General features: G+C 45.8%; 2 protein-coding genes across 3 annotated transcripts; one reads left to right on the plus strand and one right to left on the minus strand.

The window, feature by feature from the left end:
- Window positions 1–7,369: 7,369 nt before the first annotated feature.
- Window positions 7,370–17,495, plus strand: C3H17orf67 (chromosome 3 C17orf67 homolog). 2 transcript variants are annotated; one of them, XM_076073408.1, is made up of 4 exons: window positions 7,370–7,579; window positions 11,328–11,443; window positions 13,212–13,376; window positions 16,382–17,495. In XM_076073408.1, the coding sequence occupies exons 1-3, from the start codon at window positions 7,525–7,527 to the stop codon at window positions 13,326–13,328; spliced, it is 288 nt and encodes a 95-aa protein (XP_075929523.1). In that variant the 5' UTR covers window positions 7,370–7,524; the 3' UTR covers window positions 13,329–13,376; window positions 16,382–17,495. The 2 variants fall into 2 exon arrangements, 1 of the variants encoding a protein (XP_075929523.1); XR_012946531.1 differs by having other exon boundaries at window positions 7,371–7,579; window positions 13,212–13,379; window positions 16,383–17,495.
- A 21,236-nt stretch (window positions 17,496–38,731) lies between these two features.
- NOG (noggin) lies at window positions 38,732–41,722 on the minus strand. The gene has a single exon (XM_076073418.1). It carries the CDS (start codon window positions 41,628–41,630, stop codon window positions 40,929–40,931), a length of 702 nt encoding a protein of 233 aa, XP_075929533.1. The 5' UTR covers window positions 41,631–41,722; the 3' UTR covers window positions 38,732–40,928.
- Between the last annotated feature and the right edge of the window lie 30,367 nt (window positions 41,723–72,089).

The following is a 72,089-nucleotide window of genomic DNA, read 5'->3' on the forward strand; positions in this document are numbered from 1 at the left end:
CCTGGAATAAAAACCATCGGACGTCATTTAGCACTCGCTCCCAGTGCCATGTCGACAGTTGTCATCCACGTGCGAAATGGGTGGACGATGAATGGCATGCAACCCCCACTCTCTGCCCTCAACCTTGTCCAAACACCCACTGTTGCGCACTCTCTACTATTCGCTCGATACCCACTGCATCGAAACCCGCAGATGGCAGTGAGGCGGTGGTCACCAAGAAGTTGTCGATGCAAGGATTTTGCCCTGTTTCCAGGTCAAGTTACGGGCTCTCAAGGAACATTCTTGGCATTTTGGAAAGGGGAAATTTTTGCACATTTGGATGTATTATCGTTCTTGTATTGTTGTTTGTTTATTGAGCTATGCGCGGAGTGATGGATTCACGTTTTAATGAATCAGCTGTAGTAGTGGGATGATGATGCCAGATCGCGTAGCACAGGCACGCAATCACAACATTGCGATGCACCTGCAATTAATCAGTTTAAGATTAAATTAAAGTAACTACTTTCAGAAAGTGTACGAGTAGCTGAAATTAAGTAGACAACTCAGAGAGAGTACCCAGAATATTTTGGCTTTTCAACTCTATTCCTTTGTTTTGAACGTTGCTCATATTGCACTCGATTTTAACATTGTATATATTCGGTCTGCAGTCGCTTCCTCACCGAGGAATTATCTCAAACACTCCTTGCGCTGGCGCCTTCAGATGTGCTGCGTGGGAGGCGCAGTAAAAACATCGAGTGTTGGTGAAGGCGATCGTCCTCACACCAGCTATCAGAGCGCTGCTGCACAAACGCCTAGCCACCCCATAACGGACCGAACGACATCCGAACGTTATTTCAACGGAACCCCCGCCTGAACGCCCCCCCCTGCCCACCCTTGTAGATGAAGTTCTTCTCAGGAAGGAAGCCAACCGAGACAAAGATGTTTACCGCCATCGGCCGAGTGGCTGCAAGCAGCAGAAAGAAAACACTCTGGCACACGGGTGACGGCTTTGTTAATACTTCTACTTTTAAAATGACGGGTTCTCGGGAACAAAAGAAATACACGGCACCATAACCTGGGTGGTCATTCCAAACAAATAGACTCATAGTCACAGCCACAGGAACTTCCTCATCTGATAAGGTCTTCTCTGCACACTCAATCACTCAGCGGTGCAAAAGATTATTTTAAAACATTCACAGTTATTTTTCTCAGAGTGCACAGAGGACATTCGAGCACCGTTTCTGTCGGACGGGGATGCAATATTAACCTTCTGAACCATCGTTTCGCTGCCTGTTGGACAGCAGTTATTAGCACGGTCGGCTGTGTACGGTGCGACAGAAGTTCAACATACATAGAGTTTTGATTTAAAGCTTTCGTGACTGCAGTAATTCATATTCTTAGTTTTTTCGGTAAAGTCACGCTGAAGGGAAACAACAAAATAATAAAATATATATAAAACAATAAAAAATTCTCACGACGTTTCGACCATAACTCAAACGGTCATCTTCAGGTGTGTTGGTTTGCATAAATTTATTTTTAAACGGCGCATTTATTTATTTATAAAAAACGTTAGCGCCACGCGCAACGATTTGGCAGTTTATTTAGGACTAGTCCATCTATATTCTGAAAAGAGGAGGGGGGAGACGAAATTTTTTATAATGTATGCTGTCTGAAAGCCACTGTAAGCATGAACAATCAATTAAGACCTGAAATGGTTTATCAAATCTTTCCAATGATTGCTAAGATAGAACCCATCTTCTCGGTTGAAATTGTCTCTGTGCTTGTATATGTGGATAGCCTCATGAACGAATCTCTCATGGAAGCCAGATGGCTTACAAAGAACCTCTGTCTTGGAAAAGTCAATGGCATGTGAGCCTACTGAATTAGAACAATGATCTGCCACGGCCGAGGTGTTGGTCCTACCGTGTTTAAGGTCTGCTTTGTGTTCACGAATGCGGTCCGAGACATGGCGTTTGGTTTCTCCAATGTAACTACTACCACAGAGGCAACTTAGTTTGTAGACACCAGGGTATTGTATGTCCGGAATCACATCTTTTACAGACGGAACCAGATCACGGATTTTATGTAATGTGTTGAAACGGACCTGAATCTTGTGTTTATTCAAGATTTTGGAGATCTTTTTTGTGATCCCCGCAATGTAGGGTAAAGTGATGGTTTTGAAAGGCTCCTCAAGAGGGTTCTTCTTCATGGTTTGAGTGATAGCTTTGCGGATTGTATAGTTGGAGTAACCATTAGCCCTAAGAGCTTGGTGTACGTGCTTGAGTTCACTGCTTATGTGTTCCTGGTCGGATATGCATTGGGCTCTATGATACAGAGTCTTGATGAGAGAATTCTTCTGTGATGGATGGTGGTGGGAATCCGGTTTCAGATAAGCATCCGTATGGGTAGCTTTCCTGTAGACAGAGTGGCTCATTGAACCATCAGGTCTCTTTTTAATTAGGACATCCAAAAAAGGTATCTTGCCATCTATTTCGACTTCCATGGTAAATCTGATGGCTGGGTGTATGGAATTGATGTGGTCGAAGAATTGGTCTAGAGCAGGCCGGCCATGTGGCCAGATGACAAAAGTGTCATCCACGTACCTCTTCCATAAGGTTGGGCGCAGAGTGGCAGTCTGGATGGCGTCAGTCTCAAATTTCTCCATGAAAATGTTAGCTATAACTGGAGAAAGGGGGGAGCCCATTGGGGTGCCCTCAGTTTGTTTGTAGAAAGTTCCATTCCAAGTGAAGTATGTATTGGTTAAACAGTGTCTCACCTGGGGGGGTACCTCAGTGTTTAGTCCTTTGTTGCCGTCAATGATAAGTGTGATTTGTAGAGTGTCTTGTCTAACTGATCTAGTCCGGTGCGTATAAGTCTGATTTTTTCTGAGATAAGAGCTAAGCTAGTTTTGAAAAGAATTCGTTTCGCATTAGAAGAAGTTACAGCAGCAGAGGTCAGTGTAAATGCGATTGGTATTCTTCAGGAAGGTGAGAGACTCGATCAGCTGAGCTTTCTTATCCCGGAGTTTGTTGAAGGATCTTAAAGTTATGTGAAAACCCTCCCCGTAGAGGCGATTAAATTTTGATTTAAAGCTTTCGTGACTGCAGTAATTCATATTCTTATGAATTACCGTTTGAGTTATGGTCGAAACGTCGTGAGAATTTTTTTATTGTTTTATATATATTTTATTATTTTGTTGTTTCCCTTCAACGTGACTTTACCGAAAAAACTAAGAATATACATAGAGTTATTATCTTCTCATACAAGTCAGATGATTTTGACCGAGTCAGTGGTGATGTAAATTCGAATGATGTTCCTGACGGGTGCAAACAACAAACCCCCATGACTGACACAGCATGGCGATGCCTTAATAATCTGAATTATTGCACGAATTTTAGTTGAGTCTTTGCCTGAAACTATGTAAATGTAAGAACCGTTTTTTTTTTATTTGACCCCCAAAAGGCGGTGGACATGAGGTCCGGTGGTCAGAGCACTGAGCTGGCACTGCTGGGAGCTTGGGTTTGAATCTGAGCAGCTGGCCGTGGGTTAAGTTACCGTTCTCAAAATCAGTTAGCTGATGGTCTCAGCCTGGTCACCAGTGACTGCGTAAAGAAAAACCATCATGCAAAAGTTGATCATGCAATTCCTAAATTCCAGCAGGGAGAATTAATATATCATTCATCACGGTGTGACAGACATGGGTTGCGTGGAGCTTGAGAGGGAGGTTTGTGCCACTCTTAACATGGCACAGTGGTTACTGCCCTGCAATATAAACCCGTAAATTAGTTATATTACCAGCCAGGGCAAACTTCAGTGGTGGGTGATATCAGCACTGATAGTGTCCACCCTTTCACCAACCGGCACTTACCAGCATGGCGAAGTATTGTCAAACAACACATGACTTACACGGAATGGAAATGCCTTCATCCAGCAGTTTATGGACAAAAAAATGATATACAGTATAATATAAAAAATAGTAGACAGTTTTCGTCGTCGTCGTTGGTAGTTTCTCGGGGTTCGAGGATGACGTCCATAAGTGTTGGCGGTGGCTCTTGAGGTGGCCGAGGAGTCCATGTCTGGCTTCCTTTTCCTTTCTGCTTTTTTTTGTGGTGGTGGCGGCGATCCACCTCGGCGTCAAGACGTTGGGTCTCGAAGTAGGCCCGCGGCCTGGTGGACACTGCGGCGGCACCCTGGGCGGTGAGACGCGTTATACTTGTGCCGGCGCTGTTATTTGCAACTAGCTTTTTTTGCCCGTCCAAGGACGGGTGTATATTGCAGTAAATCTGAAATATTCAATAGAAAAAAATTTCAGCTCATTATTATTAATGAGGGGGGGGGGGAGGGGTTGCCCCATGTGGAGTGACGTCACCCGCTAATGGTTATTGAGGAGGGGTGCGGCATGTGGAGTGACGTCACATGGAGCAACGTCACGCGCGGGACGGACAGACATTTGTGGGTGATTATAATAGGTAATATCAGCCTGCTCGTCTGATGCGCCAGTGTTTGACGTGAACAATCTTATGCGTGTTGTGCTACATTACGTAAATTATTCCAAGGAGCATGTTGTTTAGAGACGTTTGTACTTCAACAGGATAAAATGTGCACATGGTGTACTTAATGTGTTTTTATTCCATATTATGTGTACATAAAGCACTCCGCCTGTGTGTATTATGCATTATGCTTTGCTGGTTATTCTCGTAATCTACCGCTGTTATCATTGGTGGCATGCGCCAAACTAATGGGTCCCATAGGCAGACTTCGCAGCAGGGAGCACAAAATGCAGTTCCTCAGGAGCTGTAGATGTTTTTTTGCAAAATGCACCGCTGCTTTTTGGTACACCTTTCTATTGTGTAGATTGAAACATATGGTTTTCTAACCTGCAATGTTTTTTTTAATTGGTATGATGAGTTTTATTATAAATTACAAATTTGATTATGGACATGATACAGTACCGTATGTAACTGTTGAATGCATTACGTAACTGACAAATTCCTTTTGCTTGTTATGCGCTTACTTGAATGTTAGACATGGCAAATCTCAGAGTGCTGTGTGTCACCGTCCGAGTGGATTATTCCAGGTGAAATGTTGTTCACAGTCTATTGGCAGGTAGTGGGGAATGGTGTGGCTTTTCCTACGCCTGGCCAGTGTGGATGAGTTGGCCAAAATAACCCTCTAGAGGGGCTTTCTAAAGTTGTTGTTTATAAGGGGCGACATAGGGCTCCCTCGAGTTGAGGCGCTTCTGTGTCAGTTATGTTGCCAAGTAATTGCAGGGCTGCACCCTTACCGAATAGTTTCTTAGAGAGCTTGTACTACCTTTCAAAACCTTCAAATGTGCACTTTGGTGTTTGGTAACTTAATGTGATACACACACAGTACTGTTACATAGCCATTCAATGCATTGTACTGTTATATTTGCAATATCAGCTTACTAGAATTATACGCCAATGTCAGATGTGGAAAGATCGCAACGTATCGTGCGTCGACACTGCTGGTGTGAACTATTCTAGGGCACATGTTGTTCAGGGGCTGTGTGAATGTGTGAGTTGGACGATCCTTTGAATTCTCACCACATGACACCTCTTCCAGTGTTGTCACGGGGAGCTGGAATGAGTAACGAGAGGGTCCACGTGGACCCCAAGTTGAACGGCAAAGCTGGAGAATATTCTGGAATGTGATATCTCGTACCTTGTGCAGGAAAATGACTTTTAATCTTTCTAAACCAAGCGCTTATTTAAAAAAATATATAGCATGAATTGAAGTGATGGTTTTGTCGTGTATTTGTCGCACGGAATTGAAATTTAGTGGTTACATTTAGTGAATTGTTTGCTCCAGTTTTTACTCGGTTAAAACAAATGAATGAAAATAAAATATTAAGATTGTATTTATCAATAGAGTATAATCAGCAGCAGCCGCAGCCAGGATCAATCCACTGCTCAACAAAGGTCTCCCTAAGCTGTCGCCATGTCTCGCAATCCTGTGATGTAATAATACCACTTGCATACATTTAAAATATCGCTACGTAAATTGTCATCATTTTACAAATAAAAATTAAGGAAAATGTGTTACTGCCTTTTAATGATTGTGTTGTGTAATCTAAATTGAATACAAAACACATGCAGTACACTAGATTCAAATAAATAAAGGGTTGTTCAATAAGAAAATATACTTTTAATAAGCATCAAACCTATGTTAATGTGACATCGGTAAAAATTGCAGAGCGAATGGGGTTTTTATCATGGTACTCATGGGCAATACTGTATTTTAAAATATTTTTTTTCCACGAGGTGGCAGACATCACATGATCACAATCGGCATCATCGCACCCTTGCACAACTGCACATAAGCAGAGCAGCAAGCTCTTATTGGCGTGTTTCTCTGCTGGTGTTATGGTGAGCGAAATCTATGAAAGAATGAATTTGTACAATGAAAATGTGTGAAGGATGGCAATGTTTTTAAATTGGTGAAATTGGTGAAATCGCTTCAGTGGGTGACAGAAGTGATCGACTTAGTCGATGCTTCAACGACAGTCAACGTCACGTGTGTGGAGAGACTGATATTGCATTTCAGCCGAGTAGGTGTTTAGTCGTAGGGATGAGTCTGGGAAGGGTTCATGCAATAATCCATGACAAATTGAATGCCCAAAAAGTGTGTCCAGTGTCTACCAAAAATGGCAATGGAATGCTGTAATCTGAACAGAATTTGCATTTACTATGCCTCATTGGCCGAATTTCTGAAAGCTTCAATGCCGCAGCTCCACCCGTGTGTGAACATTGCCTCGATTCAAACAGTGTCGTATTACATTTTTATTCTTTGATCAATTCCGCTTGTCTTTACACCCTTAAGAAGACAGAAAACGAAACAACTCACTGCTGTTCTAAGTTGCACTTGTGCAAGGGTGCTGTCATATTTGATCGTCCATCTGACGACAAAATCTGCAAAAGATATTGCACAATTACAAGGGTTATAATCCAATCAGCACACAATTGCACTCACATAGGCCGCAATATAATTTACAGTGAAATTAATTATTGAACCACTCTTGTGTTATAACTATGAATGGCAATATTTACAGCAAGTTAAAAAAAAAACATTTCCAAATAAATGTTCTCTTTTACACTGGGGATTCAACGCAATCGCTTTCCATTTGGAAGACATGCAGATGCAATCTTAATGCATACTGTACACATTTTGTATTAAAATACCTGAATTGGCAACGTGGTAACAGGTCTCTTAAGTCAACATTTAAAATATGAATGAGCAAAAGAAGGCGTTGCCCTTGACATTGCTACTGAACCACCACGTCCGTGACATAAACAAGCCACCGAAAAGGGAGTTGTGTGAAACTTGACTGGAATGTTTAATGACGGGGGCCTTTTGGCAGGCACCTGACAGAATTCGATGACACTGCCAGTGGCTCGGATCTGCGTAATACCTTAAAGGCGGCCAGGAGAGGGAAAGGTTTGCAGAACGCGTGGAAGTTTTGTGCCACGTCAAACATATATCCACCGTGCTGCTACAAGGAACGGGAGCAACTCGCCAGCCACCATGCGTACGATCGTGGCGCTTGCCTTGAGCGCCACTTTGCTGTTTTTGATGGCAGGTAAGCGTTCAGTGTTGAGCAAAACACATTTGGCGATGCTGCGTTGGCAGTGGTGCATAAGGGTAAATAACGACGACGACAATCAACACGTTCGTCAATAACACGGGGTGTGGTGGCCTGAAAAGGAAACTATATAATACGGCGGTTCTCAATCATACAAAATGTATAATGTTAATAAATATAGGTTTTGATTATACAAGTTAGGTGTGCTCACGTGCCCGTGCTTAATTTGTGTTGTCTATTATTTACCTTCCAGAAAAAATCTGGAATGTCTCGGCACCCCCCAGAAAGGGCATCTCGCACCCCCAGGCGGTGCGTGCACCCCAGGTTAAGAAGAACCACTGATTTAATAGATGACGTTTCGGACAATGACCCTTCTACATAGCTCACGAAGAAGGATCATTGACCGAAACATCACATGTTGTATACTTGTTCCTGTAACGGCAGTGTTATTAACACATCGTTTGAGGTTTCAGTGTTGAGTTTGTGGCAAGAGGTGATGGTTTAACATTTGCGATGTTGTTTATGCCTGGAAGCAATGATTCAGAAGTCAATTTAGGTGTACTTTTTTTTCTTGTCAATTGTCGCATCTGAAATAAATTAATTGTGCTTGTGTTTTATCCATAATGGTTTTATTTTATGCTGATGTTAACAGTGAATATGTTTATACTGATTCGTTACTTAAGCTTTCAATACAAATTAGCAAATATTACTTATCTGTGTAACGTTGCAGATAATATAATTTTTAAATTAGATGATCACAAACATTCTCATGTAATGTGCGATACAAACTTATACTCAAGACACGACTCAAAAATATTAAATTTCTCACGTAAAACGACCACTTTATAATATAATTTTAATACGAAGTGCTGTATACTGCAATCGTGTTGCATTAAAACTGAGTACCTTTGAAAACACAATCATTGAGTAATTGATAATTTTATTACAAAAATAGAATTATGATTGAGACTTTTATTTTTGAGCAAATAACAGTCAACTCAGACCATGGATCTGATCTTTCTCGTCAGACTTCAGATTAAGTCCGTGCAGCAAAAAAGACAATTTCAATGCTAGAAAGTGAAATAGAAAACACAAGACGAAACAATTTCCCAAGATAACTAACTAATATGAAATAACACATTTTTAGTTTGCGAAATATGTGCATTTATCATTTCCAAATGGTGCTAGCGAAATTTTATTTTAAAGTGATAGAACAGATTATAAACGTAGATTAGATGCAATTTTGTTCCACGTGTGAGAGACATCGTATATGAAGGAACGTTTGCCAAATGTATTCTTACCTTTTTGTAGCGGGACATAAAATTTTGGTGGCATGTAAAAAATATAAATTCCTTGTTTTTAATGGAACAAAGATTTAAAATGCACAAAGAGGCATGGAGAGAGGCGTGCTTGAAATTACATTGGTACAGCAAGAGGAATACACGGATTAGAGAGCATAGGCAAGTTAAATACACGATTCAAGCTCACTTGAAAAAAAGGCCCAGGGATGGAATGCGTCCGAGAGAACTTGACCAATCAGATGAAGCGATAACATCAGCTCGTGTGCAGGGTCTTTGGTGGATTTTTGCATCGCGGGATTGTATTGTGTAGCCGTGGCTTGGAGAGGCCTTCATCCAGCAGTGGATTGATCATGGTTGATGATGATGTTAGAAATAAATTATCATAATTGAAAATCCATAAGCTTCAACATCTTGCTAGAATCATGGAGCACAGCCATAATATAAAAAAATACTTGATCATCACTGAACCACTTGGGTGTATTTAAAAAACACACACTTGTGTTTATCTGGGTAACCACTGCAACGTAGCATGACTCTTAGCAACATCAGTAAATACAGTCCCGCAATTCATTATTTAAAAATGCACATTGAAATTGCTTTTACACGTGCTTCGCTTACTGCAGTGTTTCCGCATGCGAACGTACACGCATGTTTAATATGCTTTGTATATCCGGCATGGCATATGATCTCTTTGACAATAAGAGAGTATCAGCAATCATCTACAACGAATGGCTTTAATGGGTCATTGCCTAAACATGTTTTAGCGTCATATATTTATTCTACAAGCAAAATTAACGTGTATTATTTAGTGGAGAAGTCAGCAACGGTTACTTTATGGAAATACTCATCCATATCATGGGAATTTGGAATTCCCACCACTGGTTCAAGGCTGTAAGCAGTAAGTGAATGCCTATTAAGTGTGGGTTTGGCTTTGAATTATAAAGTTGATGAGGGTTTTTTGTATACTTACACATGGCTTGCTGGCTTCCTTCCTTTATTCGGAAGTCACTTGATCTATGCACCTTTTAATCTAGATTGAAAACTCATTTCTTTAGCACTGCTTTCTGTGTTTAGTTTGTTGTCCTTCCTCTGCACCTCCGATTAACACGGTTGGCTACGTACGGGGCGAAAATAAAATCAACATACATTCATGCATTCCTTCCATATAAATATTCATGAAAATTCCAAAAAAATATTTCCTAAATGATTCCAACATTCCACAGATTCTGGGCCGAGCTTCCTTGTAACATGGACGTGTAAAAGTTGGCACGGACTTTAGAAGGCCATAACGACCTCTAAATATCTCAGGGTCACCCAGTGAAACACTAAGAGGGAAGATAAGCTCCTGTTTCACCATAAACTATATATAATAACAAATTAGGTTCACCAGCCAGTGGGCCTTCTGGACCAAGGCGTTCCAATAGAATTTGTCTCAGCAGGAAAACATCCAATCTGATTTATACTTATCTGGGTCTCATCACAAGAGTGTGGTCTGTTCGACATGCTCCTGGGTTGCTTGACTTTAGAGGCAAGAGCCCTCCATGAGCACTATGATGCCCGTTCATTTCAGGACAGCAACACGTGTACACAATGTACTGTTAGTATTGCTGCGTATCCAATGTTGGATACGTTATTTTATAGTTACTTTTATTTTACGATAGTGAAACAGGACTTTGTTTATTTAATACTGAATGGATATATGCAGTAAAAACTTTAATTGTCAAAAGTTCTGCTGCACTTTTTTGAAAGTTATATTTTCAAGAGGGCCGTGTTGCGTGTCCAGTATTTTGCTAAATTGTTATTGATAACTTTTTCTTCAAAACTTGTTTTAAATGTTTGTGGTGGTGTGATAGTTGTGATGATGATGATAATAATGATGAAAATGACCTTTCTTAAGCAGACACTGCAGGACTGCCACTGTAGTGTACACATTGTGATGTTCTTCACTTACTGAGATAATTCACACCGAGCCTCAAAAGAGCCTCAAAACTGTTTTTGACATGGGTCCTCCTGCATTGGGACATTTGGATACCGCAGTGCAGTGCTCACAGGAAACAAAAAAACACACATACGAGGGGACGACACTCAAGTTGTCACGCAGATAGATTTTCAATCAATTGCTATTTTACCACCTTGCAGCCCACGCCTGGCATTCCCCAGGCAATTACGAAGGGAGATTTGGTTTGATTTGCAGTTCCGTTGATTTCCTTACTGCGTAGGGTTTTCGCGGCTGTGTTGCCCACAGCCCCGCACGGCGTTTGCAGGTTGCACCGCGTGTCGCTCGGCGCGGGATGTCCAACGTTTTCCCTCGGAGCCTTTTATAAGACGCTCCCAAGCACCTGGAGCCGACGCGTCTTGCCCTGACAGCCAGGAGCGAAAAACACCGTCGGACAACCGTGGCAGAACAACGCGCGGCACAAGTTGCTTTGTCCCGTTCGTTGCAGAGTCGACTCCGATCCTGACGCAGGAGCAAGCCAACCAGATTCTGCGCAGCAAGCGCAGCCCCCCGGACCACGGCTACCCCAACCCCAAGGCTGGGCACGCCGATGAGCCGATGCGGGTACTGCCCTCCAGCGCGTCCACCTTGAATCCCTGCCTTTCACGTATTTTTGTTTTTTTACAACAATAACAAAAATGTTGGTTGTATTTTATCCGTTTTTTTTAATTTGCTTGCTTGCTATCGGCGTCATGTCACGAGATAACAAGAAGACCACGTAGTGTCAGACAACGGCCCGCAGAAGCGGATATCACGGAGCTGCCCCCTGATACCTTTTCAAGTGACCTCTGGTCAAATAAACCCCCATGACTCTTACAGGCGTGGGGTGGCCCTTAAGTCGGTCGCGAATTGATTAAAGTAATATACGTGTACACATGTGGGTATACCAGTCATACATACCCCTTATAAACCAGATAAGACCCGTTAAGACGGTCTCATTTTCAAGGAAGAACTCTATACTGTATCAATATTAATCCTGGATTCACATTCATTTAACCTTAGATATAACAACACCGCTGCCAACACTCATCATATCCCGCTTTTAACCAGCATTGGGATATATAATTATAAAATACAAATATGATCAAACGTAAAATTAATCTACTGGTAACACGTATGTATGTGGAACTTCATTTCGGACCGTACGTAGCCAACCAGTATGTAATGGCGTACTCTCCGTGTTGAAGGAGACAGTTTCGGAACCTACATCAATCGCTGCCTTGCGGGCTCTGTTACTCGGCGCCCCTGGTTGCTGCTGATTGTGGCAGTGGTGGAAGAGCCTGGCGGTGGGGGGATCAGTGCGGGGTGAAGTGAGGCCGGGTTTCACTAGCAGCGTGATTCATGCCTTTGCTGGTTTATTAGACCGCGCTTTAAAGACCCCCACGCCCCGCCCCCCAGCCGTACCGCACACTGGACCATCCTTTGTGCGCTGCTCTCGGTGGTTAAAAAAAGCCCTTTGAATTACAACTCCGCGGCCACGCTTTGCCGTCTGAACCCAGACCAAGCATCCATTCTGTCTGTTAAGCGGCAGCCGCTCAGTGACGCAAACGCCAACCCCGGAGGCACCGGCTGCGCGGTCGTCAGTCTAAGTGGCAGTTTTAAACATTTTGGGTCGCAAGAGTTCAAACCGATTAATTTATAGCGATCCACCGGTTTGATTTATGTAAGTGTACTATTCCAAACAAATAAACAAAAAAAACCTGGCCTTTGCCCCGTTCACCCTCCACCCCTCCCCAACCAATTCACCACCCACACTGACCAGCGTGGTGAAATATGGTTAAACAACCCCCACGACCGACACGGCAGGGGTGGTGGGGATGGGTGGGTGAATTCATCCAGCAGTGGCATGCCTAAGAGATAGCATCAGTTGGCAAGTGTTATCAGAACCGCTTATGGGCCGGTTTCTAATATCACTCCGGGCCTCCCGTGGTGCAGAGTGTGCGATGACATCGGCACTGGGAAGACAACGACGGCTGGGCGTGATGGATGCTTCCCCACACCGCGACCCCCTTGATGAGGGCACCGTGGGCCTTAGCGGCTTCTCGTTAACGGCACTTGCCTCGACGGCTTGCAAGAGTCGATACCAAGTGGGTCGGCAACCACAACAACAAGCAGAGCGATTTTTGTTTCGAATCCGGTACAAAAAAAAAACCGACCCCGCAATATTTGAAGGGCCTCAAATGCATGCGAATACGAGACACGGTGGTCCTTAATAAATAACGTCACGAGGCAGCCCTGAAAGAGCCGTAGGTTTGCTGACCCCTGGGCTATATGGCAGCGGGGGGTGGGGGGGGGGAGTTGAGGATGACCTTTGTCTGTGTGTGGCGTGCAGGAGTACCTGATGCACCTGCAGGTGCTGGAGGCGCGGGTGGAGGAGCGTAACCTGGAGCACTGGCTCAACCCGCACTGCCTGCCGCACTGCAACCGCAACTACGTACACCCGGTGTAGACGGACGCCCGGCACGCGCCACTCCCGTGCCAAGGAGAAGGGAGGGGGGGGGTCAGTTGTATGTCTGTATGTATGTTTGTATGCCAGTTTGAATGCTCACAACAACGAGCGGAGCGACGGTGGAGATAAAACACAGCCAGTTGGCACAGTAGGGGGCACAGGTGGTGCATCGGTCAGTCATCTGAGTCAATCGTCCCATGGCACCGCTGGGTCTGTCCCGTGACCTCCAGCCGGCGGGCGTTGGACACTTCACGTGGCCTTAAAGTCCACCTAGCCTGGCACAAGCGCCGTGGTGACGTCACGGCCACTTAGTGGCGAATGGCTGTTGTTGTTGTCACGTATGCTGAACTTCTGTCGCACCGTACGTCGGCAACCGTGCTAATCGGAGGTGCGGGGGGGTGGGGGTATAACAAACTAAAGGCAAACAAAAAAATGTAAGAGTCCCAACGTCTCGATTTGTCAAGTTTTTGGGACGTTGCCTCAAATTTCCTTGCCGTTATTCCCCCCAAGAGGAGATGAATTATTTTCATTTTAGTGATGCTGGCTGCTGATGCTACGATTGCAATGCTGCACGAGCACCATTTAAACAAAAAAAAACTGAACACGTGAGTCAATTCTAGATTTAAAGCTTTCGTGACTGCAAGGATCCATAATCTTTGGTCCTATTCGGTTAAGTCACGTAGGTGATTTTTGTTTTATTTTTTACCTACGTGACTTTACCGAATAGAACCAAAGAGTACGTGAGTCAATAACAAAAACAACTGCGTGGCCTTAAAATGAAAGATATATTTAGAGGTGATGTTTCGGGCAATGAACCTTTTATTATAATTCGTGAAAAGTGAATAGTCGAGGGGGTGTAGCGATTCGGGGATTCAGGGTTGCGTTCCAATTCCAGAATCAGATGGGGTTCTCTTTTTTTACATTGTGTTGAATATAGCGGCCTCTGGTGGATGCAAGGATTACATGAAGCCACCTACATGCAAAATATACGAATAAAACCGATATTGTTTTCCATGTGTGGGGTCAATGCATGAGCATCTATGTTGGGAATGAGAAATCGATGGATTCTCGCACTCGCCACCCCTGGTAAATTCGATCTCGTTCTCTAAATCACGATGTTGCCCATGCAAGGATGAGCATTGTGCATTCTCTTTATGTTTCAACAACATTATTCCTTCCTGGACAGTGGGTTTTATTTGTTAATGGTCAATCGGATTTGCATGTAAAGTGTGTTTTTTTAACGATACCCAACAGTTAAATACAGTACTGTTAATTAAGTCATTAGAACACCCATTTAACTTTCTTAAACGTACATTACAGAACGTGTCATTATTGTGTTGAGGTGTATGATGTTCAACGTGAATTATTTGCTACTTTTTTTTAGTTTTGAGTCTTGAAAAAGACCGTTCGTTTCAGTGGGGCCTAACCTTATTTCGCTCTTGAGACTTGCAATGAATTGCGTCATACTTTCCATCACGTATAGGCGTAGCCATTCACGGCAACATATAAAGCATACATACGTGTTCTGGAAAGAAACGTGTTAATTAGTTGCGTCACATGATCATCATCAGTCATCATCTAACCACTGCTGGCTGAAGGCCTCTCCAAGCCATCACAATCCCGCAAGGTGTCGGTGATGCAACGATTCATGGCTCTCATCAGCACCTGCACACACGCAAATTTCACCGCTCCGTCTCCTCCGTGTGGACGTACTGACGGGCTCGTTCTCTCCTTTGGCTGCCCCTCTCGATCATCAGTCTCTACCAGAGCCCCATCAACCCATTCTTGCGGTGTGTCTTGCCCAAGCCCATCTGTTCCTCTCTGGGTCTCTCAATGTACATTTCCAAGCGTGTAGATCTCCACGCGTCTTTGCGCACTTTTCAGCATTCGTTTCGTTTTCGTTGGCAGCGTTCATTATTTTCTGAGCCACGTGGCACAGCAGGCAATATGTACATTGTGAATTGCAGATATCGCTGATGCAAAGCGGAGCTCTGCACACAGTGCCACGTTTTTCAAGATGCATGACAGGCAGCAGAAGGCACTGCTAGAGCGCTGACGGAGGGATCGTTTCTGCAGAATTTTGGCAGCGAAAAGCTGAAAGCGTTGCTATTTCAAGTGGATTTGGCCAAGTATTTTTTTTTCCAGTTGTCAGTAAAACATTTCAACATGAGTTACACTTATTGTTGCGTTTTTTTCTGGCCAAAGATATTCGCAGTAATATGTTGTCAGTCAGAAAGCATAAGTCAAATGTTATTTTGACAATTAGTTTTTTTGTAAACCGTTTTACGCACACTTTTGGAACAACTCTGCTCTTGAAATGTAAAAAAAATGTACAAAAACGTTTAGCTCGCATTAATGACTTGTCTGTGTTAAGCTATGCACAATTAAACAAGATAATGTTACATTTGGCGGGCACCCAAACACATTCCACACCTCCCTCGTAAGCTTTGTTGCTTTTCATTTCGCCGCAAAAGAAAAACCGCTGTGTTTGCCTTTAAAAAAGAATGGTCCATGTATTTGCAGGTAATATGTTCCAAATTATGATGAAAACTTTCATAATAAACTCTACTGCCCAATTTCCTTTCTGCTATAAACAGCCTCCACGTCTCACTTCCATCTCAAGTCTATTGTCGAGGATACAGGACAATAGACTTGGGTTTCCTCTTCAGTTCACAGTTGGGTGGTACTCATCTCCTGTTTACAGCCCTGAGCTAATGGTGGAATTTCCACATTGCTATGGCAAGGACGCGTCTTACCAAATGACAACCACTGTTGTCTTGCACATAAAATCGGTGCCTCGTGGGAACGCCTCGGCTGCAACTCCGTTACGCGTTTAGAGTAATGCGGCTTCTGTACATTTACACGCGATAAGCCACTTCGTTGAGAGTTATATAACTCACCAGGCAAAATAAAAAAAAAACATTTTACAGGTTTAGTTTAATTAGTTTTAATTAAATTAATTAAATACAACAACAAAAAAAGCCCATTGTCAGAGCGATCGTTTGCTGGTCGGGAGATTTTGTGTTGACGTCGTTTTTTTTCTCTCTCTCGTAGGGCTCACTGTGCCAAGACCGATATCTGTCGACGGAAGACGTAAGGAGAAGAATAAGTCCCCCGCGCGCGGTAAATAACCGCGCGCGAACGCCTCGACTTTGTGATCGCTTAACTCGAGCTCACGCTGGGCGAGAGGCGTTCACATGGGGCGAGGCCAGTTAATTTTTTGTCATTATTCAGCGCATAATGCAATGCACACAAATATTAATTGCATTTTTTCCCAGGGTTTCTCAAACTCCAGTCCTTGCGAGTTTACCAATTCACCAATTTGCTCCTCCCATTCAAATACATTTGTACTCGGTTCACCCTGCACGCGCCCGATGATTGCTTAACACGTCCCACGTGCCGCGCTGTGCAAATTAACGCTGGCTGGGTCACGTGGAACACGTGCACACAGACACATGCATGAAACACGTGTACACACACGTATACACGTACACTGAGATTGCAATCTTGATTTGAATCGGCTCTTAACGCAGACAGCGTTACGTGGAACGTGTTTAACAATCATATGGCTTGTGCAGCGTGGAACGAGTTAACGTGTATATGAACGGGAGGAGTAAATTGGTAAACATGACGACTGGAGTTTGGGAAACGCTGCATTATTCACTGCATAATTACATACTTTTATCACGTATAAAGCAATGTACACACTATACATTTATAATATACAGGGTGATCCATTAAAGTTAACTTAATTCTGAACGTGTTTGTAAGCAAATAAGACTGGCTACGTCAGACAAGGTGCATCAGCAGAGTGCTTAAAAATGTAATGAGTCGATTGTGATTGGTGGGAGAACGGTGTAGAGGCTCTGAATAACAATGCAGTTTTATCTGTCATTTATCCCTGTTACCCTTCATAGTAGTGGTTGTCAACGTATTGGGAAGGCCTTTATCCAGCAGTGGATCGATCATGGCTGCTGTTGATTATTATTTTCAAAGGATATCTATACATTGGATCTCCCTGTATATTTACATATTTTTTTATGGCTCAAATATGTACTATAACCCTAATGTTTATCTAACATAGTCTTTTTTGTATCTCGTGTTACAGCAGAATATGTTGTGGAAAATGTATCATTCTTTTAAAATACATTCATAACAATTGTCGCATTTTTCTGTTTGTGTTGAGTTTCTTATCCCCCCCCCCCGCACCTCCGATTAGCACGGTTGGCTACGTACGGTGCGAAAGCAGTTCAACATGCATATACACATGTTGCGTTCTGAGAAATATTGCTGTCGGTGATGTTACAACGGTCACTTTACACTCCAGTGAGGGACACGACTGATAAACTCACCAGAGAACTGCGTGTTTACCTTGGGTAGTAATTGAAGGCGGACCTAGATTAAAAAAAAAGTATTTCATAAAGAGGCGGACGAGTGGAGGATGAAAGTGCTTTTGGAATACTAACGTCTAACAAATGAAAAGCAACTTACCAATGTGCCTAAAGAAAGACGGGGTGTAATCAGGGTATTATATCACCTGATGTGACACGTGGCTCGAAATACATTGACAAAATAAACGAATTGAAATGCATAAAGTCCGCAAAGAAGCTTGGAGAGGCGCGTGCTTGTAATTACACAGAGGAGGCAGGAAGAAGAAGGATGCATGGATTAGATGACATATATCCACGCAGGTTAAACGCATGATATAAGATTGTGGGCTTGGGTAGGTCGCTTCGCGAGCAGAGCCGATGGCTCTGGTCATCAAAACTAACGGGTGGAGTGGCACCCAGCGGAGGGAGCGCGCCCGAGATAATGTTCACTGCAGAGGAGGAGTGATGAGATCGCCTCCTGTGCAGGAGCTGGGATGGATTTTGCGGGAGATGGTGACGGCATGGGGAGGCCTTCATCCAGCGGTGGATACATCATGGACAGTGGCGGGCCGTGTATTTTACACCGAGGCCTTCAGTGCTATCCTCACGCAATTAATCCGCCTTTCGAAACAACCTCACCGTGCTATAGGCTGTTGTCATTCGACGTTAACCAACCCATATTCGCGGTGACAGTAACCTTTATCGAGTGGAATAAAGTGATTTAACACGATGCTCAACACCTATGAGAGTTACAATACACTAATTGCAGAGACATGAATACATGGTGACTAAAACCATCAAGGATGTACCACTATTACGCAGGATGACAGGATGCTGCATCACAAATAGACATCGCATAGCCCAAATCAATGTCATTACCAAAGAAACAAGAGCAAACTCACAACAACCAGTCGCATTTACTCATACGGCCACCAAGCAAGCAAAAATGCCGTAAAACACAAATAACACAATCAGGATTCAATAGGCTTCCCCACAGAAAAAAAATCTAAAGCACTACATCTTGGACTTAAAGCTTTCGTGACTGCAGGAATTTATATTCAACACAAGCAATCATCATCAGGAGAAAAAAAAGAAAAAAAAGCTTTTTTTCTCCTGATGACCATTGCTTGTGCGATCGAAACGTCGTAGTTTTTGTTATTTTCTTTGAACCTATCTACGTGACTTTACCGAAAGACCCAATAATATAAAGCACTGCATCTAAAAATGTAAACGTCACGAAAGAAACTTTAAATAAATCTCAGATGATGCTACGTTACGTGCTGGCTAGTTTTACTTCAGTTAGCTAACTGGCCCTCCGATCACGCCACACGAAAAATGCTGACGTAGGCGGCTAGGCCAGCTAGAAGGCTTCGGCGTGTCAAAGAACACGCCCACCATGGCAAACTCGAAAACTGATTGGCTAAAGAAGATGACAATCAACAACATCGTCACCATTTGCTTCAACAGCAGAGGGGATTCACTCGACATCCTGAAGGCCTCAGGGTAGATTTTTCACCCGGAGAGGCGGAGACAGCACAGGTGGAAAATCTGATTGGATAAAAGCTCTAATTTATGAGCTGCACTGGAAGCAGCGCAACTGAGGGAGAGAGTAGCAATAAAATGACGTTAAGACTGATGGGAACGAATTTTGTAAAATACATATAGCATTAATGAAAATATATATAAAATTAAAAAAAAAAGATTTTTCTGATTCTGACAATCTCTAGGCCAGCAGAAAAGGCCTTGCTGGCCCTGACAATTAAATTGACCCAACCCCAGTGTAGCAGGACTCTCCTGAAATTTCTGAACATTTGATGACATTTTCCTGGATAGATAAAAAGGGATTCTTGTGATAAAACTATCATCAGTAATGCGCCGGATCTCTTCACATCTTGAAAGTTAAGTATGTTTTGAATCGGTGATAACCACACATGAAACGGTTGAAACAGGCCACTGGAGACCTATATTTTTAGCAGATGTCATTGCAGCAAAATCAATTGTTGTACCGTACTATGATCCCAAGTCCTATACTCTCCACCCTCAACCCGCACTGACCAGCGTGGTGAAGCGAATTGAAATAACCCCGTGACCTGCACGCATGGGGAAACCCTCCTCTAACAGTGGATTGCCAAAAAGGGCCCTTTAGTATTCATTATAAAACAACACCACTCTCATTTCACTCGTTGATGTTGAGCTTTTAAACAAACCACAACACCTCGCTGATCTCGTCAAGGAGCATAACTCATCACCCAAACTCCGGTCAACCTCGCAGAGGCTTTTGGCTGGCCATCGAACAGAGACAGTCACTGCATTGCGCGCTTTTAGATGCGGACGCTCTCGCTTCCGATATTAGGAAGCCACTGGAACTAAGCACGTTTACATCTGGATTGAAAACTAATCTCTTTCGAACTGCTTTTTGCGTTTAGTTTCTTGTCTTTCCCCCACTCCCCCGATTAGCACGGTTGGCTACGTACGGCGCGAAAGAAGTTCAACACACAGTACATACATACATACAAAATAGCAACAATAAAACATCAACATCGCTAGCGTTCATCGGCGAAAACTTTTGCTCGCGCGAGTGTGGTATGAATCATTGCTCTTTGCCTCTGCTCCCGAGGCAGGGGGTCCTCGGTTAAGGCTGCCTGAATACTAAGTTGGCGGCGGCAGCAGCCATCAATCAGCACTCAACAGGGGAAAAGCATGCACTTCGCATATGTCTATTGTGCGCTTCCCAGCAGTAGCGTCGGAGACGCGGCCTGGGAACGGGGCGGGATTGATGCGTTCCCTCCTGCGACGCCGCTGCTCCACGACTCTTGCCACGTCGTCTCCTGGCAGACGCCCTCTTATCCTGCTCGTCTTTGTCTTGCGTCGTGCTTGCTCGTCCACTGTTCAGTTGGTGGTGGTGGTGGTGCTGCTGGCCCTTTGGTGGTGGGGGGCGGGAGTGGTGGTGGTGGTGGTGGTGGAGGGGTATAATTGGGGGGGGGCCCTAAGCAGAACTTTCTTTTGAGGTGGTTCACCCCCTAACCTCCCACTCCAGCCATAATTTTTTTATTTATAATAATACTTACATTCTACATGGCATTATTAATGCTCATAGCATCCCACGGCGCTGTACATTAATTACATATAAGGACCAAATCCTACTAGCAAGAAAAAAATAGATGGAACCAAAACAAAAAGCACAAACAACGAAAAGGTTACCACAACAAAGAAATGAGTACATTAGGTCACATCCCAGACCACAACTCCTAATTTATGAACTCCCCAGCGATGTGACAGAAGGCAAGCAGACACGAGATAGAACTGTAGCGAGGTGAGAGATATGCAGCCAAAGAATGGGGATGGAGTGAGGTGAGAGAAGGAGGTGCAGACGAGGAAGAGACGTGGGAGTGCAATGCGAGTTATGGAGATCATAAAGATGGAGTTGTACGGTAGAATAAGCTCTAGACCAGAGATGAGAGAGACTGATAAGCCTTGGGCCACATTCCGGGTGATTTGGTCACAGGAAGACAAGTACAGGTCACCAAGTACAAGCTAAGAACGTTCGCCGCGTTCATCGTTGCGGTGTCAGACAACGCAAAAGGAAAACGTGGAGGCTGATGCTTCGTACAGTGTTCCTTATTCCGTGCGGAGAGATTGGGCTCTCTAGTTCAAGATCACACTTTACCTTGGAGTTCTGGGTGAACAGGTACAGTTTTTATTGACAGCTGTTTTTTATATTAATGTGAGTAGACATTGAAGACTAAACAAACCTTTACCTGCTACCTAAATAAAAGGTGTCTCTCACAAAAAAGCCATCGGGTCATTGAAAAAATATATATAAAATTAAAACAGCAATTTCAAGGTCCTGCTCAAAATCATTGCTGAGGGTAATGCATAAAGTTGAAGCGTTGGTCAAAACAAAAGACTCGGAACGTGTGAGCGATCTTCAAGCAGCACAAAAAGGGACAAGATTCGAGATGATCGGAGGCGAGATGTTGACGTCACCCGAGGGACTCTCTAAAATCTCCGCGCGATGTTTGTCGCTAACGCCCTGGACGAAGCGCGGACGTTTGTACACTCGTGCGCGATAACGAACAGATATCGTCACACAAACAAATTGTATGAGTGTGTGTGTGTTTATATATCGTGGCACCTGGGTCTGCCCCGTGACCTCCTGCCAGCTGCGTCTGCCCTGTGACCTCCTGCCAGCGGGCGTTCCGATAGTTCACGTGGCCTCAAGGTGCACATGGCCTGGCACAAGCGTCGTGGTGACGTCACCGCCACTTAGTGGCGAACGGCGGTTGTTGTTGTTATTCAAGAGCCGAATGGCTCACAGGGCTATACCAAATAAATGAAACTGAAAACTTATATATCGTTATTGACGTCGCTTAATCTGCAGCCAAAGTTTATGTATAGATGATACCTCAGAATATGTATTAATATTAGACGGATAAAATGAGCTATAAAGCTCTTTTTCACAGGCGTCCAGTTGGGGCGGGTAAGAACGTTACAACAACAATCAGTACTCAACAAGACGATAGTCGTGCAAAGTACAAGAAAGTTAAACAAATCACTCAAACACAAATAAAACTAAACCATCCCCATCCCTCCAGGCAAAGCCCACTGATCTATTATGAAAATCCTGTATTTATCTATTTTAAAGGCAGCATTAATAATGAATATTTATATATATAAAAACACGCATTTGTGTCTGTACACCACTGCCAAACACAGCCGCTTATGACTCCTATTTAAAATCTAAACTCATCACCACGGAGCCATTCCCAACACCACTGCTCTGTTGGTGCCCTACCCAACTCCACCCTCTCGAATTGTCGCTGTGCCCGGCTTCGAGACCCCCGGTGTTAGCACGCTTCTCTGCGAGCGAATCCCGGGATACTCCTCCGCGCCTGCCACTGGTTGTGAGCGCGCCAGAATGCTAACGCAGAGGATTACGTCAGACTTGACAAACACAAAGGGGGGTGGGTGGTGGGTGATGGTGGTGGTGGGGGGTGTATATGCACTGGGCAGACCTTTGACCCCGTGAGCAGGCTGACGGCAGTATATTCTGGCTTTAACTAACAATGCAAACCACGTGCTGGAGAAGCAAGACTCTGGGACTTTCAGTGCCTGTCTGTTTGTTGTTTCCCCGCAGTCCTCACTGAATACACGAGCGCTTATTTTATTCTCTCTCTTTCTCACCAAACCGCCAGACACACAACCAACTCCACAAAGCCAAAGTCAGCAGCTCGAAGCAATGCTACAGCATCGGCCGTGCTGCACATAGCTCCCGCGTTGTGTTTTCAGGTTGTGCCGAGTGTTGTTTGGCATGATGCCCGACGTTTTTTTGTTTGCACCGCGCGCAGGGAGCTTCTTCAGAAGCTCAATTGATCCGATGGCTCTCTATCGATTATAATATAGCATTGCCGGCTGCTGCTGCTGCTGATGATGATGCTCACCTCTCTGACATAGCCGGCCGAAGCGGCTCTTTGGATAAACACGGGGGGTGGTCCTGCCCCAGTGGTGGAAATCCCACATCGTTGTGGCGAGAGCGGGTCACTTTGCCGCTGGCAGCTTCTCACACAGAGTGGTGATGCACAGAGAGTGGAGGCGTTGAAGTTGAGCATTGGGCAGTCACGTCCAGTTGTGCGCGCGCACTCGGTGCAGAAGGTTTTGTGAAAAAAAATCTGTGTAGCAATGGGTAGATTTATAATCAAGTATATATTCTCGAAAGGGCACAATACACGTGTGGAACTGTGCAAGAGCCGATGGGATTGATTTTGTTCGCATATGCTGTATGCAATTGGTTTATGCGATAGCTGCGGTCACGAGCGGCCACTACATTCACTCCATTGTAAAACAACATGGATTCTTGAATGAAATTGTGTCTCCGAATGGCGGCGGTTCAGAAGTTGAAGGAAGCGTTAACGATCTTAAATACATGTCTTACTTTATCTGAATGGGTGGTGGGGGCGCATCACAAACGTACACCCGCGCGGCGTCAGTAGCTGTACGTATGCTCTCACTCTGCCCTGACACCTGACGCACACCAAACCCGAGTTTAAGACTCGGCACCCAACGTTTACTTCACAAATTTCATGCGGGAATAGTGCGTCAACATCTGGAGTATATGGTGAATAACTACAAATTTCCCCCACCGCCCCGCTTCCACCTCCACCAACCAATTCCTAAATTGCCACCGGTTGTTTCTCTACTCGCCCGTGGCAGGGGTGGAAGCTCCCCGCACCCCGCCCGTAAATTAAAATTTTGAACAGAGAGCGGCCAAACCGCACGCTGTGCCCCCTCAATTAATAACCTTAATGCGCACACACCCCCCGCCTTCTGGACATGGGCTCCCCCATGGATACTGACCCCCATAACTTTCCAATCGTTCCCACGCGCGCCGTCTGTTGTGATGCTCAAGGCACATCCGGGCGTGTGGGGAAGGGTTTAGAAGTTTCGGTGGCAGAGAGCCAAGGGGGCCCCCGTGTTAGGTAGCCAAGGGGACCCATGTTAGGGTAGTAAAGGGGGCCTATGGTCGGTTGTCAAGGAGGCCCATGTTAGGTAATCAAGGGGGCCCATGTTCCGTAGTCAAGGTGGCCCTGTGTTAGGGTAGTCAAGGGAGCCTATGCTCGGTAGTCAAGGAGGCCCATGTTAGATAGTCAAGGAGGCCTGTGTTAGGTAATCAAGGGGGCCTATGTTCAGTAGTCAGGGTGCCCCATGTTAAGGTAGTCAAGTAGATTGAGGATGCACTGGAAGTGGTATACTGTACTGCATCATCATCGTCAGCTATGAGCGATCCACTGCTGCATTTAAGGCCTTCATAGGTGCTACTTTACCACATGCTATTGGTTTGGTGCAAGCCATTCCACGGCGATGCCTTGCATGAAAGGTCCAATAATTCAGGGAGGATATCCCTGCTCGATATCACTTTCAGGCGCACCTCACTCTAGGTTTTAGATGGAATTTAGGGACCGGAGCTGAATTTTTTTTCATCTTTTTTTTTCCTGAACGCTGCTAGGCCGGTTTGGAGAATTGATTGTTGACGTAAGGCACGACCACTATAGCAGTAGGTACGCCCATCCGTAATAATGTACAGTATTCCTCTACTGCTGTACCATATATTTTCCTATGATCCTATGAACAGGTTTGCACACCACGGCAGTATTCATGCGGTGGATTGTTTTTTTTTTCCGACACAGCGTTTGCGTCGGATTCTTCCGGCTAAAAACGAAGCACTCTCGAGAGATGTTGAGGGGAACCACGGCTTCAAAAGTTTATTTTTTTAATCGATATGCATCGTGCCGTAAATCTTTAATTCTATTAACCTGGCTCACAGGGACACCTAGTGGCAGCTTTTGGTTAGGCCGCGCTTTGCGCCCACGCAAAGCAGAACCTGTGAAGCTCCGTGATTGATCGAGCCATACGTGAACGCTTTCGGGGAGAAATGAAACTCATCCGCTACTTATTTCTCGAGAGATATATATATTTTTTTCTTTCAGAGCCCGATCCTATTGGGCTGTCAGCAGCGTCTTTGTCAGAAGGTTCCTTTCTCAAAGTCCTCGTTCGCGTCCCACCGGCAAGCAAGCGGCGTTGCTGGCTCGTTACGATCGAGCCGAAGCAAGCCCGACCCTGCCGATGAGATAAAGGGAAAGTTAAAAAAAAACCCTCCAGAGTTTGGTCGCCGGTTAGACTCCATCTCCTCGGCGAGGTAGCTGAAACAACGGTGACAAGTTAATGAAAGTGCGGTGGGTCAAAGTGTGGGCACTCCAAATAGTCCAAGACGTCTGGTCAATGTTGAAGAGAATAGGCCACAGAAATTCTCTCGACGAGAGGGACCCTCTCTCTCTTAAGCTTCCCATAGTGGAGGATCTTCTGCCAGCAGTGGTGCCGACGGGTCATTGCAGGGCTGCACCTTTACATATTCACCGACGATCGAGGGCAAATGTATGACGCGGTGACTCATGCTTTCCGCCGTGCCGTTTGTGTGGTCGCGCGTGCCGATTGGTGCATTTCATTACTGACGCCCCACGGGAATCTATTTATCCACGACTAATTTTCTAAAGTGCTATAGTTGATTCCGTTCAGCGGAGTGTCGTTAATACTAATGCAATAACATTTATATTTAGCCAGGAAAGCATCATCACCGAGTCTCAAGCCTCTTTTTCATTCCCGTACGGAGAATAAACATAGTAGAAAAAATGGGCAGTTAACTGGGAATTCACAGGGAGGGGTGGGGGGGGGTGCCCCATCATATTTCAACTTGAAATTGTTTGTTGCATAAATTTTATTTTGGTACCATTTTTCTTCTCTCTCTCTCTCTCCAATTGTATTTGCGTATTGTATCGCAACGATTTTAATTTGATGCAGGCTTCTCTTGTCTCAGTTGCTCGCTCTCTTGATTAAACGACATAGTCCATTTCATTTCCCTTATGAAGGTTTTTTTTTGGGAGGGGGGGGGACATTAAAGTCAACACTGCGAACGCAAAGTTTGCCAACCCTGATAATTGTTCAATGAATAAATTGCGTCCACGTTTTCGGAATTGAAATCGTTGCGGCGTGCGCCCGGGTTGGCACTTCCAAGGAACAAAAAAAACCTGGACGCACGATGCTGAACATGATACCTCACCAGTACCAGAAGTGGAGGGAGAACTTCATGCAAATGAATTGTCTCGAGTGGTGTGTTTATTAAGCAACAGACAAAACCCAGGACATTTAATATCCAAGTAAAGACGCACACATTTTCAAGGACAGCCAGCTACGGCAATCCTGGAAAAACCAGGACAGATGGTAAACCCTACAACGCAGGCGGAGGTTGATGCAAACCACTCAGGAATGGCACTGGCCAATTATCTTAATGTCATAGGACCTACATGAAAGTACAGCTTTCCCTCGCTGCATGCGGGTTCGGTTTGTGCGATTTCACGTATATGCAGGTAGTTTTTTTTGTTACCCAAAAATTTACCATATGCGGTTTGAATTCGCTCAAATGCGGTCGTATGTGGGACGATATTGGGTGTGAACTGTGTGCGCGTCTCTGCAGGCAGTTGTCTCGTGCGGTTTCGCTTTGCGCGGACCTTTTTATGGAACGCATCTACAGCATAAAGCGAAACCTGTATTTTAGACGCGTGGATAAACTGATTAAATTAAAGCAGCTGTACTATCTAGAGCAGGAGTTCTCATAATCCAGTCCTCGTGACCGTCACCACGCTCCGCCTTGCCAAGTTTCCCAGTCGTCTTCTTTGTTCAAATACAAATTAAGTCGTCACAAGCTGCGCGCGCCTCTTATTGCTAAACAACAGCCCTGGGTGACGTGGATAGAGCTTATTAATAAGCGCTCTACGTCATATGGAACACACACACACACGTGCACGCACACACAAAGGCAAAGATCGTCCGTATACGACTCAAACTTTTGGGGCAAGTGCTGTTTGTGAGCACACATTAAGGCCGGTACGGCACTCGAGAGGGTGGCGTGCCCAGCACCATCACGCCCGGCCGCCTTTGTCTCCTTAGTAGCGATGCTTACACATCGCGCCAGGTACTCATTTGGAGGCCGAGTCGACCTAGGGAAGGCCCATGTCTGGTTCAGATAATTGTCACTGGTGTTGGCCGTGAGCAGAAATTGAAATCGGGTCGCCGGGTTCATAGCACAGTGCGCTATCCGCTACGCCACCGCTCCCCTACGCAAAAACACACGTGTACCCATATGCGCACAAGATGTCAAGTCGGTCTTAATTTAAATCAGCGCCCTCTGCGTCACGTGGAACGCGTTTCGCAATTATCAGGCGTGTGCAGCATGCGGCGAGACACTTCATTTGTATTCGACCGTGTTAGGTCGCGATGACTGCAATTTGAGAAGACCTCGTTGCTCTCCGTGGACGCGCAAACCACGAGGCTTTGGGCCATTGGAGCAACGTGTGTATACCGTCCACAAGTTCGCGCCGATGATAAATTATACCAATTAAGGGAGGAACCCGTGTTAAACTTTTTAAAACAGGGCTTCGCAAAAATCGAGTACTCGCGACACCACAGCGCTACGCCCTGTCCGCGTTTACCGATTTCGGAATCGGAATCTTTATTTTGTACTGGAGGAGGAATCCGATGAGCTATGAAACTTTTTCACAGATATCCAGTTGGGGCAGGTCAGAACGTTATAACAATAAATACAATGAGTGCAAAGTATAGGAAAGGCAAAGTTAAAAAAATCACTAAAAAACACAAATGAAACGAAGGAATGTTTTTTTGTCTACGACCATTCAAATACCAATTACCTCGTCCCCCGCTGAACGCGCCCGATGATTGTTAAGCACCTGGCGTGACAAGCAATTAACACTGTCTGCATCAAGTGGTACACATGCACGCACAAATGGAACGCTGATATTTGAATAATACAGGACTCCTCTACTTACGAACGAGTTAGGTTCCAGAGTCTCTTTGTAAGTCGATGTGTTCGCAAGTCCAACTTTACTACTGTCGATTCCAAACATGTTTTACGGAATGCACACCAAACACAGGTAATGGCTTTACAAGTTGTATAATCTCCTGTAGACGTAGATGCCACTGGTTTTTCATGTTCTGAAAATGTAGATGCCACCACCACCATCTATTGCGCGGCGGTTGAACTTACGACTCGCGGTCCGAACAGCCAACTGGACATACGGACAGGTTTGTGCGTATCTCTGAAAGTTCGTAAGTAGAGGAGTCCCTGTAATTTAATCGGCTCCATTAACGCAAACCCTTTGAACCAGGGATTTCTCAACTACAGTCCTTGCGACACACCACGCGACATCTTCCCGAGTTTACCAATTTTTTACTCCTACCATTTAAATACAAATTAACTCGTTTCACACTGCACGCGCCCGATGATTGTTAAACACATCGCACGTCGGCGCTTAGCGGTTAACGCCGTCTGCATCAATGGAGCCGATTCAAATTATGATTGAAATATCGTTGTGCGTTTTTGTGTGCGTATGTGTGTGTACACCTGTTCCATCTGCGTATGTGTGCACGTGTTCCATGTGACGCAGACGGCGTTAATTGCTTCGCGCGTCCCGCGGGGCACGTTTAACAATCGTCGAGCGAGTGCAGCGTGGAACGAGTTGATTTGAACGTGAATGGGAGCAAATTGGTAAACGCGGAAAGGCGTAGTAGCGTAGTTGTTCGCCAGGGATGAAGTTTGGGAATTCCTGGTTTTAAAAATTATAATGGTTTAGAATTTACGATTGCATTGCCTATTTCATTGCTTATTTTATGAAGGTCTGTTATGCAAAACGAGAGTCTCTTTTCACTCGTTGCTCTGCCGACATGATTGTATTCATAGCCGCGATCGTAAGTTTGTGATTTTTTTATTACGAACTGAAACATGATTGTATTCATAGCCGTGATCGTAAGTTTGTGATTTTTATTAGGAACTGAAACATGATTGTATTCACAGCCGCGATCGTAAGTTTGTGATTTTTTTTATTACGAACTGAAACCAAATGGAATACGGAGATGTGGACGCAGGGAAAGCCCCATGAAGGTTGCTCCTTCGTCAAAGGGACCGTCCATAAATGACGTCACGCGATTTTGGACGATTTTTTGACCCCCCCCTCGTAACACAGCGTCACAAAAAGTCAGACCCCCCTAAAATATGACGTCACAAAGCTCTGCCCCCCCGCCCCCCTCCCAAAAATAAATAAAACATGCTTCAAATCGCTTTAAACTATTGTCATCATAGTGCGTATTTAATGTAGCGCTGTACTCTGATGTTGTAGGAGAAAACATTAAATAAACATAAATAACACGTTCTACTTAATTAAATAGACTTTTTAATAAAAGTTGCGCATTTTGATGTGACGTCACATTTCTCAACCCCCCCCCCCCTCGTCACACATCGTCGCAAATGTCTGACCCCCCCCCTCCCCTAAGTGCGTGACGTCATTTATGGATGGCCCCAAAGGTATGTTCGCGACTGTGACAAACATGTCTTTAACTAGTAATACTTTGACACTTTCATTGCCTTTGTTAATGTTCGCCTTTTTGCGTTCTCTGGTTTAACACTGCCGAGACAAGACCATTCGGAAGGTGTAGGCCAGTCCTATTCAAAGACGGTGCAGTATATACTCTGTCGGAGCACGGTTATTTGCATGTTTTGCCACAAGCATGTGTGGTTACTGCAGACTTGATGCCTTGCAGTACGTATCTATTTGGTGTTTTGAGCATCTTAACACGTGTTTTTATTGCCAAATACTACCATCATCATCATCATATGAACACACTTATATATTTAAAAAGGACAATAAGGCGAGATGGATGTGGCGTGCCAAAATAATTCGCAGAGCAGTGTTCTGGACTGTCGGCTAAAATCAAACCATCGTGACGACTATTTCCCAACGTGTCTGCATGTTTCTTGATTCTTGTTTTCTTCAAAAAACGCAAACTTAGCAGTACCCTCATGGAAATAATTATTGTGAGGTCTGTGCCTGTCCTGTGTGAATGCTGAATGAATTATGTTAAATAATAAACGATGTATTGTTCTCATGTTTTAATGCTACACTGCTTGTTGATGTGCATAATGTGTCCACCAGTCCGCACTGACCAACGCGGTCATAACTCCCCCTCCATGACCGACATAAGATCGGCGAGAACTTTATCCAACAGTGGATTTACAACGAGTTTGTAAACTACAAATTGTTAATCTTTAACCATCTCGCTTGCAATAAGAAACGCAGTTCTGATGCACTTTCATCAAGGAAAATGACTACGGTGGTACAACGCGGTTCACGTAATTTCAGGTGGAGATTTGCAGAAGGCAAGAATACAAAACGCCCGTTTAATAAACAACATTGCAGCACGATAAGTACCAACTTGCCCTGAGAGAGTCTTAATCATCAGCCATGATCTCACCATCGTCAGACGAAGATCTCTCCCCTACGCCTCCGTTGCAACAATCCACTTGGCCTGCGCAGCGGCTCCTTGTGGTACACGTGAGATTTCACGGTTCAATCCCACGTCGTGATCGTATTCCTTCCCTTTGTCGGTCGGCGCAAAAGTCCTACATTTATTGAGATAACTCTAAGTCCCCCGCCTTTTTTGGAACTCTGAATCTTGCACTGTTATGTACCGTCCACGCAACAATCAGCGTCGTAATCAGATTTTAACAGCCATTATCATCGATTAAAATCAATTTGGGCAAGAATGTTACGTTTTTAGACCCGATTTATTTACGATTGCTACCAATTTCCGTATATGCCAACGTTAGATTGCGGATTAACGGAGTGAACACAACTGTACGAACAATACGGGGGGGGGGGGAGCGGGGGGGGGACAAACGACTAAAAAGGATATAAAATTAGTATTCTTGAATCTATTCGTCACTCCAAATTGTGACGATTCATTGAATCGCAGTGGAGGTGGGGGGGGTGTAAACATGGCAACATATTGTTCGATGACAGTCACGCGGTGAAAATATTATGGCCCTCAGCCTTGCTGGTGATTTAATATAACGTACATGCCAGTGGGCCCAAATAAGACCGCTTTTTATGTGATCGTTCATTACCTACTGTGACACGTGGATCAGAAACTTGGGGCCCCTTGGATTTTTTTTATTTTTTACAAAAACGTACAAGTGCACAATAAACGGAGGGACGTTGCACATGCTCCCGAATGGCATTCGGTGATCGAAAGTGGAACGCGTAGTATTAACGAACACGCAAGTTAGAAACATTGATTTGAAGCCTTCGAGACTGCAGGAATCCGTACTCTTTGATTCTGTCGGTAAAGTCACGTGGGTAGACATTTTTGTTTATTTCTTTTATAGCAACATTGACTTGAAGTAGAGTAAGTGGGCTTTGAAAGGAGTCGTTGCTACAACCCTGTCACGACAACCAACAATGAACTCAACTTTTTTTTTGTTTTATCAGGTAAGGCTCACTGAGCTATACAGCTGTTTCAGAAGCGGCCTGGCCACAAATGATGGCTCAACGAAGTGGCTTATGTGGAAATGTAAAGCAGCTGACAATAACAATAAACGTTTTTTCTACATATGGAGGGAAACACCGGAGGACCCGGAGAAAAAGCGACAGGACCTCGGGGAGCGAGACATGCAAACTCCAAGTATACCATAATCAGGGTCGGGATTGAACCTAGGAATCTCTCCTGTGTACCGGGCGAGGTAGTTAACATCTCACCACCGCGGTGCCCTCATACATTCTGCTCTGGCGCTCTTTGTGTATGTCTAAATATGAAGACATGTTGCGACGGTCCATTGCACAAATGTACTCCTTTTGGTACCTTTGTTTTAAACTTAAGAATTTTAGAAGCGTGGTTGAGTATTCAGCAGGGGTCTGGCTGGGGTGGCAGGCGGGCTGGGGGGGCGCTTAGCCCGTTCCGGCTCACATCCAAACCCCCGACGCCACAGGGCTGCTTGCGATGCGCGAATGAACCACAGGGCTGCTTGCGATGCGCGAATGAATTGTGTTTGTGCGTGGATTCTGAGTGCGCGACGGAAAAGAACGAAGGGCGGAGCGTGCGGGGAACTTTTTGACGGACGCGGATCGGGCACTCGCCGTGCTCCTTGCTAATGAACGGGACGGGAACGGCGTTGCCCCGTTACACAGTGGGGCTATTGCATTCTTACAAGCCGTGTAATTGCTCTTGAACTAGTACATCGTGCAGTGTGTGTGTGCGCGTATGTTCGCGTACATGCACAATGTGTTCCCATTTGTCCAATCCACTGCTGGATGCGGGCCTCTCCACGCCGTGCGGGGGGTTTAGGTGAGGTTTAGGTGGGGTTGTAGAGAGTGAGAGGAGAAGGGAGGGAGGGGGGGACAGTTATTTGACTACTCCCGCACGCTGGTCGATGCGAGTTAGTGATGGAAAATGAAAACTTGGTTAAGGTGTGCTGCTGACTGGTCACTCAATACAGGACGCCACGGTGGCGGAATGTTAATCACATCGCCTGGTATACAGAAGGTCGTGGATTGTATTCCTACCCTGACGCCTGTTTTTTTGGAGTTTGCATGTCGTTCCAGTGATCGCGTGGATTTTTCTCCCAGGTCTTCCCGTTTTTCTCTCCACATTTTAGAAACTTGCGTTTGGAATCTATGGCTGCTGTGAATTGCCACATGCTAAGCCATTTTGTTTAACGATCCAATTGTGGCCAGGTCGCTTCTGAAAAAGAGCTATACAGCACGGTGGGCCTATCCTGATGTAACTCGCCTTTTGCCCGTCCAAGGACGGATGTATTGCAGTAAATCTGAAACTTGCAAGCGAAAAGCGGACCGCGAAGTGATATTCATTGCATCAATGCGTGCGCAATTTTTAAGGGCGCGGTGATACAGACCTATTTCATTTAAAGGTTATAATCCCTTCTAGATTTGAAGCTTTCGTGACTGCAAGGATTCATACTCTTTGGTTTTTTCGGTAAAGTCACGTAGATGCAGCTATCTTGCTGTGACTGTTCCACCTGAAGACGGAAGCTTGTGCTGCCTCCGAAACGTCGTGATTTAATTTAGTTGTTTTATGGTTATAATCCCTTGTTCATCATGACGTCCTTTTTACTTTGATGTCTCAATAGCGTGACGGAGATCGCGTGACGTGAGGGTTCTGCCTTTGTAGTGAGGGTTGTAAGTTGACGCTGAGGAGGGGGGAGAAGGCGCCTCGCCCCCCCCCCCCCCCATGTGGGTTGACGTCACCCACTAATTAGTATTAATGGCAGGGGGGGTCCATTTAGATGACGTCACCTTTTAATGATTATTAATGAGGGGGGCTGGTCGACATGGAGTGACGTCACGCGCGGGACACACAGACATTCTAGGCTCATTATAGTCGTAAACAAAACGTCTCGTTTAGAACCATGAAACGTATAACGATGACTCTGCCCGTTTTCGCATATAAGGAGACATCACCACTATTCCTAACGAAATGTATCTGGCTCGACCACCCCCATGTAAAATTACAGCTCTACATTAACATGAGCCGTAGGGACAAGTATATGAAAATGTGTCGAACAATGGAATCACGTGCCCCCCCCCCCAAAACCTTGATATTCGCGGGCGTTCTAATATCGGTGTTGGGTATTCGAGACGAATTTATTGCAGTGACAATTGATTTTCGCGGCCGTAGCTCGCGACTACCCGACAAGAAGTGGCGAGGCGTTGGAGCAGCGTGGATGTATGTACGTAAGTTTAACTTTTTTCGCACCGTACGTAGCCAACCGTTGCTCATCGGAGGTGAAAATGTTGCCGCAACGCTACGCCATTTTGGAATTACGTACTGAATAATATTCATGTGTGCACAGTATTCATTGATATTTGCTCTATTAAATATGTTTTATGTTCATCATTATTAAAGGCAAGTAAAATACCGTGATACTATTATACAATGTACGTTTAATAAATATTTGTGTACAGTTTATATATATACGTTATGTTAATGCCCCCCGTTCTACATTTTTTCTCCTAAGCTTTAAGCATGAATATTTGTGCCGTTTCACGGATGGCGGGTGGTGACCCGCGATTAATAAGAGGTCGCTGTCCAACAATGGAATTTGTTGCATCGCCTTCTGCTGGCTCACCGCATCGCGCACGCCAGAGTTGTTGTGCAGGGTGGTCGCACGTCCACGCGTTGTCCAGCCTCAAACCTGCTTCGCTTCTGAGATGCGGTGAGATCGGGCGCATTCGGAGTGATGTTGCGTGCAGTGTTCACAAGGGATCGCGCAGATATACGTCGTCTCACTACGGTGTACCTTTTGGTCAGCCCCAGGTAAGGTATCTTGTGCCCACGAACCAGAGGATGATGCTGTGTGAGTATGGATAGCGGTGGCGTAATGGTTGGCGCATTGCGCTACGAACCCGACGACCCGAGTTTAATTCTCGCTCACTGCCAACATCGGAGACGAATATCTGACCTGGTCCTGGGCACCCTCTAGGTCGACTTGGTCTCAAATGAGTACTGGGAGGATGACGAAGGCGGTCGCGCGCAGTGCTGGTCACACCCCTTCCTCGTACGTATTGCCGGCTAACAGCACTTGCCCTAACAGCCTGGGTAGGCTATACGGGGGGATTTCGGCTTTGTTGTGCTAAATGTGTGGTTTGCTGACACTGAATAGATGTCCGTGTACACTGTCTATTAACCGTGCCTGTGTGCTGCCTGTGTGTTATGTTTCGTGCGTGTGTGCAGCGGTTGTGAGATGTTAACTACCTCGCCTGGTATACAGGCGGCCGTGGGCTCAATCCCGACCCTGACGCCTGTATATTTGGAGTTGGCATGTTCTCTCTGTGGTCGCGTGGATTTTTCTCCGGATCCTCCGGTTTATTTTCCTCCGTTTAGAAACATGCGTTTTAGAGTACTTGGCTGCTGTACCTTTCCACGTGATAAGTTACTTCGCTGAGCTCTCATTTGTGGCCAAGCTTCTAAAAAGAGCTATATAGCTGAACATAAAAAAATGGTTTATAGTCGTTTGTGTTTGACGGTGTGCTGCCTGGTGTATGTGAGCGTGTTTTTTTTGTTTTTGACTGTGGAGCAGCGGCATAAAAGGGTTATCTCCCTAGCCATATCTAAAAATGTGGGGAGTATCTGGACACCCCGCAGTGCCTGCCATTATACTCCTTTTGAGCCACCCACCGATAAAATATGGACCCAAACGCAAGCCGACTATAAACCCTCACTCCAGCCGAGCTGCAGGCGGCGCTATTGGCTTCCGGTGTTTGAACGGACACGTTCTTTAGGGGCAATCATTACACACAGTGCTTGCCAAAAATGAACGACATACAGTGAGGGAAAAAAGTATTTGATCCCCTGCTAATTGTGTACGTTTGCCCACTGACAAAGAAATGATCAGTCTATATTTTTTATGGTAGGTTTATTTGAACAGTGAGAGACAGAATAACAAAAACATCCAGAAAAACGCATGTCAAAATTGTTATAAATTGATTTGCATTTTAATGAGGGAAATAAGAATTTGACCCCTCTGCAAAACATGACTTAGTACTTGGTGGCAAAACCCTTGTTGGCAATCATAGAGGTCAGACGTTTCTTGTAGTTGGCCACCAGGTTTGCACACATCTCAGGAGGGATTTTGTTCCACTCCTCTTTGCAGATCTTCTCCAAAGTTTCGAGGCTGACGTTTGGCAACTCGAACCTTCAGCTCCCTCCACAGATTTTCTATGGGATTAAGGTCTGGAGACTGGGTAGGCCACTCCAGGACCTTAATGTGCTTCTTCTTGAGTCACTCCTTTGTTGCCTTGGCGTGTGTTTTGGGTCATTGTCATGCTGGAATACCCATTCACGACCTATTTTCAATGCCCTGGCTGAGGGAAGGAGGTTCTCACCCAAGATTTGACGGTACATGGCCCCGTCCATCGTCCCTTTGATGCGGTGAAGTTGTCCTGTTCCCTTAGCAGAAAAACACCCCCAAAGCATAATGTTTCCACCTCCATGTTTTACAGTGGGGATGATGTTCTTGGGGTCATAGGTAGAATTCCTCCTCCTCCAAACACGGCGAGTTGAGTTGATGCCAAAGAGCTCCATTTTGGTCTCATCTGACCACACTTTCACCCAGTTGTCCTCTGAATCATTCAGATGTTCATTGGCAAACTTCAGACGGGCATGTATATGTGCTTTCTTGAGCAGGGGGACCTTGCGGGCGCTGCAGGATTTCAGTCCTTCACGGCGTAGTGTGTTACCAATTGTTTTCTTGGTGACTATGGTCCCAGCTGCCTTGAGATCATTGACAAGATCCTCCCGTGTGGTTACGTGCTGATTCCTCACCGTTCTCATGATCATTGCAACTCCACGAGGTGAGATCTTGTATGGAGCCCCAGGCCCAGGGAGATTGACAGTTCTTTTGTGTTTCTTCCATTTGCGAATAATCGCACAAACTGTTGTCACCTTCTCACCAAGCTGCTTGGCAATGGTCTTGTAGCCCATTCCAGCCTTGTGTAGGTTTAAAATCTTGTCCCTGACATCCATGGAGAGCTCTTTGGTCTTGGCCATGGTGGAGAGTTTGGAATCTGATTGATTGCTTCTGTGGACAGGTGTCTTTTATAAGGTAACAAGCTGAGATTAGGAGCACTCCCTTTAAGAGTGTGCTCCTAATCTCAGCTCGTTACTTGTATAAAAGACACCTGGGAGCCAGAATTTTTTCTGATTGAGAGGGGGTCAAATACTTATTTCCCTCATTAAAATGCAAATCAATTTATAACATTTTTGACATGCGTTTTTCTGGATTTTCTTGTTGTTATTCTGTCTCTCACTGTTCAAATAAACCTACCATTACGATTAAAGACTGATAATTTCTATGTCAGTGGGCAAACGTACAAAATCAGCAGGGGATCAAATACTTTTTTTCCCTCACTGTACCTTGCTGATCTCGTCGTCCAGGAGCATAAACCACCGCGCGAACTGCGGGCATCCTCGCCGCAGCAGCGACTTTTGGCTAACGAACAAAGACGGTCACTGCATCGTGCGCTTTCAGATGCGCTTCTGCGGCCATCTGGAACGCTCCTCTGATATTTGGAAGCCGCTAGAGCTTTGCACTTTTAAATGATCTAGATTTGAAAACTAATTTATTTAGAACTTCTCTTTGGGTTTAGTTAGTCCTTCCCCGCACCTCCGAATTAGCACGGTTGACTACGTATAGTGCGAAATAACTTCACATGTTGTAAATTACTGGAAGGATACATTTCACTCCTGCTCGTGGTTTTTCCAAATCTTAATTCCTCACGACACATTCCTGAGTTTTGATTTAAAGCTTTCGTGACTGCAGTAATTCATATTCTTAGCTCTTTCGGTAAAGTCACGTTGAAGGGAAACAATAAAATAATAAAATATATATTATTGTTTCCCTTCAACGTGACTTTACCGAAAGAGCTAAGAATATGACATTCCTGAGTTGACAAAATCATTATTATTACGCGTGTTTACCTCCATGACGAAAGCCTCATGACTGACTCTTATTTTTTTTCAAGAGGGATCCTGCCAACTTTATTTTCTTTTTGCAGTCGTGGGCAGCGATTGCTATGTCTATTCCAATTTGCGGAGTAATTCACTTCCAATCTTGATTTGATTGGAAGTGATGACGGTTGCTTGTGTTGCAATCGAAACGTCGTGATTTATTTTTTCTACCTACGTGACTTTACCGAAAGAACCAAAGAGTCTAATTCGCTTCCGTTCAGTTTACACATTTTAGAGGTTCGTTACGCCCTGCACGCGCCGGATGATTGATAAAACGCGTCCCGCTTGACGTAGCGAGGGTGGATTCTGATTTTCAACATCGCGTGTGTTCCGAGTGACCCTTCGTAGTTCTATATACACTCGTACGCGCTGATTTATAAAATGCCACATAGGCGCAAGGTTGCCACCCGTCCTGCTTCCCCCCGGGATCGTCCTCTTGTCGAGATCGTTGCCGTCCTCGGAATTTTATGTCATCCCGGGACGTGAAAAGGTCCTGGTTTTTGTGGGGTGGCGTCAAATCTAAAGATTATAATAATACAGCCAAGACCAATGCAATTTTTGCATGATGTGTTTCCTCTCTTCTCTTCGTGTGAGATTATTTTTCTTCCCATTTGTATGTCCCGGTTTCAGTTTGCACTTTGGAGGTCGCACACCTAACAGAGGTGTGTGTGTGTGTGTGTGTCAATCATCAGGCTCGTGCAGCGTGTAAGGTATAGAGTTTGGGGAAACCTTGGGTCCTTAGCCGGTCAACTCCCCCCTCCATGACCACTACAATATATTATCCGGATTATAAGACGCACTCCACCCCTGTAATTTAAATCAAACATTTGGGCGGGGGGACGGGGGGGGCTAGAGGGTGTGGGGGGGGCTAGGGGGTGGAGCTAGGGGGTGGGGGGGGGCTTGGTCCGTACGTCTTATAATCCGGTTGGTCTCTGTGTGCCAACATAAAATATATATTTTTTACTTTATTAACACGAGACACCAAGTCTTACTTTCCAGAACGTCTTGGACATCAGAGAATACTGGCGGTGCGTTTACGACCGCAGCAGCAGCCACGTCCCGCGGGTTGTTCACTCCGCAAGTCAACCACGGACAACCAAGAGAGCGGTCTGGGAGAAGTTGTTTTTATATATATAACAAATACAAATAGAAGAACATGGTATACACGCTTTTTATAATACATTTGCAACATAAATATTGCCATCCATAAAATTATCTGAATACTCTTGTTTACAAATAGCACGTTGTGTTTATTATGTGTGTGTAAGTTTAAATCAGTCTAAACCGATAGTTACACGTTTTATATTGAATAAATATGCATTTGCGTCGTGATTTTTTTGCTCTGTACAATGTAATTTTTTTCTGCACCTTTTCACGACCGTTACCGCTATGCACAAAAGGTCCGAGCCACCTCGAGCCCAGTACCGTTACATTCCAGACAAAAGTGTTAACTTGCGTTTTAACTTTACAATAAAAACATTTAATCCGTATCGTTATAAAAAAAATAATAATTTAAAGACGTTTTCTTTTTCAATCCACTGCTGGACGAAGTCCTCCTCCCCTTCTCCCACCCCGCGTATCAGTCATGGCGGCTATTTGACCATACTTCACCACGCTGGTCATTGCAGGGTTAATTGGTTGAAAGGTGATTGGAGGCATCCAGGACCAGTTTGGATCATCGCTCGCCAGAGAATCCGAATCGGAATCTCTATACTGGAGGAATACGATGAGCTATAAAGCTCTTGTCACCGATATCCAGTAGGGGCGGATCAGAACGTCACGCCACCTTGATGTATCCGTGAAACGGAAATCGAACTCTGATTCGTCGGGTTTTGAGAGCAAACGTAACGCTAACCGTTCCGCCACTGCTCCCTGGCCAAGCCAAATCGAGACAACACGAGTTGATTCTTTTCGTGGCGCATGTAATGCAATGGCACCTGGTTTACACAATCTTTTTCAGGGTGAGGTTTTTGAACACATAGTAAACGACGAATCCACGTACCTCTCTGGTTTTATGTACAAATACTTCTACGACATAAAAAAAGGTGATACACATAAAAATATATACTTTGTTAACGTCCGGGCATCTATCTAATAACGCATCGTCAGCATCGTCGTCCGTGTTGTTTGTATGGACGCAGTGACTGGTGCGTGTGATTTATATGGGGTTCGTAGCGATGGGTAAAATGAACGTCCTTTTTTAACTCAAAGAACACTTCGTAGAGTCTCGCTTTAAAGGAGGATCCTGCAATTTACATGGGAGCAGGGGGGGGGGTAACACTTCCATACTGCACGCACGCAGCGTAGCTGCAACCAACCTACTTGCTCCACCGCGGCGAGATGGCAGGCGTGAGTCACGGCCACCACCAACGCTGACTCATCATGAATTATATACGCAGCGCCTCTTACGCATACATAACCTCGCAGACGGTGATTTGCGTGAGCTTGTGTGCTTTGGGAGTCGCCGTGGAGTCGGTCTAGGGCTGGGGAACGGGGGTGCAGGAGATAGCAGCTGAGTAACGGATTCTTGAATCCATATGTGTGGAATTTGAGTGTTTTTCTTGTTACCCCCCCCCCCTCGCTATGCGTGGTAGGGTGTTAACCAACCCACCAGGGGTATTGCGGTTTCCTCTCACGTGCAGCTAAAGGGGAGGGGGGAGCACACCCAGTATGTCCACCTCGGAGATGGAGTTATGAAATCGGTCTCTGTGCTACATGTTCTGAATGGATATTTGTGTTACATCGTGGGACTGGAATAGGAACGACCTGAGGAAGCCTTCGTCCAGCAGTAGATAGATCATGGCTCTACTGCTGATGATGCAAACCAATACGGAATTTGGCTAATAAACATCCTCACGTAGCAGCAGCAGTGGCGTAGTATGGCTGGCAAGGGCACTGGTGCAAGGAATAAGATGGAGCCCCCTTGCCCCTGTCCAATTTCCCCACTCTACGTAATCCGGCCCCTCCGGGCCATAGGGACCCGATGCAGTTGCACCACCTGTACACACTTGTACACTCAGTCAACGGCTACTCCACCTGAGCAAGACCCTCCTGAAAAGGAGTCTCGAGACTCGGTGAGGCTTTCCAGGGTAGGTATTTGGACAATGAACGCTCGTGATGTAACATTTATAATTAGTTCTGTAATATTCAGGCATTCATTTCTCATGGAATATTTTCTGCCCCCCCCCACCAACTCCCTTGCCCCCGGGGGAAATATTTCCAGAGCTCGGCCCCAGACAGTTCCGGCTTAAATGAAGCAGCCCCTGGAGTAAATGTTGTCATTATTATTATTATTACAGGGCTGGTCTCAGCAGGCGCAGCGGCACTCAGAGATCACGGGGTACTGAATGTGTATCCACGCGCAGTACTTCTGCCTGCCCCATCCCTGACAGTGCCACCGCAGCAGAGTCTTGCTCGCGGACTTGAAGGGCTTGCAGGCCATTCCCTCCGGAAAGGAACACGACCTCCCATTATAGCAGCTTCCTTCCTTCACGAACCTCGGCCAGAAGCGCTCGCCTAAGTCTTTCCATGTGTACAGCACGGGGCAGAACGTGTAGGACCACAGCCACTGCAGGATCTTGCGGCGGGCCCTCTTGCCGATCTTGATCTTCTGGCCATGCGGCAGAACGCCGAGGTCCAGCCGCTTAATCTCGTTGGGCATCGATCCCGACGGCTTGAGGAGGCGTCCTCCTCTCGTCTGCTGGCCCGAAGCGTCGCCCTTGGGCAGCGACACGGCCATAAACTCGGGGTCGAAGCTGGCACCCAGTTTCCTCCGCAGCAGCTTTTCGTCCAGGTCCTGCTCCTTCGGGTCGAGCTCTGGGTCGGGGTTCTCGATGAGGTCCTTGATGGGCAGGTTGTCGCTGGGCGAGGGGCGGAAGTGCAGGTAGTTGCGACAGTGGCCCCGGTGCTTCTGCGAGCCCATGAGCACGGCAAGCAGGGTGCAAAAGGTCAGCAAGTGTCGCGGCAACTCCATGTTCAATGAGGCCCACTCCACACGACCGCAGTTCATGGAGCCGCGGGCACCATAAATAGAGGAGTGGGGCCCGGCGCGTGAGGATATGGATCCTCCCTCGTCCGCTCGGAATAGATGGGGGGGGGGGGGGGGGGTGTATGTCTTGAATGCCGGAATGTAGCGGTTTGCAGGGGTTGGAGAGGAGGGGGGGGTCCAACTTCACTGATTGCAGCACCGCATCGTGCTGAAAGCGCGCACGCAAATACACGCACACAGACATTATCCCCCGTTGTTTTCAGAGGAAGCGCTCTTAACGATAACAGATCTTGCGCAGGTGCCAGCAGGAATATAATCATATTATATCGTAGGATATGCAATCGATGGCGACGGCTTGGAGCCTATCATCCAGCAGTGGATTGATCATGACGTATGATTATTAAAGCAGCAGTGGTGACGAGGTGAAGCGGTGGTGCAATGGTTCGCGCGCGTGCTGTGACTGGCGAACGAAACTTTGAGTCTCGCCCCAGGGCTGGCTAACATATTTGAACCGGTCCTAAAAAAACACCCGCTTAACCAACCCCGCACTGACCGGCGTGGTGAAGTATGGTCAAACGCTCCTCGTGACTCGCGTGGATTGAAAAAATTGCTGTAAGTGAATGATACAATGTTTTTTTTTTACGGGCCTGATTGCTGATGAGATAAAGGCGGGCGAAAGTGGCTCAGAGTTTGCGTGCCTAAACCAATATTCACGGTTCAATTGCGCGTCCAAATATTGATTGCCATTAATACTACTTTTTGTTACCGTAATCTTTTAATTTAAGACAATCTTGTCGGTGTGTTTTGTGTGCGTTAACCGTTTTATTTTAAGACTCTCTAAAAAGTAAGAAGAAACTTGTGCTCGGTGTCAATATACAAATGTGTTCATACACACACACAGGCCTACCAGATTATAAGACGCACTCAAACTTACGCTTTACAGTACAAGGGGGAATGAGTGCGCCATAACCCGGAGGATACGGAAAGTAAAGCAAAACCTAACAAACCATCAGATCCTTTCGCTCAAGCCCGCGTAATGTGAAAGGTAGAAATCGATTTTTCGTGCCACGACATTCTTCGACATGATTCGTGTCCAGAGTGGGCGCATTCCTGAGAGTAACTCTCGTCAGATTTTAGAAAGCTAAGCGGTTTTAAGCCTACACAGCGTGCTTTGATGGGTCACCAAGCATACTGTATTAAACAAAAACAGGTGTTATAGGCTCCTGCGGGTAATACGTTGTCAGCAGAGGGCGGTTCAGCAAAATTATTTTGACTGTACTATCTTTCCGCGTATATGCTCCCCAACGTCATCATCTTGCTCTGACTAGCGGTGCTTAAGTATGGTAAAACAACCCCCCTTCATCCAGCAGTGGATTGACAGAGGGGGGTGTGCACGCATACTCTGATTGCATCCTGCATAGTAATAGAGACGCGATGTGCGCGTTTGCATCGGTAGTACTCCGTAAGTCTGTCTTCCCCTTTCTAATGCTAACGTGCAATTACTGTACAATTTTTGCCGAGTGGCGTTTTGCAATGGTGTGCCAATAGCACCCCTGGCGGAGGTGTTCACGGCCGTGCTGCATAGCGCTCACGTGGAGCGAAACGTCGGACATCAATCCGAAACAACACGTCGCACTACCCGAAACCCACAGAGGTTTACGACGTTTGCGCTGTGTGATTAAAAAAATGTACTCTGCATAATTTATCCATGGAATGAATGCCTCGTGTTTTAAACTCGCTTCAGCAATGAGTTACAGTGAGGGAAAAAAGTATTTGATCCCCTGCTGATTTTGTACGTTTGCCCACTGACGAAGAAATGATCAGTCTATAATCTTAATGGTAGGTTTATTTGAACAGTGACAGACAGAATAACAACAAGAAAATCCAGAAAAACGCATGTCAAAAATGTTATAAATTGATTTGCATTTTAATGAGGGAAATAAGTATTTGATTTCTGGCTCCCAGGTGTCTTTTATACAGGTAACGAGCTGGGATTAGGAGCACACTCTTAAAGGGAGTGCTCCCAATCTCAGCGTGTTACCTGTATAAAAGACACCTGTTCACAGAAGCAATCAATCAATCAGATTCCAAACTCTCCACCATGGCCAAGACCAAAGAGCTCTCCAAAGATGTCAGGGACAAGATTGTAGACCTACACAAGGCTGGAATGGGCTACAAGACCATTGCCAAGCAGCTTGGTGAGAAGGTGACAACAGTTTGTGCGATTATTCGCAAATAGAAGAAACACACAAGAACTTTCAATCTCCCTCGGCCTGGGGCTCCATGCAAGATTTCACCTCGTTGAGTTGCAATGATCATGAGAACGGTGAGGAATCAGCCCAGAACTACACGGGAGGATCTTGTCAATGATCTCAAGGCAGCTGGGACCATAGTCACCAAGAAAACAATTGGTAACACACTACACCGTGAAGGACTGAAATCCTGCAGCGCCCGCAAGGTCCCCCTGCTCAAGAAAGCACACATACATGCCCGTCTGAAGTGTGCCAATGAACATCTGAATGATTCAGAGGACAACTGGGTGAAAGTGTTGTGGTCAGATGAGACCAAAATGGAGCTCTTTGGCATCAACTCAACGCGCCGTGTTTGGAGGAGGAGGAATGCTGCCTATGACCCCAAGAACACCATCTCCACCGTCAAACATGGAGGTGGAAACATGCTTTGGAGGTGTTTTTCTGCTAAGGGGACAGGACAACTTCACCGCATCAAAGGGACGATGGACGGGGCCATGTACCGTCAAATCTCGGGTGAGAACCTCCTTCCCTCAGCCAGGGCATTGAAAATGGGTCGTGGATGGGTATTCCAGCATGACAATGACCCAAAACACACGGCCAAGGAAACAAAGGAGTGGCTCAAGAAGAAGCACATTAAGGTCCTGGAGTGGCCTAGCCAGTCTCCAGACCTTAATCCCATAGAAAATCTGTGGAGGGAGCTGAAGGTTCGAGTTGCCAAACGTCAGCCTCGAAACCTTAATGACTTGGAGAAGATCTGCAAAGAGGAGTGGGACAAAATCCCTCCTGAGATGTGTGGAAACCTGGTGGCCAACTACAAAAAACATCTGACCTCTGTGATTGCCAACAAGGGTTTTGCAGAGGGGTCAAATACTTATTTCCCTCTTTAAAATGCAAATCAATTTATAACATTTTGACGTACGTTTTTCTGGATTATTTTGTTGTTATTATGTCTCTCACTGTTCAAATAAACCTACCATTAAAATTATAGACCAATCATTTCTTTGTCAGTGGGCAAACGTAGAAAATCAGCAGGGGATCAAATATTTTTTTTCCCTCACTGTAAACCGACAAAATAATTGGAAGCGTTCCTTGACACTCCACTTGCTGGATGAAGACCTGATTTTATGGAAGTTGCTTGACAATACTTCACCACACCGGATTAGTGCGGGTGGTGTGTGTTAGGATGAATTCAGAGATGTTAGCCAGCCGTAGGACGAGACTCTAACTTAGGTCGCCCGAAGACTAGGTGGTGGGGGAGGAGACCCAGGCCTGGTTCAGATTGTCCCTTGCCACTGTTAGACGTGGCCCCGGAAACTAATAAAGCAGATTCGTGGGATTTGTAGCGCGCCTACGCTTCTCCCAAGTGCTAATAAAACCGATACGTTTTAGCTTTCAATAAAGGCAATGTACAACGGACACGTGCTTTTCCCGTGTCTCTCCGGCCGCTCGCTCACACCTTCATGGCACCTGTTGGCATAACGAATCCGTGTCCACGATACTTCCGTTTTTATAGCATGCGCGATGTGTATATATACACACTCTGTAAGAGGTAGGCGCGAAGGACGCGGATCAAACCATGTGTTTAAGAAGGATACTTTAAACCTTTCTGGAGGCTTTTCACCCGCTATCGACTCTAACGTCACACTTAATGGGAGGAGAACTACTTGGTTCACTGATTTATCCCCGTGTTTTTAAATGTATGGCACAATTTTAATTTTAGATTTGACGCGCCCTGCCCTAATTAGTGAAACCAATCGACCTCAAATTAAAGTTTGGGGTCTTAAATTTAAAAATGCTGGGTTTTTTGGACGTTTCTAGCAATAAGCGCAGACTCTGTTACATTTGGGCCAAATTTCAGATTTCTAAGCTTAAAACATCGTTAGAATTTAAATCGGTAACGCATTCTTGTGTGCATTTATTTGATACAGGACGATGCTGAGCCGTAAATGACCCGGATGTTTGCGGCGCTGTGAAGCGAGCGCTCGACTTTAGACCTCGAGAAACGTCAACCTATCATCCTTCCGGGGTCGATAAAATATTTACCACTCTGTGGAATGTCAACAGTGATCCTTCTACTGGGCGGTCATAACGACGCCAATTATGTACCCATGCCAATAATTTACCGAGGGAAGCCTCAACTGAGTCTCCAAAAGTCGTGTTTTGTTTCCCAGTAAGATCCTGTCACACTGGAATACTTTGGCGGCCAATTTCACTTAATGAAATGGGCAGAATGCAGATACAAACCCAACCAGGCAGTGCTCGGGGATAGCACTCCAACGCTGCTCACAGATATATTCAATAATTATTAATCCATCACTGCATCGCCGACCAGCCCGCTCACAAACGCCGCAGCAGACGAAGTTTCGCCACTCACCGTCAACGGCTCTCGCTGCGCTCGCGACAGCGCCACGTGGTTTCGAGTCGAATACGCCGCTCCGAGACGCTCAGCTCTGTCCTCGGAGACGAATCGTCACCATCACCACCACCACCATCCCGTTTCTCGCGGCGGAGAATGCGAACGATGTTGGATGTGGATAGGGGTCGTGGGCAGGCGGCGTAGCTCGACTCCGAGTTATAGACATGCAGTCTTGTTATTACGAGAGAGGCGACACAACGTGCTTGGATAGGGGGACACGGAGCTAGAGACACGCACGCAAACCACTAGAGACGGAGGAGAGGTATAGGAGGTATAATGCAAGCAACGTGGAAGGAAACCGTCAGGCTGTATAGCTCGGCTCAGAGTTATGCGCGGGCAGCCAGCCTCGTTACGAGACCAGAAACAACGTGCTCGGATATGGAGACACACACACGACACACACACCAGAGACTCGCGTAGAGGAGAGAGACCGAGAGATGAAGGAGATAGAGGAGGAGATGCTGCTGCTGCTGTCACCGTGTCGAAAGGGCGCTCCTCCTCCTCCTTAAACCGCGCTCCGCGGATCGCCGCCCCCTCTTATGGAGCAGCTTCTTCAAATAGAGGGCATGTGCAAAGTAAAACATGTTCTCCCTCCTGACAATCACTTTCACCGCCGTCCCGTGCGGCTGATTGACAGGGCTGGCTCCAAGCCTCGGAGCCTCCTCCAGGGGGCGGAGGGTTGGGGCAGTCTGCGGACCGGACTGTGTGTGTGTGTGCTCGTGAGGGTGTGTGTGTGTGTTCGTGTGTGTGTGTTCGTGTGTGGGTGTGTGTGTGTTCGTGTGTGGGTGTGTGTGTGCTCGTGAGGGTGTGTGTGTTCGTGTGTGGGTGTGTGTGTGCTCGTGAGGATGTGTGTGTGTTCGTGTGTGGGTGTGTGTATGTGTGTGTGCTCGTGAGGGTGTGTGTGTGTTCGTGTGTGGGTGTGTGTGTGTGTGTGCTCGTGAGGGTGTGTGTGTTCGTGTGTGGGTGTGTGTGTGTGTGTGCTCGTGAGGGTGTGTGTGTTCGTGTGTGGGTGTGTGTGTGCTCGTGAGGGTGTGTGTGTGTTCGTGTGTGGGTGTGTGTGTGTTCGTGAGGGTGTGTGTGTGTGTGTTCGTGTGTGCTCGTGAGGGTTTGTGTGTGTTCGTGTGTGGGTGTGTGTGTGTGCTCGTGAGGGTGTGTGTGTGTTCGTGTTTGGGTGTGTGTGTGCTCGTGAGGGTGTGTGTGTGTTCGTGTGTGTGTGTGTGTGTTCGTGTGTGTGTGTTTGTGAGCGGTAGTGTAGCGGTTAGCGCACTGCGCTACGAACCCGGTGACCCGGGTTCGATTTCCGCTCACGGCCAACACCAGTGACGATTATTTGAACCGAGCTTGGGCCTCCCCTAGGTCGACTCAGCCTCAAATGAGTACCTGGTGTGGTGTGTAGTAAACATCGCCACTAGGGAGACAAAGGCGGCCGAGCGTGGTGCTGGCCACCCACCACCTCGTGTGCCGTTCCGGCCTTCATAGGGTGCTCGCGAACAGCACCTTGCCCCAACAGTCTCTGCAGGCTACACGGGGGATCTTTGTCTTTGTGGTGTGTCCGTGTATGTGCTCGTGTGTGTGGTGGTTGTTTTGTGGGTGGGTGAATGGTGCATGCATGCGTGTGTGTTCTTGTGGGTAGGCTATGGAATGGGTGTTTGTGGGTGGGTGGTTGGATGAATGGTGGTCGCTGGTTCGTGTGTGTTCTGGTGGGGAGTGGCTGTGTGTGTGTGCGTGGTGCTGCCCTCCCAGCGTGCCATGCCGTCCTTCATAGGTGCTCGCGAACAGCACTTGCCCCAACAGCCTGTTAAAGGCTATACGGGGGATCTTTGCCTTTGTGTGTAATGATGGGGAGTGGTAGTGTAGCGGTTAGCGCACTACCACTACGAAGCCGGTGACACGAGTTCGATCGCAGCTCACGGCCAACACCAGCGACGATTATCTGAACCAGTCCTGGGCCCCCTCCGCGTGGTCGACTCTGCTTCAAAGAAGTATCTGGTGCGGAGTGTAAGCATTACCCTTGGGGGAGACAAAGGCGACCGAGCGTGGTGCTGGCCACCCACCCCCTCGTGTGCCGTGCCGGCCTTCAATGATGCTCGCGAACAGCACTTGCCCCTACAGTCTGTCTTTGTGGTGCAGGCTAGGGGCTGTATGTTTGTGGGTGACTGGTGGTGGATGTGTGGTTGAGAAGCGGGCGAGATGTGTGGTGAGTGTACGTACATGGATACACACAAACACGATCCCCTAATTAGCCTTATAGTCGGCGGCGCCAGTGATGTTTGCGAACACCTATTAAGGCTGGCAAAAGGCACACGAGGGGGTGGTGTTTTGAGCACCACGCGCGGCCGCCTTTGTCTCTCTCTCTTATACTGATATTTAGACACAGATACAGTCAGGTACAGTACCAATTTATGGCTAAGTCGACCTACGGGAGGTCCAGTACCGCTTTCGGTTATTGGTCGCGAGCTGGAATGGACGGACCACTGCGCCACCGCTCCCCACCTACACAACACACAAAGACAAAGAACCCCCGTATAGCCTTAACAGACTGTCGGGGCAAGTGCTGTTAGCGAGCACCTATATAACAACACACATACACGTCAACACAAACACACACACGCATCTCTCTCTCTCCCCTGCCCAGAGCTGCCATAACTTACAACACGACTGCAATCCGCTGAAGTGACCCAACCCCTGACACAACACCATGGCTTCCCCTCCTCCACCCCAACACGTATCGTCCCTCTCCTCCTCCTCCTCCCGTCTTCCTTTCCCAAGCAGCAGGAGGAGGGCTCCTCTTTTTGTTAAGAAAAAACATTTGCACAATGATGCTGTCGCACAACAACAGCAGCAGCAGCAAATTGGCAAACGAACTATTCAAGACGGGGCTCGGAGGGAGGGGAAAATAGTCATTTAACAGCAGTGGCAGAAGTTTTTTTTTTTCCGTGGTGGGGTTAAAGAACGGAATTGTTGGAGACCGAACTCGACGAGGCGCGGCCGGTGTGCGGTGTTAAACAGCCGCAGCAACAGCAGCAGCAGTGGTTGTGTTTGTTGTTGATGGATGAATGCGAAACGGGGAGGTGTTTTTAATTGTTTTGCCAAGTGAGCATCAACGGACGAAGCCTCGGCAGCGGCAGCAGCGGCAGCAGCATCGTCCGTGCCGTGGCACAGACGTGCACATACCGCGGGCCTGGCGACGAGACCCCCGTGACGACCGTAAACAAAAAAAACCCGGGGTCGCCATTCACAGCGGTGCCCCCCCCCCGTCCCCTCCCCCGTCCCCTCCCCCGTCCCCTCCCCCTGTCCCCTCCCCGGCGACCCCTTCCCCCCCCTGTCTTCTTCACGTGGAGGCATCGTGGTCGTCGTCATCTTCATAAGCGCCGGCGACACCGATCGCCATCCATGCCGCCGCGCTTTAAGTTTGCTTGATAACCACCTGTGCTGTAACTCTCAAGTCACTCGCTAACGTGTCTGCTGCCCCCCACCCACCCACCCAATTCGCTCGATCTTACTCGTTCAGGCATTCTATTAATCACTTAATTCGCTCGCTCGTTCGCTCACCTATTTACGCTCAGCAGCCACCCACGCGCCGAATTCTCCCGTCGCCATTCACCCATTCGGTCGCGTAGACTCACCCACGCACACGCTTTGACTCGTTCGCTCATTCATTCATTCATCCGCGAGATTATTCACACCGTCGTTCATTTCGTAGTGAAATCAACCACTCGCGAGACTCCTCGCTCATTCACTTAACCACTCGCATTATTCACCCCCCTCCGACCTTGTCACTGATTATTTTCACACAACTCAGCCACTTATAAACGTTCAACCATTACGCACTAATTTGTTCTCACCCAAACCACTCGCTTATTCGCTCGTAAAAAATGCTCTTTGTTTATCCACTAAAGACTCGCGATGTTTAAAGGCTCGTTTTTTGGAGGGTCCTACTTTGAAATACGTGTTCAGTGCCACGAGTGTTGGGTATGTGCTAAAATCTGGCCGTACTCGGAGAAAACCCGTACATCGGCATACGGTAGAGCCTACGGAAAAAAGTGTGACCATGTTTTTTGTGTTTGTATTTTAAAAAAAAAAATACTCCAAGGTGTCATCTTCAATAAATATATTTATATGTCTGCTCGTTTCAATGTGTTTTTGCAGTGGTAACAAGTCGTTGACTCGTTATAAGTGGGGCATGTTACACCTCAAATAACTGTCCAGCACATCTTTAAGCTTAAACGAAAGTAAAGCAACAGGGCGCTCGCCATGCGGTCGTCCTGTCAGAACATTGAATGTGTTATCGATTACAATTGAACGGCATCCTTTTTAAATCATAGTAAAAAATAGTTGACATTTTCGCTTAATTAAATCTGCTTATCTGTGGCGCACAGCGGACTCTCATTTGAATTAGGGCACACCTGATATACTGTATTCTCAAGCAATCTCTCTTCCAGGCTCAATCATAGTGACTGGGTCACCAATTATTCGGTTTCACCAACTCGACCGGTCACCCATCCACCCTGTTCACCGATCAATCCTTAATTCGCCCACCAACCCATGAATGAACTTACCTGCTCGCTAACCACGAGCACCAAGCCGACATTGAAGCAGCTTCGAGTGGAGGAACGAGACGACTCAACGAAAACGGTTAGTTACTAAGTTCCCGGATTTAAGTATCCTGCTTGTTGCACATATTAAAGCACATGAACAGTCCTCAGTACTGTTAACAATAATGCGAAGTATTTATCCAGAAAAGCCTCGCCCGAGACTCAAGTGTCCTTTTCAACAGGGCCCTGCATCGGGATGTTTTGGCCAATCTCAAAATGAAATGTTTGCCATTTACGGGTGACGCAACTGGAGAACCAGGGGAAACCTCGCCACGCGTCAAGGGGGTTGACGCTCAGCTTTGCCATCGACTTGGCCCCCTCCACATCCGCACACCCATCCAAGTCATAGCCACGCTGAACTCTGCTTAGCTTTCCGACAAGCGACGAGTGCGGCACATTTAGGAGGGCGATTTGGCCCAATTTTAGCTACCCTTCTTTACCGCCAGACATCTCACTGTGATTTTTCACCTGACGCAATTGTTATAGTTGAACGTCAAAGTGGAAAAACCCTTACTTGGACGATTGAACATTGTGGAAAAGCTTGCAAACATGTCTTTAACATTTTGATTTAAAGCTTTCGTGACTGCAGTAATTCATATTCTTAGTTTTTTCGGTAAAGTCACGTTGAAGAGAAACAACAAAATAATAAAATATATATAAAACAATAAAAAATTCTCACGACGTTTCGACCATAACTAAAACGGTCATCTTCATTTATTTATGCGCCGTTTAAAAATAAATTTATGCAAACCAACACACCTGAAGATCACCGTTTGAGTTATGGTCGAAACGTCGTGAGAATTTTTTTATTGTTTTATATATATTTTATTATTTTGTTGTTTCTCTTCAACGTGACTTTACCAAAAAAACTAAGAATATGTCTTTAACATTTGGAAATGCGTGCAAACACACCCGCGTATGCTTTACCCTATACGTGTATGCCATTTGAAATATGCAGATGTGATCTAAGTATTTCATGTATTGGGTTATATAACGTGAAAAGTTGCTAAAGAAAAAAAAACGAAACGATAAAATTGGCCAAACTATCCCAATGTTTTGTGGCAGCCACGCTCCAACTGTGCCCAGTGCATTGTGGGAGGAGGGCAGCAGCGGATTCGTTGTATTAAAATTTTTTTAAAAGGTATTCTTTGGGTCTTTCGGTAAAGTCACGTAGGTGGTTCAAAGAAAATAACAAAAAACTACGACGTTTTGATCACAACACAAGCGATCGTCGTCAGGAGGAAAGAGGAGGAAAACTGCTGAATGCAGACTGTTTTCCACCCGATAAAAGTCTGCATTCAGCAGCTTCTCCTCCTCTCAGGATCTGATGACGATCGCTTGTGTTGTGATCAAAACGTCGTAGTTTTTTTGTTATTTCCTTTGAACCTATCTACGTGACTTTGACGAAAGACCCAAAGAAAATGAATTCCTGCAGTCATGAAAATTTTAAGTCAAGAAAAAATAATATGTGTTTAATATTTCTGGCAAATAAAACAGGTGTGGTTTTCACACCTGATGATGATTGCTTGTGTTGCAGTCGAAACGTCGTGAGAATGTTATTGTTTTATATTTTTATTATTTTATTGTTTCCCTTCTACGTGACTTTACCGAAAGAACCAAGAATGTGAATTTCACTAAATTTGTAATTAGATAATTATAATATGCTTGGTTTTGATTTAAAGCTTTCGTGACTGCAGGGATTCATATTATTGGTTCTTTCAGTAAAGTCACGTAGAACGTCGTGAGAATTTTATTGTTTTATATTTTTATTATTTTATTGTTTCCCTTCTACGTGACTTTACCGAAAGAACCAAGAATAGGTGTTCAGATGTCCAAACACCAAATAGAAACATTTTGCAAGGAATCATGTCCGCATTAACCACACGTGGTACTTGTGGTGAACATGGTCTGATAATAATGTTACATGCATTTTCTTGGAAACTGAATGATCTGCACCAGAGACGGCAGCCTTCTGTAGGGCCCAGTATCACCAAGTGTCAGACCAGAGAACGACGTGAAAAGTCGAACAGTACAAGGACGATACACTATCGGGACATTTATAGCTTCGGGGTGAGCTGCTACACAATTGACCTTTTTTCCAGTATCAAAGTATGAACAAAAATTATAATTAGTTTCACCCTTTCTGGTATGTTCAACCCAGAGGATGAACACGAAATTTTGCACTCTTCTGAAATTCGTGGTCCGCCAGGCAAGTGTCTAACTGTGTCGTTGACCGACTGATTTTGCATCACGTAATTTTTTCTTAGGTTTGTTGAATTCTCGTCTCTCATCTTCTTGTTGTATTTACCTCCGTGCAGTCCAACGCTCTCTATGTGTTGCGTTGATGTCACCCTATGGACTCCCTCGCTGTTTGTTTTTTACACCTGATGAAGATCGCTTGTGTTGCGGTCGAAACGTCGTGATTGATTTATTTTAATATCATTTTATGGTATTTCTACATACGTGACTTTACCGAAAAAAACAATGAGTGATAAACTAGGTGTTAAGATGTGTAAACACCAAATAGAAACATTTTGCAAGGAACCATTGTTTGACCATCTTAACACCTGTTTTTTTTTGCCAGAAAGGATAAAACCTATTCTTATTTTGTCATACTTTGATACTGGCAAAAAAAGATTCGTTGTTGATGTTCTTCTGAAACCGAACTATAGATAGCAAAGCAGCTACAATGTACGGATCGGTTGTCCAGGCTGGTTGCACGTACATGGATAAATACGTGACTTTTGCACACAAGTACTTGTGTTTTAGTGCAAATAAGATACGTGAAAGTGGATGCACCAAGGTGGATTCTGCATACAGTTCGAAAGAAGGCTGCATATCACGCGGTTGGCGTGAACTGGATTTACACCGTGAATGGGACAATTGATGCTTACGTGTGGCAGGGTGATAATACCTCGAAACATCGGGTAAGTTTAATTCACGTTTGCTTGATATATATTTTTCAAAGAATTACATGCAGGCTCACCATGAATGATCCCCTTACGCATGACACACAGAGTATTATTATTATTTGACGTTGATCCAACAATGTTCCATGTTTACTGTTTTTTTTTTCAACCTTAACTCTCACCACGTCCAACCCCTTATTTCCCCGTGGCGTGCGACTTTGGCACGGATCGTATCCACCTAAATGTCGCAAGTCCATACTGGCTGGCCCTCCTCCTCCTCCCCATAGCGCTCCACCGCAGTTGCCTTGGTTGCATCGGCGACTCGCTCACGTCGTGCACAAAGTGGATGCTGTTTTGTATGTATGTGGTTTTTTTTTGTTGCCATTTCATGTTTCAGCAAAAACCCAAATTTGGGGAGCGTGATATTGGGTCGCAGACGGATACCCAAGGCCTTGGCGACCAACACGCAATTATGAGCATACTGTCTGGTTTATTATTCTATTTATGTCTCGCAACATCGTGAAACAATCCCCGACTGTTGTGCGGCGATGTTCATCACGCTCTAAATCGTGTGAGTGTTTTGTGACGTGCTTTGTGCGTGTTTTAATGTTAGCGGTTGTGATGATGACGATGGTGGTGCCGTATTTTTCATGATGGCTTACGTCCCGTAATTACGGTGCAGATAATTAAATCACGTGGTCTATAAACTTTTATTCACCAGTGCAAATTGGGAATATTTTCTCTTTTTTAAATGAACGAGTTTTTTTGGGTAAATTGACAATAACACTTTCTGTTTTAGACATTCATGGCTGCTTTAGTTTAGAGATGGTCTTTTGCATAGCGTGCAGACAAATAAACGCGTTACATGTGCTCACAATCTTGAATATTGTTATACGATTAATCACCGAGCAGTGGAGGGAGGTGATCGGCCAGTCAGTCCTCGACAAACTTCCCTCCTTCCAGAGAAATGTGAGCAGAGCGAGCGGGGCGAGATCCATGTTTATGATCATTTTCCATAATTAGTCATCAACTGCACCACAGTTTTTTAAAATACATATAATAAGAGTAGTACAAAAATAAACATCTACCCCAATGACATGAGATCCAAGTGTCTCCATGCTTATAACAACTGTTGGCAGGCCCTGTGCACATGGTGGAAATTTCACATCGTTGGGGTGTGGGCCAAGACCTCAATAGCAGAGAGGTACTGTCCATTTGTACATAGAAGTCAGCTCAAGCTTCTGAGTAAAACACGTGACCCGTGTGGCCACGCCCACTCCGAATCCCTCCCCTCCCCCTGTGAAAACAGACGCTGCTGCGTGCAGAGTCGAGGCCGTTATGTAGCCTCTTCCTCCCCAATCTTCTTCTTCGCCCACCCTTTGCTCCTGGTTTTACTATGCCCTTTCATTTCCCATTAATTGTCTATTTCCTTCGCGTTTCCATTCCCTTTTCAATGCGTTATATCATTGACGCCACTCCTCCTTTCCTGTGGTGTGCCACGGGTGAAGAGTTGCTCGTTTCCCAAACATTGGTAACCGTTTTATTGACCTTGGAAGAATGATAGGCTGAGTAGACCCCCGACTGGGATTGAAACTTGCAGCCTTCCAATTCTTAGTCAAGCGCACCACTACAGCATCACCACCACCACCACCACACCAGATTATATATCGCCACACTTTACAGATATTTATCAATCCACTCCGCACACCCTTCAATCATGGGAATTATTTTGTAAAGGGAGTGTGCCCAGGACTGGTTCGGGTACCACACACACTGTCACTTTAAGATGTTTTCTTGTTCATGTTTTTGTTTTTTGTTTGTTGCGGTTGCACCCGATTCAAGAGCCGAATGGCTCACAGGGCTATACCAAATACATTAAACTGAAACCACACGCCACTTCTGTTGGCCATGGCTGGAATGCTAGAGTAATCGTGCAGTACACTAATGACTGCTCCCCCTCTCCACCCTTATATACTCTCTACATTATGATCATAGATCCTTATCCAAAGGGGGGAGGGGAGAGGAGGTGCCCAGGCTCACCTACTATCCGTTCCTGGCCCTGGAAATGAGGCCATAGTGGTGGGAAGAAGGCTGATTATTTAGCTGTGAGCAGAGTGGGCTGCGAATGGGGGGCAATGCACAGCTGAGTGTGGACAACGTGGAATTAAATGCAAGCACCACGTGATAAATACAAACACTACCTTGCAATTGGCTAAGGGGCGATCATAATAACGAAAACCTTGCCATTTGTTCAAACCTCATGCTTGCCGAATATATGGAGAATTTCCCTAGGGCATTACACGCAGCATGCCACATCGTACATAACCGAGAGCACAGTATATCGATGTAAACATTGTTAATGTTTTGGTATTCATTTATTTTTTAATTGCAGAGTTTTAATATTTGCAAATCATCTAGAAATTAGCAGTGTCATTAACATATATTTTTTTTCTAAAAAGTATTACTTTTTATACATGTTCATTTGTGAACTTGATACCCTTCAATTTACTCCCATTTATATTCCAATTGAACAATCAGAATCATCATTAGACCTCCTTTGCCAGTACCAAAATATAATAATAGGGTTTTTCCTCTTTTTTGTTGCAACAAAATTGAAACCTTTTTACAAGGATTCATGTCTGCATTAACCACAATACCTGCGTGTCTCTCCCCGTGGTCGCGTGGATTTTTCTCCGGGCCCTCCGGTCTTTGCCCTCCACATTTAGAATCAACGTCACGCGTTTAGAGTATCTGTCTGTTATAAACGTCCATGTGATGATGAGCCAACTTCGTTTGGCTATCATTTGAGATAGCCAGGTCGCTTCTGAAAAAGAGCTTAATAGCTCAGTCGGCCTTACCTGGTAAAATGTAAACAAAAATCGTGGACAGAGCCAAATCAAAGATCTCGGCAGTGGTGGCTCAGTGCTATGACCCCCGGGCCGTCCAAGTTGGATTTTGAGTTGTTACTTAACATGGTGTGTACAAACTTCATTTTTCTGGGGAGACTAAGGTTGCCGAGCATGGTCCTGACCAAACCACCTCCTCATGAGCAGTTCCGGCCAAAGTAGGTGTTCTCTAACGGCACATGTCCCCACCAATGGTCTGTGGCAATATGGGGAGGGGGGAGGGGGTCTTTGTCTTTGTTATGTGTGTACATTCTGTGGCAGTCATTCCATCAGAGTCTTGTGCCTGGCTTTTTGAAACGTGACCAGCACCAGTAGAACTGTTTGTCTTTATAAGAGAGCCAGTGTGATGTCTAGGACATTTGTTTGTTCCTTTAATACCTGCGTTTTTCACCTTGTCTCTTCGATTTTTCCCAAGCAAGGCATCTCTCCATGCTCCTGCAAGTATGTGTGTGGTCGTGTTTGTCCAGTGGAAACCTACCTCCCTGTGTTCTTTTTATCCCACCAGCCGACCAGCACCAAATGCAGTCGCCAGAGCTAGCTGACCTATGGCAACCAACCGCAAAGTCATTTACATCTTATATTTTAAACTGCGTGCTCGTGCCAATGACATCTGGTAATCCAGCGGCATTTGTTCAACAAGTCCGACTGCTGATGAGACTCACAAGGTTGAAACTGATCCAGAGTTTGCTTGCTTAAACATTCTGCTGGATAATATTGGTCGGGGAAGTCAATAGGCTCATGGATAAAAAACATTTTTTTTTCCCATTTGGAGACACAGAATGGAGTTGTAATTATATTTGCTTTAATATGAACCACCCACATGTCCATGAGCTAATTTGCCTATCCCAGGTCAGTAAGATGTTGCCTTTAAGAAAGGACTGGCTCCTGCCCTTTTTAATGAGGAATTTTCACGATAGACTCAGGGTAGCCAATCGAGAAGAATGTCACACGAGTTTCGTTGGTTCATGATGGAGGCGCTTTGACCTTAGGCGTTGAAGTGATATGAATCGCCTTCAATATAAATGTGTGAACGATGATGAAATAATGAGCCTCGCTGTAAAAAATGTGCCCTTCCAAAATAGTTTCTAAAAATGGAATGGGCGATGAGTGACTTGTCAACATCGCATACAGGATGAATATTTTCTGCGCAATTTGCGGTGGATTTCTTTGGCCGCTTTTTTTTTTGCTTTTAGCATTCTGACACAGTGCCTTTGTGGCATTCCCACCCTGAACTTTTATCGACCGAACTCGCTCACCATCCTTATCACATCCGTCTGGGTATCACTGTGTTTAGAACACTCGACTCTCGGCAATCATAAAGCTGTCAATTTAAATCCTCATCAGATTTTGACTCGGCTCATCATCCACTTTATGGGTGGTCGACATTTGTTTTATGGGGATTCTGATTCCTGGCATAGGCATGTGGTATTAACACCGCTACTGTTGGAGACATGAACCACTGAATGCTAATCTTTGTTTTTTTCGGTAAAGTCACGTATAAATAAGAAATAATAAAATAACATAATAGCGTACGACGTTTCGGTTGCAACACAAGCAGCCATCATCAGGTACAGAAGAGCTAAATTTACGAGAGGGGAAACACATAACCCCAGATGTATACACAGACACCCAAGTAGGGGGAACTAACACCGACACAATAGGGGACACAGAGAGAGAAGCGTACCAAACAGAGTTTAGCAGAATTTGGAAACCATATAAAGCAACACATACGGTCTGTCAAAACACAATTAACGCATAGCCTGGTTGATTACGTTATTTCAAAGATTGCTAAATTGCAAGTTAAGTATGAAATTTAAGATACAGACGGCACACACACACAGACATTCAAGTAGAGCGGACCAGCACAGGTATAAGCACACAGTGAAGTCGCCTTAAATAGGCAGAGAAGGCAAGGCTGAGAGACAATGGGACATATTAGCATGAGAAGGCAAGGCTGAGAGACAATAGGACATTTTAGCATGATGTATGCATAGAGCAAAGTGGAGCACGGCAGCAAACATTCGGAAGCACCAAGACCTACACACAGGCAGAGACAGCACAGAGAAACAAATCCAAGCACAGACACAAAGGCAGATACACAAGCAGAGACAACACACAGACAACACAAGACAACACAAAGACAGACACAAAGATACAGACCTTATACCTCCCCGTAGAGGCGGTTTAAACGTGGTTCGAAGCTATTTCTTATTTATACGTGACTTCACCGAAAAAAACAAAGATTAATTCCTGCAGTCACGAAAGCTTCGAACCAACACTGAATGCTACTTTAATAATTTACATTTTTAAGATGCATTTCATCCTTAAATCTCAATATGATCAGGGAGACAGTTTGACAGAACTAAAAAAAACATTTTCGCAACCAGGAGCCAAATGAGAAATTTAAACACTGAGCCTAAACGTGCAGTACAACATACCATGCTTAATTGTATTATATACGACTAATGGTCACACAGTTACATGGAAAGTGGTCTGGTTATCAACAGAAGTCACAACAGAGTTGCCTCGGATTTCTAAGAATTGCTATGAGTGCGTTTACCATTGAATCGTAATTGTTATTACTAATTAAACCCGGATCCACCGCTGCAAGTCAGGCCCCCGCGGCAAATCGGCATCTCATTTCGCCACTGCTGAGCGACGAAGCGACGGCTGTAAACAGCGGCTTGCAAACATTTACTTCACAGATCCTATTCGTAGCCCAACCATTAACCCCCGGCAGGGCTTGATTTTCTCATGGAATATTTTCCTGGGCCCTCCAACTCACACAACCCCTGACAGCGGGCCCGGGGGAAATATTTAACGGCGCTCAGCCGCAGACAGCTCCGACTAAAATGCATCCCTCTTCTTTGGTTCTTTCGGTAAAGTCACGTAGAATGCGAATAAAATAATAAATTGATAAAATAAAAAAAAACACAATAATATTCTCACGACGTTTCGGCCACAACACAAGCGGCCTTCATCAGGTGAAGGGACGAGACTGTCTGGAGGACAGCGAAACGTCGTGAGAATATTGTGTTATTTTATTTTATCAATTTATTATTTTATCCTCATTCTACGTGACTTTACCGAAAGAACCAAAGAAGATGAATCCTTGCAGTCACGAAAACTTTAAATCGAAATAAAATGCATCCCTTTACTGCCGGGAACCATTCGTTTGTAAGATACCCCCCCCCCCCCCAACTTCTGAAGCGTGGCTGCAGCCCCTGATGCGGCGTAGGTGGTTGGAAGGGGGTGGCACACGCGAGCCAAGGGCGCATTACCGCCCTCGGCGCGATCAACTTTGTATTTCGCACACGTGCCGCCCGCGAAGCAGCGTCCCCTGCGCTGTTTGTTTCTGAGTAATTAGTGTTTGTCCATTCTCGCCGGCGCACGGGCAGAGTGAGTGGCCCATTGGCATGCAGCTCCTTTTCTGGAGGCCATTCTCTCGCCCACATGATGTTTGGTGTTAGAGGGCTGTTAATTACACACTGGCGCCACACAGGAGCTGGCCCTCCCTTATTAATACGACGCGGCTACATTCCCGCTAGGCCCAGCCGCCCCTGTCGCTGGGCAAATAGCAGTCGGCCAAATAGGGTCCCCCTTTGTCAGTCGGGACGCCTCGCCAAACGGTCCGCGCTGTGCATTGTGGCGCCGCTGAAAATGGACTTTTAGCCTCAAAGAGCGGCTTTAAAATGAACTGCTGGGGGTTTACGCAGTGAACCGGAGACCGGGCCACAATTGGGGCCTTGTTGGAAGGCGCGATGATTTATAAATGATTTCTGTCGAACAGCGCGCGATGTACTGCGCGATCGATGCATTTCGCAGATGTGTGTGTGTGTGCTGTTGTGGAAGGCACCCGAAAAGGAAAATGGAAATAATGGTGACATTAAATTTGAAGCCGTGCTTCCCATCCGTGAGGACTGCACTAATGTGTTTCAAACCTAAGAAAACATAGTTTTTGAGAAAAAAAAAATAAAAGTGCATTGCTTTTTTTTGTAACCCATTAAACTGTACACTGCATGTGCTTTTTAGCTTTAAGAAATAATTGATATGTTTCTAATATTCTTTTGGGGGTGGTGGGGTGATGCAGCAGTTCGAGCACTACGCAGTGAACCCGGCCACCAGAGTTAAATTCCCAGCCTTGGCTACCAGCGTTGGAGAATGAGATATGAACCAGTCCTGGGCTTCCACACTCCGTAATCCGTGCTGATCGGCCCGGTTAAGTATGGTCAAACAGGGTACATGGCAGACGTTGAATTGAGGAGGCCTTTATCCAGTGGTGGGTTTAACAAATATCTGTAGAATATTATTACATTTTTATTATTATTTATGAATGTGTACATAAGTATTGCACGCAAACATAAACCGAAGAACCTTATGCAAAGATCTAATATTTTTTTACCTTCAATTTAAATGTAATGGTCATTAAAAAAACCACTCAGTTGTGTGGTTATTAACAAAGAGTTCCACCTATCTCTCGCAAACACGCACGCAAACAAAACTGGAGTTAATTTGCCTAATTATAAAACACTTTGTTTCTTTCCGACCATTAAGGAGATGAAAGATGTATACCTAGCGCACGTACTCAATGTATACTTAGCGCACGTACTCAATGTATACCTAGCGCACGTACTCAATGTATGCCTAGCGCACGTACTCAATGTATACTTAGCGCACGTACTCAATGTATACCTAGCGCGCGTACTCAATGTATACCAAGCGCACGTACTCAATGTATACTTAGCGCACGTACTCAATGTATACCTAGCGCACGTACTCAATGTATACCTAGCGCACGTACTCAATGTATACCTAGCGCACGTACTCAATGTATACTTAGCGCACGTACTCAATGTATACCTAGCGCACGTACTCAATGTATACTTAGCGCACGTACTCAATGTATACCTAGCGCGTGTACTCATTGTATACCTAGCGCGCGTACTCAATGTATACTTAGCGCACGTACTCAATGTATACCTAGCGCACGTACTCAATGTATACTTAGGGCACGTACTCAATGTATACCTAGCGCACGTACTCAATGTATACCTAGCGCGCGTACTCAATGTATACCAAGCGCACGTACTCAATGTATACTTAGCGCACGTACTCAATGTATACCTAGCGCACGTACTCAATGTATACCTAGCGCACGTACTCAATGTATACCTAGCGCACGTACTCAATGTATACTTAGCGCACGTACTCAATGTATACCTAGCGCACGTACTCAATGTATACTTAGCGCACGTACTCAATGTATACCTAGCGCGTGTACTCATTGTATACCTAGCGCGCGTACTCAATGTATACTTAGCGCACGTACTCAATGTATACCTAGCGCACGTACTCAATGTATACTTAGGGCACGTACTCAATGTATACCTAGCGCACGTACTCAATGTATACCTAGCGCACGTACTCAATGTATACCTAGCGCGCATACTCAATGTATACTTAGCGCACGTACTCAATGTATACTTAGCGCACGTACTCATTGTATACCTAGCGCACATACTCAATGTATACCTAGCGCGCATACTCAATGTATACCTAGCGCACGTACTCAATGTATGCCTAACGCGCGTACTCAATGTATACAAAGCGCGCGTACTCAATGTATACCTAGCGCGCGTACTCAATGTATACTTAGCGCACGTACTCAATGTATACCTAGCGCACGTACTCATTGTATACTTAGCGCACGTACTCAATGTATACCCAGCGCGTGTACTCATTGTATACCTAGCGCGCGTACTCAATGTATACTTAGCGCACGTACTCAATGTATACCTAGCGCACGTACTCAATGTATACTTAGCGCACGTACTCAATGTATACCTAGCGCACGTACTCAATGTATACCTAGCGCACGTACTCAATGTATACCTAGCGCGCATACTCAATGTATACTTAGCGCACGTACTCAATGTATACTTAGCGCACGTACTCATTGTATACCTAGCGCACATACTCAATGTATACCTAGCGCGCATACTCAATGTATACCTAGCGCACGTACTCAATGTATGCCTAACGCGCGTACTCAATGTATACCTAGCGCGCGTACTCAATGTATACCTAGCGCGCGTACTCAATGTATACCTAGCGCACGTACTCAATGTATACCTAGCGCACGTACTCAATGTATACTTAGCGCACGTACTCAATGTATACCTAGCGCGCGTACTCAATGTATACCTAGCGCACGTACTCAATACGCACGAGCGTTTTGCTTTTGTCGCGTGTTGTTCGACCGAGTCAGTTCAAAGCAGCGAAAGAGGCTTAAAACCAACCCCCGTACCGAAGGGATGTTTCTTTAGTTTCCATCTGGGAGCTATTTGAGGCCCTCTGTGTGCCTCTCGGTGCTCAGGAAGTGACAGGCTTTGGGAAAAATCTGTTGAATTGACCAATTAGTTTGTTTTGCATCACTAGTCCGTCTCTCACCCACAATTCCGCATTTCCGCACCGCAATCAGCGTGTGCCAGTGAGGTGAAATATTGTGCAAAAGCATATGATTGCGGTAATTCGTATTCATTATGGCCTAATTGCGTCTCCGAGGTTTTTGTCTCAGTTATTATTTTCATTATTGTTTTTTTTTTTGCTCTTCTGTTAAAACTCAAATTTCTATCTGGCAAAAGAAATCAACAAACAAATAGGTATAGTAACACAATATATACATTCATTGAAGTATATAACTTTTAATCCAGTAACACGCAGGCCTCGCAGCTCAATGTACTTGCAAGTCTCCATACTCAAATTAAGATTGGGATGTGCTCTTTTCCATTGGCAGGCCTGAGTCCGTGGTGGAAATTCCACATTCCTTTTGGTGGGGACCAATTTATCCACAGGACAACCACCGATTAAATATTTCATTGACGTAATTTTAGAACTTCCTATCCGTTATTTACCAACATGTTAAGCAACGAGTCGAGGAGGCCGCTAAAATTATAGGGCTGCCTATGGGCAGTGCAACACTTTGAGACGTACATATATATCGGACACACTGGAGATGTGGGTACTCGTAAATTCAATCTCATAGCGAATCTTTAATGTAAGCATAGAATATCGACCAATTGGGATTGCGCTTCGGATAGAAATGATTTGGCCACCATTGTTGAGAAGGGATGAATGTTCATGAAATATTCGCGGTGTCGGACGTACTCGGACAAATGTCTTTTTTGTCCACGATCGAATGGTGGCGATGGTGCATTGATTTTTGTCAACACGACAAACCATTTACTTATTCCATAAATAAGCAATATTTTCTAAAACTATCGATAATTACCTTCAAAATTACATCCCATATGTATTATTAGGATGTTTTTTAAATTTTGACCATGAGATTCCCTAATTTGTGAAACTGCCCTTTCAGAGTTCCTATGAAAGGAGCAAAAATCTAGCATCTGATTGCAGTGTCTACAACAGAGCAATTTCAGGCTCCATTAGGCACGTTGATGTTTTGTGTACCCATTTAAATTCTGTTAAGGCAAGAAGAATTGCCTTTTGTTTCTATGAACAACATTTCAGCCAATTTGTTTTCTGATTTGCATGCAAGGAATGTGTGGATGAGCCAGTGAATGGGCCCCGTTCGCAACAGCGTGGTCTCCTCCACCTTGTCAAGCTCGGTCTTTCGAACTTAACAAAGCAAACGTTGCTTCTCTGTAGCAGCTCTGCTCGTCGGGGATTCGATCTCTCCCCCTCTCCAACTGCACTGCACATGGTCGCCGGGTCGTGGTTTGCCAGTACACCTGGCTCACAGGGACTGCACTGGAGGGTTTCAGAGCGTCACCCAGAGCCACCGTAGCGAAGTAGAGCAGTGCATCTATGGCCAGACGGGCGGTCGTGACGCGGGAGCTGTTGATGCCACACAGCTGCTTGACTTTCGAACGTAGCCCTTCTTAATGACGTTCTGTCCCCTCTCTCTGCTTCCAGGAGTTTGAAGGGGAGGTCCCGGCTGGAGGAATCTCGGTCCATGTTGAGACGGTCAAGCATATCCCTCACCGTCCTCATGTGGCGCTCCACCGTGCCAAGCTGTGCCATCGCCTCCACGGCCGCCTCGAACTCTGCCACGATGTCGCTGGCCGAGCCCCAGGTCTCTGCGAGGGCCACGCAGCTCAACCAGAGCGTGGTGTGGGCCCTGGTGCCGGAGAAGCCAGGCTCCAGGGTGACCACGCGAGCGCGTTGCCTCCTTCTCCTCCAGCGCGTACTGGTGCAGGAGGCCAGCCCTCATGGCCTCCGCCACCTTGGTTTCTTCCTCCTCCGCCTCCTCCATGGCCTTCTATATGACGTGCGGCCACTTGGGCATGGTGGTGTTGTAGCGGGCCGCTTTAAGGTCCTGCAGCGCTTGGCCTGCCACTTTGCCAGGCAGGCCCTCTGCTCTTCCATCTGTGCTTTGCCCAGCGTCCTTACACCGTGGGCAGCAGGGACGTGCTTATTTTATTTATTGTTAGCGGCCATCACTAAACATGTTAGTTTTAGGTTTTAAAACATTTTTATTGGAGGACTTCCGGTGACGTCATGGCCAAGGTGAGCAGTGCTGGAACGGACCTCTCCAACCCCTGCATTAGACTCTAACCCAGTACACCCATTCCACAACTGTTTCTTTCTTATTCATAATAAAGGGTTTTGGGTTAGATCGCGTTATTTATAAATGTGTCGCAACCCTCTACCAGCCGACACGGCCAATCAGTAAAAAATGTGTCACGTTGACAAAAGACAAATAGTTCACTACTTTAGCGCACCGGTGTGTTGAAGAGTGGATCCACAACATTTACAATTTGAGTACGACGTTTCGCTGGAAATTACATCCAGCATCTTTGGGCGATTTACCAGAATAGTGAAGTCATCCACCTGCTTCCTGTCTTAAATAGTTCAGGATGACGTCATAATTGTTAAACCCCATCAGGATTCGAGATCAGAGGCGGAGGTGGGGGTGGAAGTGTATGCAATTATGTAATAGATCAGTATTCAGCCACTTAGCATGTGACTCACCTGTAATCAATTGCAATATGTGTTGTGTATTACTTAAACAAATTCCTGCGGAGGGAGCTGGTAGGAACGTTGGGTTGCTCGGTCAATGGCCAGGGTCAACGGCGGCACCACGTGGTGTATTCCGCAAATATGCCCGACTGTGAGGGCGGGCACAAGCCAGCTTGAGTAGGTTAAACGTTGAGTTTTATAAGGGCACCACCGGGTGACCAACCCCTCCCCACCCAGCCCAGCCCCACCCCTCCCACCCCCCAACCAGCCCCACCCTCCCCACCCAGCCCCACCCCACCCTCCCAACCCAGCCCCTCCCTACCCTCCCCTCCCTACCCAGACCCTCCCCACCCTCCCCTCTCCACCCTCCCCTCTCCACCCAGCCCCACCCCTCCCATTTTTGGATGCACGACGGACGGACGGACACAATAATCCCCTGTGGGCTGGTGGTGTAACCAGGAGGTTCCTACCAGTATAATATGCTTCCAGGCTGCGCTGAGTCTATAGCTATCACAGCAATTACAATTATTTGAATTCTTCTCAATTTCAATTGATTCTCTAACTAATCTTAGCCAGTAATAATTAGTTCCACATAACACTTCAACGCTATCAAAATAAATTGAATGTCCTTGTTGGCAAGCATGCTCTGCCACTGCGGTCCGCACCCCCCGCACCCCCCTAGTGATGCCACTGGACGTCATCCTGCACTATTTAAGACCAGAAGCAGGTGGATGGCTTCACTATTCTGGCAAATCGCCCGAAGATGCTGGATGTCATTTCCAGCGAAACGTCGTACTCAAATTGTAAATGTTGTGGATCCACTCTTTAACACACCGGTGCGCTAAAGCAGTGAACTATTTGTCTTTTATCAACGTGACACATTTTTTACTGATTGGCCGTGTCGGGTGGTGGAGGTTTGCGACACATTTATAAATAACGCGATCTAACCCAAAAACCTTTATTATGAATAATACTGGTCGCGAAAGCCTACGTGTTAAACTGTCTCTTTCTTTTTAAATGAGTATTTTTTTTTTCCCTAAGACTCCAGCAAGAGTTTTATGACGTCCCAACTCGTGGAGTCTGCATCCATATTTAGATTGTTCCAAGAGAGGACAAAGAGGGAGTGAGGCTGTGTAGAGAGAGAGAGGTCCACATTCAGGAGTGAGTCGGAGAGCGATTTTGAGAAATCTTGGAGTAGGTCGTGAGCTTGGATGTACATTCGGAACAGGAGACATACGCACTCAAGCCAGTGTCAGAGAGCTGAAGCAGCGGACACTGAGAGGCTGCGAGTGGCCAAGTCCACTCGGCAGGTACTGCACAGTGTCCGTGGTCATCTGGGATTCCCCAAACTCGAGAATGTCACTGTTCTCATGTGGCGCCACCCCGAGCTCCACAACGACGTCGCTGGCCAAGCCCCAGGTCTCTGCGGGGGCCGCCCAGCTCAACCAGAGCGCAGTGTGGGCCCTGGCGCCGGGGAAGCGGTCTCTCCAGGGTGGCCACGCGAGCCTGTTGTCTCTTCCTCCTCCGACACAGTACTGGTGCAGGAGGCCGGCCCTCATGGCCTCCGCCACCCTGGCCTCCTACCCTTCCTCCGTCATGCCGCCACGGCCTCCCAGTTTGCGTGCGGCCACTTGGGCGAGTGGCGGGCAGCGTCGTGGAAGGCTGCTTTAAGGTCCTGCCGTGCTGGGCCTGCCACTGTGCCAGGCGGGGGCCCTCCGCTGTTCCATTTGTGCCTTGTCCAGCGTCCTCCCACCTTGGGCAGCAGGGATGTGCTTGTATTCTTTATATCGTCATCCTCAACCCCTCCCCTGCGCCTTAATCGGAAAATTCATAGTGGATCACGCCTGACCTGGAAGTGACATCCCTCTTCCACTCGCACGTGGCGTGTTTAGCATGTGACGGTACATCCAGCAATCCTGCGCCTATACTATGCTCATCTAAACTCATTACAAGCTAAGTAAGGGTGTCGTTAATGCAATACAGCCGGTTCTGCTATAACGCGTGTTGTTTCATAACTCGAATTTGATATAACGCGATTTGAGTGAACAGAACTATGTCGCACGAGTAGCAATAAGCGCTTGTGCAGCTGCCTTGGCATAGCATCGCAGAAGGCGGGATGCTGCTGGATGCTACCCACACGCCTCAATATTTGTTCAGCCAGCGTACGCATCTCACGTCTTATCTATGACTGTGCTTTGACCCTGCTCGTTTCAAGCAGCCAGCTTATCTCATTGTAGTAAGTGTAAAACTTTTTAAAAAAATATTTATATAAGTTTTTTATGTATTTAATAATTATATTCATTACTATTATTTTGCCCGTCCAAGGACGGGTGTATTGCAGTAAATCGGAAACTTGCAAGCGAAAATCAGACCGCGACGTTATATATTCATTGCATCAATTCGTGTGCAATTTGTAATCATCATGACGTCCTTTTTACTTCGATGTCTCAACAACAGCGTTACGGAGATCGCGTGACGTGAGGGTTCTGCCTTTGTAGTGAGGGTTGTCAGTTGACGCCGAGGAGGGGGGAGGAGGCGCCTCGGCCCTCCGTGTGGAGTGACGTCAGCCACTAATTATTATAAATGGGGGGGGGGGGTGTCCATTTGGAGGACGTCACCTAATAATGATTATTAATGAGGGGGGCAGTTCGATGTGGAGTGACGTCACCCGCTCATGATTATTAATGAGGAGGGGTGGGGGCGTGTCCATTTGGGGGACGTCACCTGCTCATGAATATTAATGAGGAGGGCTGGTCGATGTGGAGTGACGTCACGAGCGTTAAGGACATTCCTGAGTGATTGTAGTAGGTACGGTGAAAAATGATTTAATTACCATTTTAAAGCTGTTCAGCGAGTCACTTCACACCCTTCATCGTTTTCTCTCTTCACCCTCTACTGTGGCTACAATTTGTATCGCTTCGTGACTAACACTGTAACATACATTTGTCACTCATTTTTAACTCATTAGATACATATATCATCAAACTAAAATACAGTAATTATTAAAGAACACAAACATCAACAATATAACAATCTATCATGACAAATGTCAGTAATGTTGGTGATTTCGAAACCTGCTACCCCTTAACCACTTAATTGCAATTGAATCAATGGTTATTATAACGCGATTTTTCTTCCATGACGCGGTGTTCTTCGGGAAAGCACCTACCGCGTTATAGGAGAAGATACTGTACTAGAAAAAATCCCCCCCCCCACCTCACAGTTAATGTTGATGCTCAACGCAGCGGGGAGATGCTGTGTGCGTTTCTTGGTCATGCACGGATTAATTGAAATTTTACTGGGATATCACGGACTTCTTTTTTTCACAAGTTCTGTGGCACGAGACTTAGAGCCCCCTCAAATGCAACCAACCCCGTGGGGTTTAAAACCAAACATTTTATCAAAAACCCCGGCACGCGTTTAACTGCAAACCTTAAATATTACTGCTTGGAAGGCCATCCTGGCAAATTTGGAAAGATGACGAACCTCCCTCCTCGAGGCAGTGGTATAAACAACCCTCCTAGCCATTGCAGGAACAGAACATTTAAACCATGAGCTCAAGGGCAGAGAGCGAGAGTTTGAGGCCAGATGGTCCCCATTCTTCATGAATTTGGCGTGAAGGTGTCCATGGTGGGAGGTCGGAGTGTGGGGGAGATGGCCGTTCGAGGTACCGCCCCATGGATAGACACGAGGTAATCGCTGCTGTACGGGATTCAAATCGATGATACATTCCCTTGGCGCGCGTCGGTTATTTTTATTTGGTAGATTTTGTTTCTGTACACTTTTACTCACCACCCTTTCCCCCTTATATCTATTCATTTTCCCTAGCCTTGCCTTCCCCTTATCCCTTATATATATAAAAAAAAGTCCGTGCTCCTGCTCGCAGTCCCTCTCCCACAACCTGAGAGTGCTGATTCGGAATCTTTATTTAATACTGGAGGAATCCGATGAGCCATAAAGCTCTTTTTCACAAATGTCCAGTAGGGGTGGGTACACCGTTTTTCGGGCTTTTGCCCAATACATTTTTGTGCCCCCTTCCCTTTTATTGCTCGTGCTCTGTACCGGGCTCTTGCCAGAATAAAAAAAACAATAGAAAAAATGTTCATTGGAAAAATCCCCAAGTATGTGGAATTCCCACCAGTTACTTTGGGCTGCAGATGAGGATGAGAGTTCATCTAATCGGGGAGACCTTTTAACTTGTAAGTGGGAAGGTGACAATAAAATGCAAGTGCAGCGGCTTGATCTGGTGACATTTGGAGGCCATATATAAACTCAACATTGTATTGCATTATTTTCACAAATTGGAGCCCTAGAACTTGTCTGAAAATGTCTACGGGTTTCTTTTGTTTCTGAAATAACAAGCGTTTCAGCAATTACTGCCCGTTTATTATTATGGAAGTTGATAACAATCTGTCGAGCGGGCATATTTTACACACTTTGCTTTAAATGTTTTTTTTGCGAATGTCAACATTTTTAAAAGGAGACTTTGTTAAAAACAGAAACACTAAATAAGTCTAATGATTAAAACATTTCCGGAGATCAAATACAGACTAACCGTTTAATAGTTTTAATCTATTTTACTATTCTAGGAATGTGTACTGCAGCATTATTCATGCTCGCAGTATAATTTACCAATGTGATTTAGGATTTCCTCGTGTCTAAGAAAGCTCAAGTGAGCATTGGGTCGGTGCTCATATCCAGTGGTGGCTGTGAGCCAACTGGTGGAAATTCCACATTGCTGTGGCACAAGTGGTTGGATGGGGGTGGGGGGGGGGGGGCAGCAGTCCATCCATAGAAATACCCCTCCTGACTTTGCTATGCTTTTGGTACCCATTTGACCAACCCCAGAAGTATAATTGGCTAAGTCAACCCCACTGCAGATCAGGATTCAAACTCGCGACCTTCCGATTGAGTGCCGAGCACTCTTAACCACAGCGCCGCTCAGTTGGGCCATAACACAATATCGCAATAACACGATGCCCTGTTCGAATTTGAGCGCTGGAATTCAAGATCAACCTCGTGGAGGTGTCCTCGCGTTGAACTCTTAACATCCGACAACAGTGATTGCCGTTGAGTCTGACGCACGGGGAGCTCTTAGAACGACATCGCGAGCGAGGCGCGCACATTGAATGCAATGGACGCTCCAGTATAAATCTTGAGGCTGCACACGGGCCTGACATCTGCAGTAACATGGACTTATCAACTTGTGCACTATTCCCGGTGCCGAGAATGTCAGAGATGGGATTACCGTCAAATTGCAGTCGCAGCCAGGCGTACGAGGGGAAGGTGGGGGGGGGAGAGGATCGCTTTAATGCCAGAGAGCCACACGCACGCCTCGCCCCCCCCCCCCCGCCCACTCACCCACCCAGTTCTGGACGGGCAACTTTTAAAAAGTAATCATTCTCTGATTACTGATTACTCGGTGCTTTAGAAGTAACGTAATATAATGGTTGGTATTTTCATGGTACCGCAATTTGATTGCTTAATTACTTTTGTAATTGCTCTTTAACGCTTTCCATCTACGGTTGAACACGGTCGAGCATCAGATTTTTTTTATTTCTCTACCCGTCCGTCTGCAACGGGACGAATGGAGGGCGCGCTCGCAAAGATGATTCGTCGTGTACGCAAATTTGTTGCAAAGTTGTGTTGCTATTAGAACATAAACCAAATTGGTCAGGTTATTTTGTGACGTCGCATTTGGCAGTGCCGCATGTAAATTCCTCGCTCGAGACTCAACGCATCTAATTCAATACATCTGCGGAGAAACACCGTGTTGTGGAGTGTAACAGCATCCATGGACATGCATCATTTTTTACTGTTGTTTGACAATTTACATCTACGTGATTGTTTGGTAACCTCCAGAATGATAGCACCAGCTATGGTTCTTGGCTCTGCTGTGATCTTAATGCGAGGGACGGCAGAGCCAATGCGAACAACCAACCGCATTTTCTCAGCCGGCAATCTGATTACACACTGAACAGAAATAAAAACTAAATGATTACAGTTACCTGCCTTTTGGTAATTTAATTTCAGTCGAATAGTCCCACGTTATTCGCTAAATTGCTCTCTCAGATTTTGGCTCCTCGCGAATCGCATCTGGAACTCTATGCGAATGCATCGAGAGAGAGAGAGAGAAAGGAAGGCACCAAGTCCGCTCTAAGTATGGCTACACACCAAAAAGATGGGGTTCAGTAATTGTATCGTGTGTTTTGGCCCAGGCTCCCTTTATCAAGAATACATTCTAAGCATCCCATTTGTGTCCACGGCGCACGGCGTTGTGGTCACAAATTGGGGTGGGCCACGAGCACTTTGTGATCTGTAAAAAGACTCTTAGGAAATTGATATTGGAATTCGCTTGCACAAGACTGAACGGCATGCAATGATTACATCATGCGTTTTCTGAAATTACCAGTAATG

Source organism: Petromyzon marinus, chromosome 3 (genome assembly GCF_048934315.1).
Source record: "Petromyzon marinus isolate PM22_M1 ecotype Great Lakes invasive population chromosome 3, UKy_Petmar_22M1.pri1.0, whole genome shotgun sequence".
NCBI classification, from domain to species: domain Eukaryota; kingdom Metazoa; phylum Chordata; class Hyperoartia; order Petromyzontiformes; family Petromyzontidae; genus Petromyzon; species Petromyzon marinus.

Coding starts and splice junctions, on each gene's coding strand:
- C3H17orf67 (XM_076073408.1), top strand. CDS start 7,525: ATGCGTACGATCGTGGCGCTTGCCTTGAGCGCCACTTTGCTGTTTTTG. Junction 7,580..11,327: donor TTTGCTGTTTTTGATGGCAG/GTAAGCGTTCAG, acceptor CGTTCGTTGCAG/AGTCGACTCCGATCCTGACG. Junction 11,444..13,211: donor ACGCCGATGAGCCGATGCGG/GTACTGCCCTCC, acceptor TGTGGCGTGCAG/GAGTACCTGATGCACCTGCA.
- NOG (XM_076073418.1), bottom strand. CDS start 41,630: ATGAACTGCGGTCGTGTGGAGTGGGCCTCATTGAACATGGAGTTGCCG.